We start from the raw sequence: 72,089 nt of genomic DNA, 5'->3' as shown, positions 1-72,089 counted from the left end.
TGCTTGTTTCGCCGCGCCCGGCTCTTCTTTAGCGTTTTCTTGTTAGTAGATTCCACTAAAATTTATAATTTAATATTAATTTTTATTGAACAGGATTTTGTGAATTTAACAAAGAAAGGGTCGAAGGAGACTCGTCACCGACGATTTCGTCCATTAATGAATCTCCGCAGTTCATCTTAGGCGAGGATCGCTTGCCGTTTTCTTAGCCGTGGATAGTCGCCAAACTTCCAGCAACATTTCGCGGTGTGAACCACAGTAAGTTGCTGGTCATTCGACGGCGTATCTCAGCCGATATTCGGAGCAGTTTTCCTCACACATTAGATTCACAACGAAGTCCAATGGACGGAATCAAATCTCCGGAACTCCGACTCGGACATTCCCTTCTCTCTTTGATTGAAATTATTAAAGAACACTTGAATTAGATAAAAACATTTAGTGGAACCGATTTTCGCGAGAATACATAATTAATCGTTGAAACTTACTTTTTCGGAGATCTTCTTGATGCTGCTTCTAGAGCTTGTTTTGCGATCTTGCACTGACTGGCACTCGCGATAGTTTAAGGAAACGTATACGCTGGTATCTTGTATGCAAGAGAGCGTGCTCCGCCGAAACACAAGATTTTGTTATATCCCGAGCCCTTAGCAACAGAGGCTCGGGAATAACGTCGGAATGTCGCACGCGCGCGACCGTTTAGCTTGATCGGCAGAATACCGCCGATCAAGGTAACCCGGCATTTCCGGCCGGGACGCGAAGTCCGAGGCCAGTCGCGGTTGCCACCCGCGATTCCGCTGATTGCTATGGTTTTTGGCATAGCAACAGTAGGAGATATATAGGGGCAGCCGCGGCCCGGACAGTCAGTCGTTAACCAGAATCTCGCGTGAAGTCTTTAATTAATCAACAAGTGTAATAAAGAAAGGAAGGAAATAAAAAAGTGAACAAGAAATATCAAGAGGCGACTTTATTTCTCTCAAAAAACATAATTCTCTCCGGAGAACGAACCCCACAGCACCCTTGCGGTGCAACAACTGGTGGCAACGGTGGGATTCGCCCCCCGGAGTTTAGTCGCCCTTGTGCCGGCGCCTTCCGTCTACTGGGCGTCCGACTGGTAATGCGGGACCTCTGCAACAAACAAATAAAAAATCTGTAAGAATTCAACTTATGAATGAGAAGATAGAAGAAGACCACAAGCAAGGGAGAGCCGGACGTGCAACCTGAGCATCCCCTGACCAGCGTAACTACGAGCAGCAGCCACGCAGATAAGCAGCCACGCAGATAAGCAGCCACGCAGATAAGCAGCCAAGCAGACCGAATACGAGATAGAGAAGCATACGAGCAGCCAAGCTGAGAACATCGCGACTCATCAGCTATCACGCAGCATGCTGTTACCGGCGTTATTGTAAGTTAGTTATATACATATATATGCAGGGCGAAAAAAGCGAATAAGATTGTATGTACCGCGGCGAATTCTATTTACACTGCCACACGTCGCGCCTATCGTGGTTGAACGGCATTACCGAGCCCGAAAACCTACAACCTATCTTTAAGAGAATTCCGAATCAGACGCGAAGTTTTATCCGCGAAATAACTGTAGACGACGACATCCTGGCCCGCGATAGCGCGATTTACGAATTCACGAACGGAATCTCCCTCCCTGTACCCATGTATTCGGGTAACGCGAATTTCGCGAATTACCGAGAAGCCGAGGAATCCGGTAATCAAAGTCGCCGATCATCAATAGGATCACTAGTGAGCGAAATATTTGCACCCGAAGACCAGCGATTTGTATTTATGATGACCGATAACGGCGAGAGGAACGAGCCCTCGCTCGCAAGCGGGGAAGGCACGAGAGCGCGGAACTCACACGGCGAAAACTCTATCAATAACACGGAACCCGGCGCCAACACGAACACAACGCAACCGCCGTGTCGACATTCCTCGCCAATCTCGCGACCAGGCGGCACGACGCGCGACGATGCGATGCTCACGATACTCGACGCGATATCACTGACCGCAACGAGAGTGGAAAGATTAGAAAACGAATATCTCGCGCAAAGATACGGCGCCAGGCTCAACAAGACGGCGGACTCCTTGCAGCAACCCGTGCCACCCCCGAGACGGCCCCAAAGAGATGTGCGGCATTCCCTCAACAACCCGCGGCAATACTTAACACTGCAAAACGCAATCGGATTTATACCCTCGTTCGACGGGAGCGAAAACAACGTCAAAAAGTTTATTAAAGCATGCGAATATGCGGCGCGAAAAGTAGACCCGGAAGACGTGGATGAGTTATTGACGGCTATACTCTACACAAAACTTACGGGACGAGCGCTCTCGCGATTCGAATCAAAGCAAATCCTAAACTTCGCGCAATTCATACGCGAAATCGAAGAGGGTTACGTACAGCGACGAGGTACAGCCCATCTCCAGCTGGAATTCAACCAGCTACGTCAGCGTACGGGAGAAAGCGCGCAAGCATACGGAACCCGAGCCGACACACTAGTCACCGAGCTATATGACGCGTTGAGCGAAGGCTCCAGCTACACGGCGGACGAAAAACGCGGGATATGGAACTCGCTCCAGAAACAAGTACTGAACAATTACCAGACGGGTCTGCTGCCGCATCTGCAGACAATCGTCCGGTCCCGAAACTACAGGACGTTACAAGAAGCGATAGCAGGAGCTGCAGCGGAGGAAAGGCAGCGTAGCGCACCCCTACGCGCTTACAACGAGCGAGCGTACATCGAGCGAAACTTCCCGCGCACCCCGGCAACCCGCCCACCCATACCCACATGCAACAGATGCGGGAGGCAGGGGCACCCGGGATTTCTGTGCCGCACCGGCAGGTACGCACCCAGGTACGGTTTGCCCAGAGCCGATTATGCACCGCGCGTTAATACCACGGACAAATTTTGCAATTACTGCAACAAGCAATATCACACGCGCGAAGAATGCCGCAAGTTAAAAAGGGACAGCGAGATATCGCAAGGAGCACGACGCGATAACCGAGCTCCCCCGCGAGCACCCCGACGGACGACCACGGTACATTCAACCTTACCGGAGGAGAGAGCGAGAGCGCCTACGAGACAACCGTCACGCGACGACACGCGCGTAGATAACGAGACACGATATGAGACGCGGCCCGCGCGAGATTATCAAGTGTCGCACATCTCAGACGACAACAAAAATCGTCACTTGGATCTCGTCACCCTGCCCGTATTACAAGCCACGGGCGGTAAAATGACGTTTTTGCTGGACACCGGTGCTGCTATCACCCTCGTCAAAGTGGGGAAGCTGAAGGGCGATACACCGATTTATACCGAATCGATGGCCCTAACTGGTGTGACCGGACATAAGGCGCAAACAATAGGAACAACTCGCGTGTTAATTTACTTGCGAGACAGTACGATCTCGCACGTGATGCACGTGGTGCCCGACGATTTTCCCATTGCGTACGACGGGATACTCGGGATGGATTTCCTTAAAGCGCAACGCACCGTATACGACGTCGAGAACGGGCTTCTGATAATCAACCGCGCCGCGATCCCGTTACAACCGTACATACGCACGACGCTACCACCGAGAAGCGAAACAATAATACAAGCCGTCACCGACAGCAACCAGATCGGAATAATATATGCCGATGAACTTCAACCCGGCGTGTTCATAGGCAATTGTCTAGTAGCCCCCGAAAATAATATTTATGCCATAAGCATTTTAAACACACGAGACACAGCCGTGCCATTCCACACACCCGCCGTACACATAGAAGAGGAGCCACAATTGTGCACGGTCAGCGCGCTCGCGTTACAAGATAAGCCAAATATAGCCGCAGTGCAGCAGCGAAGAGAGCAAGTTAAAAAGCAGCTTAGAATCCAACACTTAAATAAAGAAGAAAAAGGCGAATTGCTAAAAATCTGCGAAAGCTTTTGCGACATTTTTCAATTGCCAGGCGACCCGCTTTCCTTTACTGACTCTGTCGCGCACGAAATTATCACGGAAAAGGAAAGTAGGCCAATTAGCTGCCGCCCTTACCGACTGCCCGAAAAACATAAGGTAGAAGTACGAGAGCAGGTAAAGAAGATGCTCGATGAAGGAATTATAAGAACCAGCGCAAGTCAGTGGAACGCACCCATACTAGTGGTCCCCAAAAAAGCCGACGCATCCGGAAAATCGAAACTAAGAATAGTCGTCGATTTTAGAAAACTGAACGACATTACAATAGGCGATTCCTTCCCTATTCCGAATATGACCGATATACTCGATCAACTCGGGCACGCGAAGTACTTTACGACCCTGGATTTGGCATCAGGATACCACCAAATCCAAATGAAGGAAGAGCATAAACAGAAAACCGCGTTTTCTACACCCGAGGGACATTATGAATTTAACAGGATGCCTTTTGGACTTAAAAATGCACCGGCAACATTTCAGCGCATGATGAACTCGGTCTTATCGGGCCTACACGGTATCAAGTGTCTCGTGTATCTAGACGATATAGTCATCTACGGATCAACGCTAAAGGAACACAACAAGAGACTCGAAGCCGTTTTCAAACGATTACGAGAAAATAATTTAAAATTGCAACCGGACAAGTGCGAGTTTTTACGAAAAGAAGTACTATATCTCGGACATCTAATAACCGAAAATGGAATTCGACCCGATCCCTCCAAAATTTTCGCGGTAAAAAATTTTCCGGTACCAAAAAAGTTAAAAGACGTACAATCATTCATCGGATTAGCCGGATACTATAGGAGATTTATAAAAGACTTCTCGAAAATCGCGAAACCATTGACAACGCTCACGAAAAAGGACGAAAAATTTCGGTGGGAAATAGACCAACAGAATGCGTTCGAAATATTAAAGGAAAATTTAACCACAGCACCGATACTTAAATACCCCGATTTCACGCGCCCGTTTATCGTCACAACGGACGCCTCGGATCAAGCAATCGGAGCCATCCTCTCACAAGGGGAGATAGGAAAGGATCATCCGATTGCATATGCAAGCCGTATATTAAACAAGGCTGAAAGAAATTACAGCACGACAGAGAAGGAGCTACTCGCGATAGTATGGGCGGTGAAACATTTCCGACCCTATGTCTATGGAACAACATTTACGATTGTAACAGACCACAAACCATTGATCTGGCTGTTCAACGTAAATGATCCTGGGTCCCGCCTGATAAGGTGGAGATTGAAACTCGAAGAATATAATTACAAAATAGTCCATAAAGACGGGAAGAAGAACACGAACGCGGACGCGCTTAGCAGAAACCCCCCGCAGCAAGAAGAAAAGCTCCCAATATATGTGCTAAAAGAAAAGAACACATATTCAACAGAAGAAAAAGCGAAGCTCTTACACGAATACCACGACACACCAATAGGCGGACACCAAGGCATCACACGTACACTGCACCGCATCAGATTACAGCATGAGTGGCCAGGCATGCGAAGAGACATAGAGGAATACATAAAGAAATGCGAACAGTGCCAGAAAAATAAGTTATCAAAGAAGACGAAAATGCCGCTAATAATCACAGACACGCCGACTAAACCGTTCGAAAAATGCGCCCTAGACATAGTAGGACCGCTACCGACAACGAACAATAATAATAAATACATTCTAACGTTTCAAGACAATCTCACGAAATTTAGTAAAGCGATCCCTATCCCGAACCAAGAAGCCGCGACCGTAGCAAAAGCGTTCGTGACTCAAATAATTTTCGAACACGGGATACCGGAATACGTTCTTTCCGATCAAGGAACGAATTTTACGAGCAACATCTTTAAAAACATTTGTAAACTACTACGGATGGAAAAAATACAAACGACTGCATATCATCCGCAAACTAACGGCGCACTCGAACGATCGCATCGAACACTGGCCGAGTACCTACGACATTTCATCGACGAAGATCAATCCGATTGGGATGAATGGTTGCCATATGCAATGTTTACTTATAACACAACCCCGCATACGGCAACCGGATTAACCCCCTTCGAACTTATCTACGGACATCGTGCTACATTACCGACAGCACTGAAGACCGCGCCGAAAGAAACGTATTCGTATGACGACTATGCGAATGAATTACGCGAACGATTACGGGCCTCCAACTCCCTCGCACACGATCACGCGAAAACCGAGAAAGAAAAGGCGAAAGAAAATTATGACAAAGATTCCCGAAAACGCGAATTCAGAGTCGGAGATTCCGTTCTTCTTTACGACGAGACGGTTCGACGCGGCCGGTCCAAGAAATTAGACGCGCTGTGGATAGGGCCGTACATAGTAGTACAAAAGCATAGCGATGTTAACTTTAGCATAAGAAAAGGCAGAAAAATAATAAAAGTGCATGCGAACAGACTAAAAGCGTTCATAGAACACTAAGCATAAGCAAAAAAAAAAAAAAACACAAAATTAGATAATAAGCAAAAAAAAAATTTTTTTTTTTCGCCCTCCGCCCCATCACACACAACACAATAAAAATACTTCTACTTACCAATATAATCCCCAGGGACGACAGCCACCTGCCGTTGTTCCAAATCCCGCGTCGTCCTTATAGCCAGACGCGGCTCCAATTTATGCCAAAGATAACGGACCCTGTGACGGGCCCGCAACCCCACACACTCTGAACAGACTCTCGGCCGAAAGGCCAGGTAACATTCCTCACACACATAATAGAATGACTGGGACTCCACTGAAAAACACAGAAAATAAGTAAATCACACGAACACACACATAACAAATTCATACTTCGCGTACAAATTAACAATTACTTTTTTGCTTTCTCTTTCTTTTCTTTCTCAAAATTACAACCACGATGTAACTCAGACAAGTGTCAAAGGCTTACTAATGAGACGAGCGAAAAAACTTTGACGCTAAAGCCGAGAGCGAATTTTGATAAACCAAAGCTCTAAGAAAGTAATTGTTATCCGTGCATAGAACCCTATACCAAAGATAAAAAGTACGTACCTTTAGCCGACGCTGCATCTTCATTCCCACGATGAAGACGACCCGCGAACTCACACACCTATCCAGCATGATACGCTAACACCTTCACACACACATACTTAACCAGTGAACATTTCAGATTAACATTCACCACCGCGAAGGGCGCAATCGAAGCCGCACCTTATACAATTACACAATTCACCCACGAACCCGGATTATATTACGAGGACCACGGACTTCTCCATCTATCCGACACGACATGGAAATTAGTATTAATAATAAACATCGCCGACTTTGAAATTAGATTTAAAAAAATACAAAACCAAGTCGACGACGCGGAAAATGCTTGTAATAAACTACACGAAGCATATAACGGCGAATTATTAAAAGAAAAATGTTATAATTTAGCGATGTTGGTTACAATGCAAAATAATAAACTAATAACTGCATTAGATAGATTAACCGCGACCTATGAAGTCCAACATGTTAAAAGAGGTCTCATAGATTTAGTAGGCACAGTAGGAAAAACTTTATTCGGCATAATGGACGCCAACGACGAAAAAATTATCCAGGAACAGTTACAACTGTTAATTGCGAGCCAGCAAACGACTCAACATGTAGCGAAAAATCAACTTAAAATATTAAACGGTACACTAAGCCATATACAAGAATTAGAGATTAAACTCAAGCAACACGACCGCGTCTTAACGAACGCGACCATCCTCCTAAGTCAGCAGATAGATAGAGTAACGCGGCAAATGGAGATGACGGAACACCTTAACACACTAAGAATACTCGTGACTGACCTACTGACTGACATACAAGACACCATCGACTTTATCTCCTGGACAAAAAAAGGCATCATTAACACACGGTTATTACCGATCGACAAAATTATAACAGAACTACACGCAACGATTCAATTACCCGAAGGATCACAATTCCCGTTCGATACCAACCCTAAGAACTGGAATCAAATCGAAAAATATATATCGATTACAGCACATTACCGCGATCACAACGCTCTGATGATAATTATTAAATTTCCAGTCGTCACCGATACGACATACGAATTAAAAGCGGTCATACCGTTTCCCGTTTATGACCACGCTAACATTTTCAAAACAATTAAAACCGCGCACGAATATATCGCGTTAGATAAAGAAAATAACAAATACATAACCTTAACCCGCGACGAAATTAATAATTGTATCCGCGGAAGTAAAAAACTCATATGCGAAAACAATTTCGCGACGTACCACATATCAGATAACGCACCTTGCGAAGTCTTAGCACTCACCGAGCCGGGACGTCAACCCGAGAAATGCGAGACCCGCCATATCATATCTAATGTTAGCATATGGACAGCGCTAAACGAGCCCCAAGCATGGCTATACTCGACCGCGTCACAGACCATTGAACTAAGATGTAAACACAAGCCGAGTAAAAAGATAAATATAATCAGATCAGGTAAAATAATACTAAGAGACGCGTGCCAACTAAATACAAACGACCTCACAATACATTCGAAAACTCTTCTAGGAGAAAGCGACATTAATATTTGTATACCAACATATAATATCACTATGTTACCAATCAAAGATAGAACCAACATCGCTAAAATTACGTCACAATTAAAAAACATACAAAGAGAACCAATTGTACGAAACAAAAACGAACTACTACAACTAAGCTTAGATTTAAACAAAATGCGTTCCGAACTAGATAATAATAATGTCGCGGCAAGAACAAAAACAATAATAATATATTCCGTAGGATTAAGTACAACATTAACCCTATTCACGGCCATTATTATAATCATTACTATAATAAAGAAAAAATATTGTAACAAAAATAAACTGTAATTAATCAAAAAAAAAAAAAAGAGACGTATCACAAGCTCAACGTCTTCTCCCCGAGGGAAAGGGAATTTGTAAAAGAAAAAGGCTTGAACAGAAAACGAAACATTCAACCCTTTTTCTTCTCCCTAGGGGGGAGGGATGTTATATCCCGAGCCCTTAGCAACAGAGGCTCGGGAATAACGTCGGAATGTCGCACGCGCGCGACCGTTTAGCTTGATCGGCAGAATACCGCCGATCAAGGTAACCCGGCATTTCCGGCCGGGACGCGAAGTCCGAGGCCAGTCGCGGTTGCCACCCGCGATTCCGCTGATTGCTATGGTTTTTGGCATAGCAACAGTAGGAGATATATAGGGGCAGCCGCGGCCCGGACAGTCAGTCGTTAACCAGAATCTCGCGTGAAGTCTTTAATTAATCAACAAGTGTAATAAAGAAAGGAAGGAAATAAAAAAGTGAACAAGAAATATCAAGAGGCGACTTTATTTCTCTCAAAAAACATAATTCTCTCCGGAGAACGAACCCCACAGCACCCTTGCGGTGCAACAATTTTATAAGCTCGGAAAAGGAGAGGACTATTGCCGAATTTTCACTTTTCTGAAATTTAAATCTTTTATTTGCTGAGCTTGTTCCTCCACTTTTCCTATTTTACAATTATTGGGCATTCGCACCCCATCCCTTCTCTATTTTCTTAAACTTCTAAGTTTTCGCCCTTAGTTTCTAGATTTTGGTGAGGAGTTCCCGAGATCTATTGGCTTTTAGAAATAAAATGTCTACAAGATACTCCGTCTCAAAGAGTTATTTTTTCCGAGCCTTCCAGAATTTTATTAACATTTTTAGAGAGATGGTGGGAAAGCTTTTACCATCTGTATGACGCATTGTGTTACCTGATTTTATTGCTTTTGTCTGCACCACATATTCCGGTAATCACGGGCTTCTCGCGCCCTTGGTTTTTCTAAGGCTCAGGATCTATGTGCAATCACATTTTAAGGAAAAGTTATTTTTTCCTTTTTCTATGATGGACAGGCTATCAGAGTTGAGATATTTATGAGCCTTTAGGTTTTGATTTTTTTGTCATGTTCAGACAAATTCCTTTTGTCTGGTTTTCGTTGGCGCCCGTTTACAATTTGTTGCATGTTTTTTATGCTTTCACGCAACAACTTGTACCGGAATATGTTAGTGTTATGAATTGTCTTTTTGGAAGGTTCTGAAGTTTTTCTTTTGTATTGCAATTGACTATGGTCTACCTTCCCCTTAACTAAATTTTTTAATACGTGTCGAAAAAAAAACGCGGAGTCAGAGACGTAACACAATGGTATAATCAATATTGTTAATACTGATTATTTAAATATATCATCTTAGTGGATAAATAGAAAAGTGTTCACTAACAATGTAAAATTATTAGTATTTTATTTACCAATGTTTAATACATTTAAAATTTTTGAAAATAACTATATGAGTTATATTCAAAAAAAGGTAATATTAAAAGAAAATATGGCATTAGAAATTAATATCTTAAACCAAGCTATTATAAATATCTCATCTAATGTACAAATATATAGTTTTATCAGAAATGTTTTACAATTGGAACAAACATTATTTTTTATGGATAAACTTAATATATGTTTGGGTGCTGTTAATATTACAAATAAAATTGAAGATGAAGAACATATTCTTCATCTTCAATCAAATTCAATCAAAATAAGCCATATCATAATATGGCTTATAAAGATATCTCTGGAGTATGGAAACATAAAAAATGTACCATAATAATTTCAGAGATTTCAGGTTTTATAAAAATGTGTAAATTTTGTGTAAATAAAAAAACATTATTACAACAAAAGTATTGCCGGAAAGAAAAAACTAATACAATTAAAAGAATTAGATTGTCAGTGATGACTATTAATAACTACTCAATAACTACTCAAAAAAAAAAAAATTATTGCAGTTGCGAAAAGCATATTATACATCAGAAAAAGCGAAAAAAAAGAAACAAATATATAGCTAAAAAATTAAAAAAAGACCTAATGAATAATATGCATAAAGTTAACGAAATATGTAAAACAACTATAGAAACTCAATTGAAAAGTAAAAACATTTTTAACAATTGTAAGGCCGTTAGGATCGACACGCGGTCGATCCGCGTAAACAACGCACCGACACGAGGTCGGCCCGTAAAAAATAACGCGCCGATCGAAGGAATGGGGGCAAAAACGGGTCGGAGCACAAGCGAATTCCGCGAAAGCAGTCAGTATTATTCGGAAGTAAGTGTTACTTGGAAACCGAATAAAGAAAGCCGACGCGCGATATAATAAAAGAATAAAGATAACCGACGCGAAAGATAAGAACAAGGGATCCGTGTGATCTATTAGGCGAAAAACGGGCCGTGAGTTCTTTGTAGATTATTAAGTATTGTAACGTGACGGTTTTCGCTGTCTCGTCGCAGCTCCCCGCAGCCGTCACAGGGCGCGGCGGCGCCGGGCGGATTACCGTAGCGAGAAAGGAGAGAGGGGTCGCAGGCGTTTTCGGGGAACTGTTTTAGCGAGTGGAAAATGCGTAATCTAATTGCCGCGATACTTTCTGTCGTTACTGTATGTTTCTGAGGCTACGGGCCATCGGCCCCGTGCGGGCAACGAGACTGGCATAGACCGCGTACGAGGAGAAACTCTCGCAAGACGAAGAAAAGGAATAAGCGCCCGGGAAAAAAGACCATCCGTTCCGAGAGCGCCAAGGAAAATCCAAGATCAGAAAAAAGCACCCAGACCTACTTCATCACCAAAAGTCATCAAAGGGAGAATCGGCGCGGCGGAAAAATGGGCAAAAGACTTTTCAAAACGCGCGCGGATAACGTAACTCTGAAAGGGACCTCGCGAGGGCAGCCGCGTTCACGGGGAAATAGGCGATTTCGCGCGAGGAAAAATCCGCGAGACCCCAGGGAGGGGAATACGCCGAGTCTCGTGCCAAAATTTCGTACCGTCCTCGCTCTCTTCCGTGTTAGTGTGCGAACCAAGCGGACATCACCAGCGAGCGAAAGATTGTGAGCGAGCGAGACCGAGAACGAGTCTTTGTGGAAAAGAGAGCACTGAGAAAAATATTTTACTGCTGTTATGTTATTATAACAAAACACAAGTATCCACAACAAATTTTTTTTGTAGCTATAGTGACAGCAAATAACATTGTTCTGACAACAAATATGATTTGTAACTTTTGATTTGCTACAGTAGCAATACATAATAACATTTACTGATATGTTGATTTTACAAATCATTTGTTCGTCTAACTTTTTATTTGCTACTGTAGCAACACTTAACAACATTTGGTTATTTGTTGTGTTTACAAATTTTTTGTCATTAAAACTTTTAATTTGTTAATATAGCCACACGTAATAACATTTGCTCATCCGTCAATTTCACAAATCATTTGTCGTTTTAAATTTTATAATTAGTTTTAATAGCAAACTAAATTAGTAAAAATTGCAAATACTTTTTTAACAAATTATTTGTTTCATTAACATAATATTTCTTACATTTAATTACATATTTAAATTTTACAAATTGGAATGTAATATAACATATTTTTCCCCATTTGCCATTGCCATTGCATATGCGTACGTTGGATATGGATCAAGTAAATCGTTTATATTGATACATATCCAATCTTTTGTTGTTGCTACTTCATACCCTAAAACATGTTCATACAGCCCGATATTTACAAGTTTTTTACAAAGGAGAAGTGGGCAATTGCTATCACTTATAATAATTTGATTCACTTCTCCAAACAATGGACATAAATTCTCAGCGCCTACGATTACCACCATGTTTAATTTATATGTAGTTCCTTTATATTTTATCCATTTATAACTCGTGCACTCACTACCTTTAAGTTCAGGCGGAAGAACTTGAATAAATGGTAGAGTTTCATTAAATGATATCGTCTGCCCTGGACTGGTTTCTAAATCGGGTATTAAACCTTCCTTAGTTAAAAATCGGTGGCACAAGGACATTTGGTGCTTAACAGAAATTGAATACGATATATTAACACGAGACATATTAGATGCAGCAGCTTGAGTTAAATTTCGTTGTTTGGCTTCACATCTAATAGTTGATAAATGGGAAATTGGGCCACTTTGTTCAATTATTGTGGGATAATGTATTAAGAAATGCAATTTTGGAGTTAGAGATTCGCCTGCTAATGAAATAAAAAGTTCATGGTGTTCTTGGATTAATACTTTCAAATAAGAAATAGAACCTTTTGATAATTTTTTTGCAAGGATTACATCAAGAATTTGACGCATTAATAAGTATAGTTGCCAGTATGGGTTATCTTCGTAGACTAAATCACCCACAAAGATTCCAAAAAGTCTAACAAAACACAGCATTTCTAAACCGGTAAATTTTAATTTATTTTTTTTTTAATGATCGATATATATACGTGGTGGTTTATTTAATGAATCTTTTGGTCCATAACCAAACATAAGCATTCTATTATTTAAAATTTCAAGGTTAAAACATTTATATTTGCCGTGAGTGAGATTTCTTAAAATGATCAGCATGTCAACATTGCATAGACCTTCCCGACCATCATGCAACTCGTCTACAGTATAATTTTCTGTAAAGTGATAAGAGGAAATATCGTGAAATACACATTCTTCTTTTATACCAGTCTCAGAAGTGTTGTCTAACTGAATGTCATTATTATAATTTATTAAATTCCTTAAAAGACTAGGATCTTCTTTTACTGCTTTCTGCGTGTCTTTTTTGTGCATTTTACAGAGTCTGCAGAAATAAGAAGCAGAAAAAGATTCAACTAAACCAAATAATTGATGTAATCCTAAATTATCACCTGTTAATAAACCAAGAACGAAATAAACTCGTTTTACTTCAAGATTACTTTGAACCAAAATACCTTCGTTTTCTAAGAATTTCAAAACTTTAATTAAAGGAAAAAACGTTTTTTTGTTTTTAAAATGAGATCTAGCCCAACTTTTGAATAATAATACTAAAAAAATATTCTTCAATAGAGAACGACATTCTGGAGGTAAACACGGCAGTGAAACATATACTGCTCCAAGTTTGCCAGAATGAGATCCAAGTGGATTATTTACCTCAAAATCATCAAAATATATAAAAAGAGGTAAAACAACATCTTCCTTTGAATATTGTTTTCTCTTTATAAATCATAAACGACCTTGAATAAAATTTTGAAGTCCCGAATTTTCTTTACTTAAATAACTCATGTAAGCTAAAGTGTCTTTCAAAATATTAGGCAACTCAAAAAATTTTTTTAACACAGAATCTAAAGAAACGTATTGACCGTATACAGCATCATATTTTCCTTTCATGATATTGTTCTTTCTTTTATTACAAAAAATTTTGCCAATTTCATAAGGAACAGGAGCAATATAATTTGTCGATTTTGAAAAATGTTTAAAAGACATACAGTGGCTCACGAAAGTCTACATACACCATGAAATATCGGTAGTTCACCATTAAAACAATTACTTTAAGAAATATAAATGGTAGTAATAAAGTTATTATAATATAAAACTAGTAATCTTAAAATATCATGCATATTAAAAAAGAAATAAACGTAAAAGAAACAAAAATTGAAATAATTGACAAAAATAATTTCACAAAAGTGTACATACACCTTATAATTTCCGTGTTTATTTGATACAAAGTAGAGGATGTCGCGATTTATTTACAAATATTGTAAGCGGCAATATAGTGCGCATTGGTTCAGTCGCTTGTAAGCTTTATAACTATCACCATGCGTCGAAGCGAAATTTCAAACGATATAAGAAAACTAATAGTTTCTTTAAAAAAAAGGGCAAATCACTAAGTGAAATAGCAAAAACTGTAGATAGACCTCGATCATCGGTACAAACTGTATTGCGGAATTTTAAAAATCGTGGAACAATAGAAAATAAACCGCGTTCTGGACGTCCACAGGTGCTCTCAACAAGAGACAAACGACAGATTTTCAAAGAAATTAAGAAAGAACCAACGATCAGTGCGGTAAAAATAGCGGAAAATATCAATTTAGAATTAAGAAAATCAGTACATCCAGAAAGTATCCGGAGAGTACTGCGAAATGGAGGATATAATGGTCGTACCGCCAGACGTAAACCATATATTAGTGACGTGAATCGAATTAAACGGCTAGAGTTTGCTCGTGAATATCAAAATAAAGATACAAATTTTTGGGCTACAGTATTATTTACCGATGAAACAAAAATCAATTGTTTCCAATCTGATGGACGGTCTTATGTTTGGCGACAGCCAAATGCTGAATTAAAAAAAAAAAAATGTTAAACCGACTGTTAAACACGGAGGACAGTCAGTAATGCTTTGGGGCTGTATGTCGGCAACTGGAGTGGGTACTATCGAGTTTATCGATGGTACCATGGATAAATATAAATATATTAATATTTTGAAAGCAAATTTAAAGAGAAGCGTGGAAAAATTACAGCTTGGCGATTGTTGGATTTTCCAACAAGACAACGATCCTAAGCACACATCCAAGGTGGCAAAAGAATATCTGTTATATAATATACCGCAACAATTGTATTCTCCACCTCAATCGCCAGACTTAAACCCTATAGAGCATTTATGGGAAGAATTAAAGCGGCGCCTTAGAAAAAGACGAATTACTGGACGCGATAGCCTTAAAGAGACAATAATTGAAGAATGGAATCAAATACCGGAAAAGGTCACTAAAAATTTAGTAGATTCCATGCCTCGGAGGATGGAAGCCGTTCTGAAAGCCAAAGGAGGTGTTACAAAATATTAATTTATTGTTTGTTAATTTAAAATAGCATTTTTTTGTTACTGTATGTAGACTTTTGTGAAATTTGCGATAAACATTATTTAAGTTTTTTGTTCTTCTGTATTATTGGTTTCATTAAAATTTTTCATATATTTACAGTACTAGTTTTATAATATAATAACTTTATTACTACCATTTATGTTTCCCAAAGTAATTGTTTTAATGGTGAACCGCCGATATTTCATGGTGTATGTAGACTTTCGTGAGCCACTGTATATTTCGACGTAAAATTTTTAAAAGGATTTTCTAAAGCATTAAACATATTTTGTACTTCTTGGATGTCGTTCTGAGCACAGTCGTAATTTTGAAGAATATTCATTATTTTTTGTTTAAGAAGTGCTAGATATTCACTGCCAATCAAAGAATTTACATCAGCTATCATTGTTTGGATCAAGTTTCGTGGAAAACGAGGATTACTAAATAATTTTGAAATGAACATTTCAGCTGATTGTTGAATAGAAAACTCAAATTCTTGAGAAGATATAGATTGCAACTCTTCGATTGTTGCTCCGTCGTTAAAATTTTCATCAAAAAAAACTTGTTCCTCTGATTGCTCTGTAAATTCTCTGATTGTTTTTTTCTTTTTGTTTTGTTCTATTTCTTTTTCTTTTTTCTCTGTTTGTGTTAAAACAAAATTATGAAAATTTTTTTAATGTTTTCTATAAGAATTTTTTGATGAGGAATTACGGAAACATTGATTTTCTCCACATTTATAAATAAGAGAATTAGGATGTGAAATAGTTAAATGAACAAATAAACTGCGAATAAAAAGAACATTTTTTTTACATAAATAGCACGTTGGCATTTTTATTAACACTATTTCTTTAAAATATAAACCAAAATAAAATTTACAACGCGTGAACACAACAAATTAAATAAAAAAATTATTACAATAAAATACTGTTTTCTGATAAAAATTCTTTTAACAAAACTTCAACCGTATTGTAGTGGGGATCGTACTGTCGATTACGTGGCATTTCGTACGCAGCGCGTTGAATAAATTGCCATATTTGAGCTGATTCGGGCGGGTATAGGAGATGAAGTGCATGAAAAACTTTAAAGCATACGTCTATGGCTTTTAGCGGAGTCTCTACCTCATAATAGTTTTTAAGCCCCAAAACGACAAAATTTTGGCTAATGTTTTGTAAATCCGGACCGACGAGGACCACTAAAGGTTGAAGATTGCAACCGTATTGAGCAAGTTTTTCTTGGCGTAACAAAAGCTGATTTTCTAAGTCTCCTATAATCTGAAAATTTAAAGAAGTAATTAAAGCAAAAATAATTATTTATTAAAAAAAATATCATCAAAATACAAATTTATTTTTACTTTTACCTTTACATGAAGAATAAAACCTTCCTGCATTTTTACTTTAGAAGGGCGCCATTCTTTAATTGCTTTTGTTTGCTTCCGCGCATTCACTGAAGGAAATAATTGTGCAATAGAAAATAAAACTTTTATAGTTATTTGATCTAAAATAAAAATTTATTTATTAATTTAATTTTATTTATCTACTTTATTTATTTAACTTATTTATTTTATTTATTTATATATTTATTTATTTATTTTTTTAATTTATTTTATTTATTAATTTTATTCATTTAATTAATTTTTTTTTTATTTTATATACCTTCAGGTAATATATTAGTATCTGCAAAATCTTTTATTTTATTTTTTAACTTCCCAAAAAGAAATTTGGACAGTTTGGGCCAGTTGACGAATAATTTTAAAGTGTTATCCGGATTTTTATTTTCAAAATCAATTTCTAACTGTAAGAAAGTATAAAAGTTATAAAAATTATCAAATTGTAAAACGGTATTTTATAAAGTAATTTTTATATTTACTAGAGTATAGCCCTTTTCATTAAGTAAAGCGGGATACTGTGCCATATACTGACCTACAGAGATATTATTAATTAGTAACTCGTTTCGGCGCTGTCCCGAAGTTTCTTGCCAATTCTGTAACACTTTAAACCACGGTTGGGAACTATTTTTTAACCACAGTATGGCGTCATTATTTTCTATTTCTTCATTTTCAGTTATTACTAAAATCAAAATAATTTATTAAAATAAAAAGCAACGTTTTTTTCAAAAATATTAAGTAATTATCACGCGTAAATTAAATATATATATTAATGTATATTATACATACATTCGTCACTTTCCCTTGCTCTTTTTACTCCTTTTTGTTTACCTTTTCTTCCTGAAGAAATAAAACTTAATTTTGCGAGTTCTCTTCTCTTATTGTACCATTTATTATATAATTTTCCCTTTCCGGTAATGCAAATTTTATTTGTGTTATCAATATCAATGTATGTTTCCTATTTAACATATTTTTTTATAATTAATATAAAAGAAAGCTAAAAAAATTGTTTTTTTGTCGACATTAAATGTAAAAACTTAGAATAATATGAATATAATTCACCTTTGCTTCAGTTGGAAACAATTCAATTATTTTATTTGCAATTAAATTTAGTCTTTCAGGTGAGAGGCTGCGTTGTAAAATTAAACAAATTTTAAAGATTTTTAACAATTATTTTAATAATAATGATAGAAAAAACCTTAATAAATTGTACACTAATAAACTTTAAAAAATATATAAATACCGTTTATCTAAATCGTCTTTTAATTCATAATTTATTATTATTTCTGATAAATAATTTCTAGTTCGAAAATTTAGTTTGTTGTTATTTTTAAATTCAGGAAGCACAATTATGCCTTTATCATATTTTTTAAGAATTGATTCAAGATCCTATAAAGAAAGCATTATCATAATAAATATATATATATATATAAATATATATACAGGGTGTCTCAGCCCATATGTAAAATCCTATACAGATAGGTAGGTCTTGGGGAGATAAATAAAAAAGTTTTTTAACATTTTGAAAAATTTTTAACCGTTATTGAGAAAAAAATTGATTTGTCTAGCGCAAGAGCGACAAGGAAGCTGCGGGCGAGTGAGCGCGACAGGCGAATGGCTAGGAATGGCGCCGTCGCCTATCGCGCTCACTCACGTGTAGCTTCCTTGTCGCTCTTGCGCTAGACAAATTAATTTTTTTCTCAATAAGTATTGAGAATTTTTCAAAACGTTAAAATACTTTTTTACTTATCTCCCCAAGACCTACCTATCTGTATAGGATTTTACACATGGGCTGAGACACCCTGTATATATATATATATATATATATATATATATATATATATATATATATATAGTATATATATATATATATATATATATAAAGAAAAAAAATTAGGTGATTATATGGCATGCAATAACATGTGTACGTATACATTTATATGAATAAAAGCTTATTTTTCTATAGGTTATGCTTTAGGGATTATAATTATTTTCGCCCTGGTTGGCGCAGCTGGTTTAGGCTGACCCACTGCTCCACGTTGTTGGGCCCTGCTTTATAGTTCAGCACCACCCCGGTGCTCTTAAGGGCTGCTCCCGTTGATTCCAGGGCGTTCGCCAAGCTCCGCTCCTGGTGGTCGCCTTTCCTTTGGATGGAAAAATCCACCTCAGCGAATTCCCCCCAGGAGGGCCGGCGAATAGATATTTGCTTCCATTGTTTTTCAATGAAGGCTTTCGCGAGGGCGATATCTCTTTCTTGCCATCCTGATGGCTCGATGGGCTTGATGTTGTATGTCCCACACGGGATCGCCTGCCATCGTTGTTCCATAAACCGTTCTTCCAGGCGGCAGCAATCGAATTTCCGACGGTGAATTTTTCGCCCCCAGTCGCGTAGGTGGATCGTGACGTCAGTGTGCGACGCCACCTCTTCCACGATCCCCCTTTGCCACCGCCTTTTCTCCTTGACCGCCACCAATGTCCCGACCTCTACTTGGTCCGGCGCCAGGGTCAGGTTTTTCCCGATCCTGTTTATCCGGATCGTCAGGAATTGGAGTAGTTCATTTATTTCTTTCTCTCCGTTTTTAAGCTTGACCCAGAAGAGGGTCGGCGACTCCACCTCCAAAACTTGGACCTCCAGCGGTGACCGGGTCAGCTGGTGTGTGTCGATACTTTCGATGGTGGCCATCTTCTTCTTTTTCTTCTCTTTTTTAAAAAAAAAAAAAACAAAACTTTTCTCTTCTTAACTTCTTTCTTCTATTCTAAAATCAAATGATTTTTCTTATAAGAGTAAAAAGGGATTTTAATTATGGTTAATAAACTGTTTAAGACTTATATATATATATGTACATATATGCCTATATATACTTATATATAAATAAAAATTAATGTTGCGTGTACGGAAATACACGAGGTAAATGTAGTTATAATGAAGGGAAACTGTTGCGTGTATGGAAATACACGTGGTGATATAGCTGGATTTGTGATTGATTTTTAAAGGAAAAATTTAATTATTTATTATTTCTTTTTCCTAATGTCGCAATTGAAGAGAGTAGGATGCATTCTCCCGGTCGGGTAAAAGTGGATAGTGTCGCTCTGGTTCTGCATTGAGTTTCGCTTCGGATTCCTCGTCGGTAGGTGGTTCATTTCGCATCTGTTTTTCGTTTTCTTGTTCGGGCATTTTGGGTGCGCTGGGTTTTTCGTACCTGCGCCTCTTTTCTCCCAAATGTAATAAGAGTTGCGTTAAAGAATCCCAGATGGCTCCGATTAGGTACAATGACCATTCATATACAGTATGTAAAGCGTATCCATGAACTAAAGTGTCGAGAATTAATTTGACTCCGCGAATGCATAAGAATATTCCTAACATTCCGGCGCTAATATTTCCAAAAATCAAAAATTTACTCCACATTCTATTCCATGCAGAGGTTGCTACCTTTTCTATCGATGCTTCGTCCATTAGATTCGAAATCAGGCCCCCGTGGACAGTTGTAGGCTCCCCCATTACTCCCCTCGCTACCGTATTTAGTAACGCAGGTCGTTCCGCGGGGAACATTATGTGATCTCTTAGATGTTCGAGATCCTTTTCGCTGTAAATTCCGCTTGCTGCAAGCGATCCTGGATTCGTATAATGCCACGTTGGTTTAGTCATTGGTTTGATGGTGGTGGGAGGCAAAGTTCGTTCAGGTGTAGGTATCATTCGATACCATTCATCGTTTAAATAATACATAGGTGGAATTACTCGATTGCATGAGATTTGTGTTCCGGTTTTTGTTAATATGTGTGTTCGTGGAGATAAGAAATATGTTTCATTATTTTTCAGTACCGGTAATTTAGAATAGCATTCTTTAATGTGCTGAATTTTTACATCAACCGGTGTACATTTTATTATATGTACAACCTCTCCAGAGATTACAGCCATATAACCGGGCCCCTTCATAATTTGGTATGCGAATTCGTCAGGTGAGTTAACTGCGATACTTAAGGCGTTTTTTAGTACTTGTTGTTCTAAATTACAGCGTTGCTTTAATACGTCTCGATATAGTGAGTTCATCTGTGACCGAATATGTTTTTCAACATATACAAATTTCGAATTTACATAGGTGAATATATCTAAATTTTCGACCGATAATGGTCTTTTCTGTGCAAATGAATCGCCCTTTGTTGTTTCCAGAATAAGTAATTTTGGATGTTCGGTTTTCGTTAGAGTATATTCCGCATAACGGCTCCTCCCCTGTTTTTGTTAATGCAAACGTTATATCTTTGGTGGATAGGGAGTATACTATTTGTGGCTTTTCGTACATCGTGTCAAGCATTCGGTTCGCATATCCGTCATACAAGATGTCATAATTGTTAAATTTACAATAATCGGTCGGTAGTGTTTGCCAAAAGGTATATCCTCCGTCGATATCGATACAAGTATTATCGGTATAAGTACATACAGTTCCCGATCGTAGACGGATTTGATTAGCTTCTAAATTAACGGTGGCTTGATGTGTAATTAGTGTGATTGTTATTACGGCTTGTACAACAACATTATCCCAGCTGCCGTAAGGATCCGAATAATAACTGCCGGTGCAATGTCCGTCAGTACTGGCAGATCCTGCGAGCGTAACTGGTCGCATTATAGTTTGATTTACTTTCAGTCCATAAATATGGTTGTAAGTTGAGAACGAAAATGACCCGGTCGCGTGCATCTTTTTGCATTGGTCTGCTGTGGTTTCAAAAACATATTCTGCTTGTCCGTTAGCTACGGTTGAAATATGTGAATGCATGCCGCAATGATATACATGTCGGTTTATAGATATCTTACACTGCGTTACTTGTAATGCTTCGAATTTAGACAATTGTAGCAATTGTATATAGGTTCGGTCTATTTGGGGTTGTGTTAAGGGTATATTGCAATTTTCGACATCTAATAACGATAAGGTTGTGACATTTAAATTAGCAGATCCGCAATCGTAGTCAATTATTCCGTTCACCGTGGTTATATTCGCCAGGACGAGGATGCCCATAATTCATTTTAATCTTGAATCCATCTGAAAATATAATTTTATTTTCATTCGTTCGTTTTAATATATGATACACGTAGCCTATTCGGGTGTACTACTTTTGTGTTTTTCTTAATTCTTATCCTCACATTGTTTCTATTTAAAATTTCTAAAACTTTGTGTGGTCCAGTGTATTGATTACCAAATTTTCCTGGTTTCGGTCCCTTTAGTAAGAATACATAATCCCCAGGCTTAAAGATTTTCGGGTTAATCTTTTTGTCATAATGTTTTTTAGATTTTTCTTTTGCTTCGGTTACGTTTTTGAAAGCATTTGTCTGCAGACTATGTAATTGTGTGGCGAGCCCTATTAAATAATCGTCGTAACTTGCTAGCTTTTCTTCCGGACCGAGAGGTTCGTCCGTCGGTACCCTAGCTATTTTTCCGAATACCAGCTCATACGGCGTATGTTTTGTCGCTTCGTGTACGCATGTATTGTAATTAAACATGGCAAGTCCGACCCATTTATCCCATTCTTTTTGTTCGTTGGCGTATTGTTTTAAATATTCGCCAAGAGCATGGTGAGACCTTTCTAAAGATCCGTTTGATTGCGGGTGGAATGCCGTGGTTCTGAATTTTCGAATCCTAAATATTTTTGCAACTTTTTTGATTAGTTCACTTATAAAATTCCTTCCTTGATCGGTTAAGATTGCTTTTGGAGCCCCTAATACGCAGATGAATCTGTGTACGAATGCTTCAGCTATTGTTTCGGATGTTTGGTTTGGCAACGGTATACCCATGCAGAATTTTGTTAACTGATCTTGCATGGTCAAGATATATTCATGTCCTCTGTCAGTTTTTGGCAGAGGTCCCACAATATCCATGGCAATTTTATCGAAGGACGTTCCCGGTGTGTCTGTTATTAACATAGGTTGCTTTGTTTTTACTCTTACTAATTTTTTCAACTGACATTGTAAGCATTGTTGAATATATAATTGTACTTCCTGTTTTAGATTTTCCCAATAATATTTATGTTTAATCCTGTTATATGTTTTATTCACACCACGATGTCCTCCCGTTGGCGAACAATGCATTTCTCCGATTATTGACGATCGGAGATCTCTGGGAGGATATTTTATTGACCCATTACAAATTATTAATTTTATCGGTGATTTTAGAAAGATTATATGTAGTAGGTTTTTAATTTCATGCCATGGTACATTATTTACTAAGTCGGTTTTTGCAATACTAATCGTTTGTAAATTTAGTTCGTCGGTGATTGCTCGTAAATTTTTTATTGCTGTGGTTATGTGTTGTAAGGTTAAAGTTGGTCCTTCTCGGACTCCTTCGCTGATTGGTAAAATTACATGATAATGTTTTTTGTATTTTATCGGTTGCGCTTCTCCTAAGGTAAGTGCTTTAATTTGTGGAAGTTCATTTCTCTCAAATAATTTTTGTGAACCGGAATCTAAAGGATTTCCTTCAGTGTCGGTGAAGTATGTGATATTATCTTTTCGTAAGAAGAGTAAGTCACGTGTTTCAATTATGTTGTTAGGTATGTCTTGAATATCTGTAACAACAGGTAAATTTCTATTTTCCTCTGTCTCACTTTCGCTATCACTTCTATCGTCGCTCTCTTTTTCTTTGTCGAGGTCCTCTTTTTGAATTTCAAGTTCTTCTATTTGTTCGTTTTCCTTTTTGATTGTACTTTCTTTTAACTGTTCCATTATTTCTTTCTTTGCTGTTTGGCTTCGTGTTTGTATTTGATGCTCTTCTGGTGGATCATGAATTAACGCTTTTTCCACAATTTCCTGTGACGATTCGTTTAATTCTTGTTCTGTAAATGGTATTGAATCATTTTTGCTTATTCCATTTTTATTAATTTCCTTTTCTATTTCTTCCTCATCAGATAAATATAATTTATAATCGTCGTCTTCCTCACTGTCATTATTAGATTCTTCTAGCATTTGCGCGATTAATTCAGCATCCTTAGGATCATTCGGATTTAATTTTTTCATAGGCTTAATTATGTTGCATTGCTTTTCTTCAACCGGATTTCTTGATAATGCATCTGCGTTTACATTCGTTTTTCCGGCTTTATATACTACATCGTAGTCATACTCGGCTAATTTTAATCGCCATCGTAATATGCGCATATTTGCATCTTGCGCATTTTTAAACCAAAGCAATGGTTTATGGTCCGTGACTAAAGTGAACTTTCGACCGTATAGGTATGGTCGAAAATGTTTCACACAATAAACTATCGCTAATGCCTCTTTCTCGTATGTGTCATATTTTACTTCATTCTCTGTCAATGTTCGTGATGCGTATGCCACAGGTTGATCTTTGTTTACTATTCCCTGTGACAAAATTCCTCCTACGGCTATTCCTGAGGCGTCCGTGGTTAGTATAAATGGTTGTGAGAAATCTGAATATTGTAATACAGGCTCTTCACATAATTTTTGTTTTAGTGATTCGAATGCTTCTTCCTGACTTGGAGTCCATTCGAATGCTGTGTCATTTTTTAATAATGCGGTTAATGGTTTAGCTAATTTTGAGAAGCTTGGAATAAACCTCCGGTAGTATCCAGCCAAGCCTAAAAATTGTTTAATATTTTTAGGCGTTTTTGGTCGTGGAAATAATTTGACAGCCTCCAGTTTTTTCGGGTCCGGAGTTACGCCGTCTTTGCTGATTACATGGCCGAGATAGGTTACCTTTGATTTTAAAAATTCACACTCATCTGGCTGTAATTTCAGGTTCGCTTCTCGTAACCGCTGTATTAATAAATTGAATTTCCTTTCATGTTCTTCTAATGTTTTTGCATATATGACTATGTCATCCATATACACAAATAATTCGCGCCCCTGCAATCCTGTTAGTACGAGATCCATTAACCTTTGGAAAGTTGCAGGCGCGTTTTTTAATCCGAAGGGCATTCTTTCGAATTCATAGTGCTCGAACGGAGTTGTGAAAGCCGTTTTATGGCTATCCTTCGGATCCATTTTTATCTGATGAAATCCGGAAGCTAGATCACAGACGGAGAAATATTTAGCACCGCCTAACTGATCCAGTATATCAACGATGTTAGGTAATGGATAAGCGTCTCCAATTGTTTTTTCATTGAGGCTTCTGAAATCCAACACCATTCTCCATCGTTTATTTTTTTGTGAATCGTCTTTCTTTGGCACGATCCATATGGGTGTATTATACGGCGACTGTGAAGGTTTTACTATCCCTCCTTTTAACAGTTCGTCCACTTGTTTATTTATTTTCTCTTTATGTTTTTGTGGAAACCGATACTGCCGGGTGTTAATCGGTTGGTCATCCGTTGTGGGTATCTGATGCTGCAGTACCTGAGTGCAGGTCAGTTTTTCTCCGGGTATGTGAAATCTGTCCTGGCTCTTTTTAATGAGATCTGTTACATTTTTCTTTTCGTTAACGCTTATATGCTCTAAACGCAATAATTCTATTATTTCAGAGAGACGCTTATTTTCCCTCTCATTGATTATTGCTAAGCATTGCGCGCTTATTCTATCTTTTCTTTTTCCTTGGTCTGGACGATAAGTCGTAGATTCTTCTATTATTTGTCGTGATTGTTTTTCCATGGAGGTTGAGATTCTTGAAGACGGTTTGTTAATTATAATTTTATTTTTATTATTATTAATTTTACATTTATCGTATAAATGTAACTTCTCCGTTAATTCTTCGAAGGTAATGTGAGAGGGAATAATTTCTTTATTTCCGGGTTCTCTGACTCGCGGAAATTTTAATTCTTTTATCGTTTTCAATGGATCCATTCTGGAATTACTGGAGGAGGTCATATCACGTAGTGAGGTTTGGAAATTTCCCTCCTCGCGACTGACAGGAATTGAATCTTTGGAAATTTTAGATTCTACTCGTGAGGCTTGGAGATTTACTTCTTTATTTATTATATTTCCCGGCGATGTCCTGGCATCCTTCTCCTGGGCAATTAAATTTATATATTTTTCTTCTTGGGACGGGGTTTGGAAATTTCCCCCATTATTGATTTCATTAAGGTTGTTACCAGGCGATGTCTTCGCATCTTTCTCCTGTGTAATTTTTATTTTATTTTCCTCTCTCTTTTTAATCTTCTTCTGGATTTTGTCTTCAAGAAATTTTCCATCGATGAAGTCTTGATGACAGAGATCGTTGCTATCGTGATTTCCTCCGTCATAGATTTCCTTGGTCTCGGAGTCTCGTGACTTTTCAACGGTCTGCCATTCTTTATTACTCTTCTCGATGTTTTCTTCCTGCATCTCGCTTAACGGTAGCAGTTGTATTGTAGGTACCTGAACTTCGATAGGTTCGTTCAGTGTACTGATTATGTTTAGATAAGCCTTTCCGTCTTCATTGGTGGCGACGGTATCTCCCAGATAAATACCGTGAACGACTTTCATTCGCGGTACATATCCGACTTCAATCTCTGGATTTGAAATTCGTACAAAGAATAGAGATTCGGCCTGTGGTGGAACGGTAATTGTCTCGGGAGTGGAGAATGAAATTTTTTCCCCCGATATTTCTAAATGTCCTTCAGCATAGTCAATTCGCGAATTTGTTTGTTTGAAAAAATCATTACCGAATATTCCGGCTTGAGAAATTGGAAAATTTTTTGATACAATGTGAAAAATTACTTGTTTTTTGAATAACGGCATTATTACTCTTCCAAGAGTATACACCGGATAATCATTTATTCCGTTCAATCTCAAAATATTTCCGTAATCGATTTTTAATTTATCTGAAATTAAATTTTCTTTAATTATATTCGGGCCTGAACCTGTATCTAACATAAAAGTCGCGTTTTGATTCCGATTATTTAATTTCACCTGTATCGTGGGTACATGGCTATGCCTATCTAAATTTACGGTGACCGGCCGAATTTCTGGCTCTATTCCTTGACTCATTTCCGGAGAGTTACCACTGGGTGTGAGATCCGTCCGGACCCCTGCTGCACACCCATCTTGGAGGGGCCACTGGCGTTTCCCGCACTCATCGCTTCACGCCTCTTGTTCTTAGCAATTCTCAGCTCGCAATTGTCTAACACATGGCCATCCTTCTTGCAGTAGCGGCAGTTCTCTACTCCTTTGGAGTTATTCTGCCTCACATTACTACGGCATTCCTTTGCCGTATGACCGAACCCTTCGCATATTTGACACGCTACTCGTGTTCTAGGCTCGGCCGTTCTTGATTCTTGCTGTTTTTTCCAGCAAGTGTTTGCGGTGTGTCCCGACTTTTCACACCACTGACAGATTAACGTTGTCCTAACTTGGTTATTATTATTACCGTTACTGTTATTAAATCTGCAATTTCTTGCATTGTGACCGGGTTTATTACAGATTTGACAATTGAATTTATTTTCCTGAATTAAATTTATAAACCGACGGTTATTGGTTTCGCGTAGCCGACATTTTTCGGCACTATGTCCGCGTTTTTTACAAATCTGACAAATTAAAATCTCGTTTGGAGCATTAAAATGGTTCCCGGTTTGTATCGTTAACTTCCTGCAGTTCGAGGCAACGTGCCCTTCCTTGAGGCATAACTGGCACTTTTAGTATAATCAAACCGACTAAATATGGAAATTGCATGGTTTCAGACGTCAAATGTGCATCTTTAATTTTTATTTCAGAAATTAAAAAACTATATTGTGATTCTCATCAAAATCAATCAGCTTTAGAAAAACTGAAACACAAATTAGACAATACTATTAATAATAATGAATTTCATTAAAATTTTAATCAATTCATGGATCATGATTTTAGTCGACCAGTAATCATTGTCTTATACAGGGTGATTCAGAACAAGTATATAGTCCCTGAAGAAACGTGTTCTTGAATCAAATCTGAAACGATTTTTCCTCTATGAAAATTTTATTTGAGGTCTAGTTTTCGAGTAAATTAATAAAATATTTAGCTACTTACCGGACGGATACAAATGGTAGCCAGGGACGTACGTGACTTATCGTCAGAAAGCGAAGGGCCCCACGGTGACAAGCACTCGCGCATAACACTTTTAACATAAAATTGATAATTGATCTGACACTCGCGAATAAAATAATTGATACTATTAATTAATTATTACCGGTAGTAATTAATTAACGCGTACGGTCGCCCGTTGCTAACAAGATCGTGAGATTTTTTTCCTGGCCTCCTGACCGCTACCTAGGGCTCTCCGTGCGGACGCGACTAACGAAAAAACTCTCAAATACTACAATTACCGGACGCAAGCTACTCGCCCCGTTGTTCCCTACGGGGTCTCGCCAACTGCATTCAGACGCCCGACGGCAGCCACTCTCTAACGCTAAGTCCTTGCCCCGTGACAAGGATTCACAAGCAATCGATCAGGCCCGTGTGCCCGTTCAATGTGGCTGGGTATTATCTGAACCCGCGACTGTCTCCCCGGGAAGCAGATGGCTTCACAAAATAACAATTCAATACGGGTAGAAAATCTCACCGATGAAACGTTTCTTAGATCTCGTGTAGTACTCGCCCTCGTGATCTCGCTCGTTCTCGCTTGATCTTTCCTGTCGCTTAGTTGCTCACTCTCGCTCTAACTCTGATGCACGCTTTAATGTCGTCCGCCTAGATTGATGGTCCACACGGAAGAAAGCGAGAACCGCGCGAAATTTCGTCATGAGGCCCGGCGTATCCCCACTCTCGGGTCTCGCGGATTTTTCCGCGCGCTACGTCGCTGATTTCCGCGGGAGCAGTTGCCCTCATAGAGCCCTATCGGCACTAACAAATTGGCGCGGGCTTCGAATAGTCCGTTGTCGCGTCATTTTCCTCACAGGCTACTTTCGGCGCCAGAGTGCCGAGGCGACAGGTCACTTCTAAGACTCTTGGGATGGGTGGCCTCCCATCTCGGGCACGTATCCGGTCTTCTTCTCATCCGAAAGTTTGCGCCTCCGCGTATGGTCCACCTCTCTCTCTCCTCACCCGGCAAGGACGGCCCGTAACCTCGATAATATACGGTAACAACAGAATAGACAAAATCACGATTGTTAATTACCGTCTTGCAAATAAAGATATAACCCCCCGGAAGTTTCTGCGACCCCTTCCCGCTCTCCTCGCTACCGCGATTCGTCCGGCGCCGCTGCGCTTTGTGACCGTCGCGAGGAGCTGCGACGAAGCAGCAATAGCCGCCACGTCACAATATATATCAACCGGACTATATGGTCGCTAGCGCCACGGCGTCATTAAGTGAACACGAGAACTATCTCCGTGTCAGGGGTCTGGTCGAGGCAAAGGAGGCGGCAGGTTGAGAATTAAACAAAAAAAAACAGTTCAAATCAGATTACACTGATTGCTAAACTCTTTTTATTATTCAATCAGAGTAACTTTGATGGTCCGTAGCGCGAAATCGCAACGCGATTAAAAACAGCTGATTCACTGGACAGCGTGTTTCGCCGCAACGCAAACAGATTGCGAGGACAATCAGCGAACCAGCGGAGTAGCGTGTTTTACCGTAGCGCGATGCACTTATGCTAGGACGAGCAGTTAACTGAAACTCGCGTTTAACAAAAGGAATAGCACACGGACTTATATCTCGCTTGAGTAGTAATGGATAACAAAACAAGAATTTCAAGATTATTACTTGTCTTGTCTATATTTTTCATGACAAGACAAGATTTGTTGCTTCAAGATCAAGAAAAATTAATCAAGATTTTTAATTCTTGAAAACAGAAATTACAATTACACATATACATATATTTAAGAATACTTAATATAAATTTTATAATGTAAAATGGAATATTTAAAATATTGTAAGTCATGCTTAAAATTAAAATACTTAAAAATATTTTTTATAGTGTAAACAACTAACTACATCTTAAAGCGAATTTTTTCATTTAAATTGCAGTAAAACCAGAATTGAAGACATAGTTGACTTCTGGCAAAATCATCATTTAATTTGTTTCTGTGCTTACAAATGTAAATTTCCGCTATTGAAAATAATCTTTTTGCTGAAACTGATGTAGCAAGAATAGATAAAAAGTCACGGCAGTGATGGGAATTTTAGCTCCGAGCAACATCGATGTTGCTGGAGTGGGAGACCACGCACACACGCCGGCGTCCTGTCGGTGAGCGCGCTTTGTTCGGTCTTGCTCGGTTTCGCTCGGCTTTCAGAAGACGACAGATATATATATGTTCCGCCTTCGTCGCACCTGTTGCACCGGGGCCGGTGCACGGGGTCCGTCCTTCGGGATCCGTGAGGAAGGGCAAAATTATTTGTTTTAAATAAAAAAGATTAGAAGTTTTATTCAATTACAATGTTGCACTTGTCTATTTCCCTAAGTTTCCCTTTTGTCGGTTCGGCGCACGTCCTCGCGTTGTCACGCGTCCTCGGCTCCGCGAGGTCTCCTCTTACTTGGCACGCGACCGAACTTTGGTTATCACCGCTCTCAGTTTACGGTACGGACTAGGATGCGACTGCCCGTCCGTGACGGTTCGCGGTTATTTAATAGTGACGCAGGGCCTTGGCCTCCTCGGGTTGCAATGCCGAACTTCGGTAGTTCGGCGAATGCAACCTCAGCGATTTCGGCAATAAGTTCTCGCACGTGTTTCTTTTATTATTTAATTTCTTAAGGAGGTTTGCTGATCTTGCATCCTCCGAGGTTATTTAATTACGAGATACTTATTCCGAAATGCCCTGCGTCATGTTTCGTGTTGTTTGTTAACGGGGTTTGGGTTACAACATCCCTCCCCCCTAGGGGGAAGAAAAGGTTGAGTGTGTTTATACACCTCAATCTTTTCTTCCTTACAATATGTTTTCTTATTCTATTTACAATTGTATCACCGTTGGTCGTGGTGTTTTTACACTCGGCGTTTCTTTCTTTTTTCTTCTTTTTATTTCGCTGGGTAGGATTATTTGTTCGGTTACTTTATTCTTTTTCTTTTTGTACAGTTTTACTATTACTATTGCTAGTACTTTAGTCGCTATTATAGCTATTATTGTGGCGCTTGTGCCCGTTGTATACATGATTATTCTATTTGTTAATATTACATTTCCGTCTAGTTGCTTGTCCATTCTACTTAATTCTATCTCTAATTTATTTAATTCGTTCGGGTTTTTTATTACCTTGTCGCGGCTTATTTCTTCTATTTTCTTTATTATTGGGTCGGTTTTTTCGCCCTGTTCTGTTTCTATGTTTGTTAAATTATACGTCGGTACGTGTCGTTCTATTTTACTTTCTTCTATCGTGTTTCTTGTTTTTATTGTCATTTCTGTTGTTGTTAGTTTACATGCTGTTCTTAATTTTACTATTCCTGTTCTATTTATTTCTAATTTTTTACTCGGTCTATGTCTACATTGAATTTCTATTGTTTGCTCCTTTGTCGTGGAGTATATCCACTCTTGTGGTTCGCTTACTGCTATCCATATTGTTGCCCGTGATGCAACTTCTCGCGTTACGCACGTGTCCGGCTTTTTTGCTGGCTCGGTAATCGCTCTTACCTCGCACGGTGCGCTTGCCCTGGTATGGTATACCGAGATGCTTTGTTCGCATATATATATATTATCGTTATTTACGCATTGCCTGATATCTTCTCTTTTTAATGTTAGGTAATTATTGTTTTCTCTATCTACTGCTATGTATTCATTTTCTATTTCTATTATTTTAAATATGTTCTCGTTCGATTTGTCCAATACAGGAAACGGCGTTACTCTTTTTAATTCGTATCTTGCGTCTACTATCGGGAATCTTATTATTGTGACTATCATCTGCTCGTCACTATATGCGCTTATTTCCGCATATTGTTCTATCGCGTTCCAATTTTTCGTATTTATTCTGAAGGGGAAATACGTCCCTTCTTCGAGGTGCGCGGTTGCTTCTTTTAATTCTTAGATTATTTTATTAACTGGTAACATTTGCGTGTTTTTTATCCCCAATTTCGTTTGTGCTATGAATTCCATCGTCTCTTGCACGTTTGTTAATAGATCTGTTATTAACATTCTTAATATGTAGAAATGTTCCGTCATTTCTACTTGTCCCGTTACCCCGTCTACTTTTTTGCTTAATAGCTTCGTCGCGTTTGTTATAACTTTCTCATGGTACTTTATTGTTTCCTCTAATTCCTGTATGTGACCAATCGAACTATTTATTACTTTTAATTGATTTTTTGCTACATGTTGTAATGTTTGCTGTCTTTTCGTTAATATTTCTAACTGTTCGCTTATTACTTTTTCGTCGCCCGCGTCCATTGTTCCGAATAGTTTTTTACTTATTGTTCCTATTACATCTACTAATCCTCGCTTTGTTTTTTGTGCTTCGTATGTTGTTAATAATTCTATCGCTGTTATTAATTTTTTGTTTTGGGATCGTACTGTTTCTGCTAAGTATTTACATTTATCCTTAAGTAATTCTCCGCTATATGTTTCGCACGCTTTTTCTCCGTCTTTTACCCGTTCTTGTAGTTTTTCATATTGCGCTTTTAATTCCTGTGTTTTAGTTATTATTACTAATTTCCACGACGCGTCTGATAGCTGCAGTTGTCCCACGTTTTCGTAGTAAAGTCCGGGTTCATGTACGAACTGCGTTACCGTGTACGGTGAGCTTATCTCCGGCGGTTTGTCGCTTGCGCCCAGCGTCACGGTGATTATTATTCTGAAAGATGATTTTTTTTCAGATTGATTTTTTCGCGGTTTTAATTTTTTATTTCTTTTCGCGTGTGTTATCTGTTATGTGTGTGTGTGTTCTTCGTGGGAGCGACTGTGTATTATGATACGAGGTAAGTCTTTATAATTTTTCTCTGCTGTGTTCGCGCGGTTTCGCGTTGCACTTCTCGAAATTTTAATATGCATTTTTATATCGCGTCGGATTTGTCTCTTAGCCTCGTTGTCCGTTCCGTCAGTCCGTCAGTTGCCTTCTCACCGTCTTCTTTCACTAAGTTTCTTTCTCGTGAAAAAAATTTTTATAATGTCGTACGTTTTTTGATTTTTTCTTTATTTCTTCGGGCATTATTGTGTTTTTCACTTATTTTTGTGTTATTTTCTATAGTTCATCTGTTGATGTTCTTTTCGACTCTGCGGAATCTTCCCGTCGGTGAGTGGCTTGTACCACTTGCCGGCGGGAATTCATGGCACTTCGTTGCCGTGATTGTCTGGTGCGGGAGGTGTCTCCCGTGCGGCCGCGGGCCTACCGTCCCACCCTCCTGCCGAATTTGCTGATTGTCGTGGAGGAACGTCCTGACGGCGTGACTCGTGCTGTGTATCCGATGCACACTGGTAAGTACGAATATTTTTTTTTTTTTTTTTTTTTGTTAGTGCTCTACAAAAGCCTTTAGCCTGTTTGCATGCACTCTTATGCTTCTTCTGCCTCCTTTTATTTTGTAATTTACTTCTCCGCACTTTTCTATTACTGTGTACGGCCCTATCCATTGTGCTTCTAATTTCTTTGATCTTCCTCTTCTCACTGTTTCATCGTGCAATAAAACTTGATCTCCTATTTTAAATTTTCTTTCCCTTGTTTTCTTATCGAAGTTTGTTTTCGATTTTTCTTTCTCTCCTTTTAAATGTTCCTTCGCGATTGTATTTGATGCGCGTAATCGTTCCCTTAGTTCCTGCGCGTAGTCGTCGTATGTGTACGTTTTTCTTGGTGCCGTTGCCAGTGCCGTCGGCAGTGTGGCTTGGTGCCCGTATACTAATTCAAACGGTGTGTACCCTGTTGCTGTGTGCGGTGTCGTATTATATGCAAACATCGCATACGGTACCCACTCGTCCCAATCGGTTTGGTCTCCGTTTATATAATGTCTTAGGTATTCTGCTAGAGTTCGATGTGATCTCTCTAGCGCCCCATTGCTTTCCGGATGATGCGCCGTTGTCTGTATTTTCTTGATTTTCAATAATTTACATATGTTTTTGAACATTTCGCTTACAAAGTTTGTTCCTTGATCTGTTAGTATTTTTTCTGGGATTCCATGTTCAAAAATTATTTTTGTTGCGAATGCTTTCGCCACGGTTGCTGCTTCTTGATTTGGTACTGGTATTGCCTTGCTAAATTTCGTTAAGGCATCTTGAAATGTTAGGATGTATTTATTTCCTGCGTTTGTTACTGTTAATGGTCCTACAATGTCGAGTGCGCATTTTTCGAATGGCTTTTCCGGCGTGTCGGTTATTACCATCGGCATTTTCGTTTTTCTGCTTAGTTTGTTCTTTTGGCATTTTTCGCATTTACTGATGTATTCTTCCACTTCTTTGTTCATGCCTGGCCAATTATGGTTGAGTTTTATTCTATTTATTGTACGTTTCACACCCTGGTGTCCTCCCAATGGACAGTCGTGATATTCTTTTAATATTTCCATTTTTTCTTCTTCAGAATATTTTTTTGTTTCGTTTTCTATTTTATTTATTTCGGTTTCTTCGATCGGGTTTCTGCTTAGTGCATCAGCGTTTGTGTTTTTCTTTCCGTCTTTGTGCACTATCTGATATGTGTATTCTTCTAATTTTAATCTCCAGCGTATCAGTCTTGAGCCTGGATCATTTACGTTAAATAACCATGTTAATGGTTTGTGATCCGTTATTATCATGAATTTTGTTTCGTATACGTATGGTCGGAAATGTTTTACCGCCCATACTATTGCTAGCAGTTCTTTTTCCGTTGTACTATAATTTCGTTCCGCTTTATTTAGAATTCTGCTGGCATAAGCGATCGGCTTGTCTTCTCCGACCGTTCCCTGTGATAGTATTGCTCCGATTGCATAATCTGAGGCATCTGTTGTTACCAGGAACTGTCTCGTGAAGTCCGGGTAACTTAACACCGGAGCTGTCGTTAGCTTTTCTTTTAATATTTCGAATGCGTTCTGTTGTTCTATTCCCCATTCGAATTTTTCTCCCTTTTTTGTCAGTTTTGTTAGTGGTTTCGCGATTTTCGAAAAATTTTCTATGAATTTCCGGTAATATCCTGCCAGACCTATAAACGCTTGTATATCTTTTACTTTTTTCGGCGTCGGGTAGTTTTTTACTGCGTTTATTTTTGCTGGATCTGGTTGTATTCCGTTTTCTGTAATTATGTGTCCTAGGAATAATACTTCCTTCCGTAGAAATTCGCACTTGTCTGGTTGGAGTTTCAGATTATTTTCTCTTAGTCTGCTAAATACGCTCGTCAGCCTTTTGTTATGTTCTTCAAGTGTCGGTCCGTATATCACGACGTCGTCCAGGTATATTAGACACTTGATACCTTGTAATTCTGCTAGTACTGAGTTCATTAGTCTTTGGAACGTTGCGGGGGCGTTTTTTAGCCCGAAGGGCATTCTATTAAATTCGTAATGCCCATGTGGTGTTGAGAATGCTGTTTTGCATTTATGTTCTTCTTTCATTTGTATTTGATGATACCCAGATGCAAGGTCTAATGTGGTAAAGTATTTCGCGTTTCCTAGCTGATCTAGTATTTCGGTGATATTTGGTGTTGGAAATGAATCACCTATTGTTATTTCGTTGATTTTTCGGAAATCCACCACTATTCTTAATTTCGCTTTTCCTGACGCGTCTACTTTCTTTGGTACTACCAGTATAGGCGCGTTCCATTGGCTGCTACTCTGGCGAATTATGTCTTCTTTCAACATTTTGTCTATTTGTCTATTTACTTCTTCTTTGTGTTTTTCTGGTAGTCTATACGGGCGACTATTTATTGGCGGATTTTCGTTTGGTGTATTTACCTCGTGTTTGACAGCTGCTGTGTACGTTAGTGCGTCACCTTCTAAATAAAATATGTCACAATAATGTAGGCATATTTTTTCAAGTTCTCTTTTTTCTTCTTTGTTTAGATGATTCGTTCTTAGCTGCTTCATTAGTTTTTCGCTGCGCTCCTGTATCGTTTCGTTGTCGGTTCTTTTATTCAGCGTCAGCACTTTCGCGGAGTTGATGGTTCTCAGTTCTTCTATCTCCACTTGCGGTGTATGTATTTCCATCGGTTCTTCTGTCATGTTGAGCACACTTACTGGGCACTCGTTATCTTTTGGTGCTACCAGGCAGTTTCCTATGAATACTCCTGGTTTTGTTTCTTCCGCATTAATTACTCCTACTTGATTCTGACTTGTAATTGCTCGGAGTATTGTTTCGCTGCGCGGGGGTAGTATATATTTTTCGTACGGATGTAATTTAAATTTTACTCCGTCTATTACTATCTGTTCCTTTCCGTGCAAGCAAGATGCTCGTTGTTTAGTCAGAAAGTCTATTCCTAGTATTCCTTCGTACTCTATCGGGAAATCATCTCTTACTACGTACATTTTTTGTTTTACATTTTTCCTGTCTATTTTAATTGTTGCTCTTATTTTTTCTATCGTATTGATTTTATGTCCTGTGACACCCGTTAATGCCATTTTTTCTTCTATTATCGGTGTGTCTTCCTTTAAATTTCCTACTTTTATTAGTGTGATTGTTGCTCCTGAATCCACCAATAAATTTAATTTTCCCTTTTTCGCTTGTTCGACGTTTAGCGTGATGAGTTTTAATCCGTTGCTCACTTCTTTCGTCGCTATATTCGCAACTTGATATTCTCTTGCCGCTCTTATCACTCTTGGTCTCTGTCTTTCTTCTTCGCTCTCGCTTCCGCTTTCCTTGCTTCGGTTTCTTTTCTATTCCTACTTGTGCGAGCTATGTTTATCGCGGGTGATTGTCTTGTGCGTATTGTTTGTCTGTTGTCTTTTCTTTGCCATCGCGTGTCTGGCCGTCCGTTCACCGACCAGCATTCGTCTCGAGTGTGTCCTGGCTTTCTGCAGTGTGTGCAGAATTTCTCTGTGTTATTAATTCTCGCACGTGTTTCGGCTCGCAGCAAGTTGAATCCGTTTATATGTTTGTTGCTTCGGCATTCGCGTGCTATATGCCCTGTTTTCCCGCATTTGTTGCATGTAATGCTTGATGATCGCGGTTTTTCGTGCGTTTCGTTTGTTCGCGTTTTCTCATACGTGCCTTTATATTTCGTTATCCTTATTTTTTCTTCTTCCACTGCGCCTTCTATCGCGTCTTTTAACGTCTCGAAATGTTGCGAGCGGACCATTGTTTTAATGTCGTCTGTTAGTCCCATGTGAAAATAATGTAACGCTTGTCGCTGAATTAATTTTAGAACCGTCCGTTTCTGTTCGCTGGTTATTTCTTCTTCATCCGTCATCGCTTCGTATAATTCTATCGCGGTTTTTTGTACGCGTAGTCCGTATGCAGTCGCACTTTCTCCGTATTTTTGTTTCAACGAGCTCATTTCTGTTTGTAAACGCGAAGTTCCCTTTTTTCTCAAATATGTTTTTTCGAATTCTTTTAGGAATTGGTCAAACGTCGTGATGTCTCTTGCGTCGAAATCTAATAGCGCGGCGCCTTTTAATTTCGTGCAGAGTACTGCTTCTAATAGCGTTTCGGTATCTTCGCGTGCGACATGTCTCGCGGCGTACGCGCATGCTTTTAAAAATTCTTTCATTTGAGCATGATTTGTTCCGTCTACCGTCGGAATCATTGCTCGTGCGTCCTTAAGTTTAAACGTAGATACTGGTTCTGTCGGTCTATTTCGTACCTCTCCGTGCGGGCGTCCATTTCCTTCGATGAGTTCTTGATTTCCCCGCGTTTCTCGGCTTTCGTTTGGTCGACGTTCGAGGCGAACAATTCGAGAATTCATTTCTCGCAAGTTTTCGAGTACTTGTTCTAATAATCGTTCTTGTCGTTGTGTCAGGTTTGGCGTCGCGGTATGTAACTCTCGCAACGCGTTTACCTCTCTGTCGATGAGTATCTCCGGTACTCCCCCAACCGCTCCGTCCAGCAATGAGTAGTTATGTGTCATTTTTTCACGGGTAGTGTTTAAATTATTTGCGAAAATTTCCGCGGGATCAAACACGCTACTATCGTATGACGTTAAGGAGAATTCTCCCCTGTCCGAAATACCGCTAATGTCGCTCGGGGTGTCTGCGAGTATTTGATTATGTGTACGGCGCGCAATATTTCCGTCTCCGCGGTTTAATAACGCGTCGTCTATTTCGCCAAAATCAAATTCGCGCGGCGTGATAACATTTACGGATTCCTCGCTTTTTGTCGCGGGGTCGTCTTCGTATTCTAACACGCGGCGTACCCTATTTCTAATGTCGTTTAACGCGTTTATGGCGACTCGCAATGGTCGTACAGGTGTCGGCTGTAACGCCCGTCTAGCCGCTTGGCTGTGTAGCCACGAATTGTTTACAACGCGGCGTTGTAATTCTAATTCGCTATCCGACATGGATCGGTCGGTTACAAAATATTTCGGACTTACATTAACGCTGTGACTCGCATGTTTGATCTGCTTTGCTGCTGGTTGCTATACTGCTTTCCTTGTCGCACTGCTTGGCTGCTATGTTGCTTTCCTTGTCGCACTGCTTGGCTGCTATGTTGCTTTCCTTGTCGCACTGCTTGGCTGCTATGTTGCTTTCCTTGTCGCACTGCTTGGTTGCTATGTTGCTTTCCTTGTCGCACTGCTTGACTGTTTCTTCCTTCCTTTCTTTTATCACGGGTTCAGATATTGAGTCTACTGCTGACTCAATACTTTGTTTACTATGGTGTGTCCGTCTCGTCTCGTTAATAAGTTTTTTGTACTAATCTTTGATTTTATCTTTGTTTCAGAAATCGTCCTCGCCGTCGCAGAGTAGGCGACTGCGCCTCCCGGAGGGCGGATCCCACCGTTGCCACCACTTTTGTTGCACCGGGGCCGGTGCACGGGGTCCGTCCTTTGGGATCCGTGAGGAAGGGCGAAATTATTTGTTTTAAATAAAAAAGATTAGAAGTTTTATTCAATTACAATGTTGCACTTGTCTATTTCCCTAAGTTTCCCTTTTGTCGGTTCGGCGCACGTCTTCGCGTTGTCACGCGTCCTCGGCTCCGCGAGGTCTCCTCTTACTTGGCACGCGACCGAACTTTGGTTATCACCGCTCTCAGTTTACGGTACGGACTAGGATGCGACTGCCCGTCCGTGACGGTTCGCGGTTATTTAATAGTGACGCAGGGCCTTGGCCTCCTCGGGTTGCAATGCCGAACTTCGGTAGTTCGGCGAATGCAACCTCAGCGATTTCGGCAATAAGTTCTCGCACGTGTTTCTTTTATTATTTAATTTCTTAAGGAGGTTTGCTGATCTTGCATCCTCCGAGGTTATTTAATTACGAGATACTTATTCCGAAATGCCCTGCGTCATGTTTCGTGTTGTAACGGGGTTTGGGTTACAACACACCGAGGCAGCTACGACTCGTAGGCGACGAGTCGTAGCCTTCGAGTTACGGTGACTAAAACGAGTGCTCGTATTGTGCGAGCCGCGTAAATCGCGGGCACCAAGATGCATGTTTTTTTACAGGCTGTATGTTAGAATATGATGTGGTCTTCCGCACTACCCAGGAGGTGCCACTTACAGTGCGTTAAGTTTTTTAACGTGGACCTTCGCCAGTAGCCATATCATACCATATTTCTGAATTGTCCAACACGCAAAGTGTCCGACAAACTTAATATTAAATTGTTAATAAACTGTCTAACACGCAAAGCGTCCGACAGAATGCGTATACTATATGTAGGAAGGATAATTTTTTACGGGAGTAAATAAAAAAAAAGAGCGGCAATATTAATTATTTGAATTTTTATTTTAATTTTAAATCGTTTAATTAAAAAAAAATTGATATATATTTGGGCCGCCCCGGCCTCGCATGCCGCTCCGGCCTCGTCCACCGCCCCAACCTTGTTCACTGTCTCGGCCTCTTACACCGCCCATTTAAAAGGTCCCCCGCGAACATCCGGCCGCGTAACCTCTTTTTCGTTTTTCTAAAATCTATAAATAAAAAAATTAGTATATACTAAATATAAATAATAAATATGAATTTAAATATTGTCATTACTTTGCTGCTTCTGCTGCGGCTGCGGCTGCGGTTGTTGTTGCAGTTGCAGTTGATACTACAACTGCTTGTGATGCTCTAATAAAGCAACCATCTGCTGCTCTACTGCTACGAGCCGCTCTAATGCACTATTTTCTAAAAAATAAAAAAAGTATTAATTTTACAATATTTTTGAAAACTTTTGAAAATAGATAATTATTACAAAAAATTAACAATTATGTATATTACTTACGAGGATTTTCGCTCATCTTTGCTTGCTTTTAGACGTCTACTTCTCGTTTATAACTTTGTGAACGATTATATACAATACATTTGTTTTGCCCTAAGCTACGAGCGCTTCGTGACCGCGAGCAGAAACGATAAATAAAAAATTATTATATATACTAAAAGTACTTCTACAGTTAAATTAGTATATATTGACAGTTTATTTGCTCAGTTGTAATAGTTTTTGTGAGAAATAATTATTACAGAAAGCTGAACAGACTGTAAGTCTTTTCAATTTATTTTTTATTTTTTCGTATCTAATATTTATAATATATAAAACATTGAAATGTGCGATTTATTGAAAAAGAAAGCTAAGCGAAGCTTTGTTGAAGCTTGGCTTTCTTGGCTGATGATCGCTATAAATCTCGGATACGAAAAGTTCCCTCAGATGATAGTTTATATCATTGTATTATTTGTAAAAAAGATTTTTCGTGCAATACATGTGTATCACGACATGCGGATTCTACGTGTCATAATGAGAAAATTAATAAAACCGATTTTGAAACAAATAATGACGCGAACGAGAAAAATATTAGTTTCGGGGCATGGTAAACATTCCGACAACAATGGTTAGATATTGAAATATTTAAACCATGGTTGCGCGAAGTATCACATAATAAAAAATTATGTTTTTGTGCATTTTGTGAAATATATATGGCGGCTAAATTATCGAATATTTATCGTCATGCAGAATCCGAAGTACATATTATTAAAAATAAAAATAGAAAAAAAAAAATATAAATGATATGTGTGACAAAAATATAAACGTGGAATCACTTGTGCCGTTTGATGATGAAAAGAAGGCAGCAGAAATTGGATATGCTGCATTTATTGCTGAAAAAAATATTTCATTCGAAACGGCACAAGATATTCTAACATTGTTTAAAGAAATAGAAAAAGATTCTAAAATAATAAAAGGCATGACAATGAATCGAAAAAAATGTAAAGGAATTATTTCCAACGTTTTATGTCTGATAGAAACAAATCGTGTAGTTGACATATTACAAAATAATAAATTTTCAATTTTTGTAGATTGTTACGTCCAGGCCGTTGATTATTAAAGATAGGAGGAAAGGATGAGGCAGGTCTGGGTAACTTGACCTTATAATCTCGAGATACACAGTAAATAGTGTACTCGAGATACTGTTCACACCAAAAGCTACGACAAGAGTCAATGCCTCGAGAGACAATGTGACGTCTTATCTAAGCTGCGTGATCGGTGGCCGCTAATTTTGATAAAGTGATAAAAGTATCACCTATTATCAGGGATGGGGCCGGTGCGACTTATAACTAAAATAATCTGAGAAGGCAGAATTATAAAAAAACAAAAACAAAATATATTTCTTAAAGTTACAATATAATCCGTATACAACTTTTTAATTAATTAAAATTAATATCCACAAAGATGACTTTAAGGAACAGGAGGAGAGAAAAATGTAGGCAGGTGTGATTCAGGGAGAATGAAAGGAGTTTGATGTTCGGGATGATAAACAAAAATGACAGGATCGTTGTCGGAAAGGTTGTATTCTGTTTTAAAAGCTGGAGGAGGGAAGGATTGAGGTTCCGGAGTTTCTTGAGGTGGGTGAGGGTATTTATCGGCTATCTTGTCGAGGAAATGTCGGTAACTGGAATTAGGAAGAGCTGCGAATGGAGAGGAAAAAGAATGGGTAAAACTCGGGAGAGGAACCGGAGGAGGAATATTAGAAACAAACGAGGGAAGGCGTTGAGGTGACGCGATCGGCGATGGAGAAAACGATGGGCCTTGAGCCTCGCAATAATCCGCGTACAATCGGAGCTCGGGGTAGCACACTTTACAATTGTAACTTCCGCCGCATGGCATGGGAAGTTTTCTCTTTAATTCAGTAAGTAAATAGTCGTATTCCGACGTATTCTTATCAGAGTCAGCGGAAGTGCGTGGACAAGTTCGGCTCACTATAAATGAGCGAATCGATTTAATAATTATTTTACGGAAACTCGAAAGAAAAATGAGAGTCAGACTTACTACTTAGGCGGGTTAATAAACAAGCGAAGTTTTTAGTGTCAAACGTTCCTCTGGCGGAGCGGTAGATTCGTGAATCCGGTAGAAGTTCGGCGGATTTGAGCAGCTCGTGGATCGGCTGGTTTGAGCGGCTGGTGGATCGGTTGATTCTTCCTTCGGTTTAGAGCACTCACGAAACGCGGTTAAAATAACGCCAGGTATCAAGAGACTTTTTAGAATGAATGAATGTTCCGCCCGCTCGCGCTTTTTATATGATTCAAAAGGGCGTTGTTTACGGGTGCCGTGCGCACCGCTTATCGTAAGGCAGTCTGATTCATTTTTCCGAATTTTCCGTTGTTATGACTCTTTTCTTAAAAACAATCTACTTGACCTTTTATTTATCGTTAGTCATCCTTGTGAATTTAGAATGTTCTGGAAAGAAAGAAATTAAAAGGGCGTGGACGTAACAAGATGAAACATCAGACATTTTGAATCAGAAATAAATGACGTTTCTTGTGCGGTATGTTGATCCTGAAACGTTAGATAGTCGTTCGCAATAAGTAAAATTAATAAATATTGACGCAAAAAATAGCAGCGCGGAAAAATTATTTGATGCATTTTTAAATCAAATGTGGAAATTGCAAATTCCATTTCAAAATATAATTGCTATGTCATGCGACAATGCACATGTTATGGTGGGCAAATATTTATTTTTTAAAACAAAACTTCAAAAGTTTTGTCATAAATTATTAACATTTTCATGCCCGTGCCATTCCGCAGCTTTAATTGCACATAATGCATGTAGTAAAATTCCAGAACATTGCGAAGAATTTGTTAAAAAAGTAGCAACTTTTATCAACAGTAGTCCGAAACGTTCGGCTATTTTTGAAGAATTTGCTATAAGTTTTCAGAAAATAAACCGCAAAATTTTAAAGTTGTCAGATACACGATGGCTTTCTCGGTATTCAAGTATTGAACGACTTCTTGAGTACTGGAATACTCTATTTCTATTTTTAACTGAAATAGTAGTAAATGAAAAAACAAAATCTGGAGAATATATACTTTTTATAATGCAAAAACCTGATACAAAAGCTTACCTATTATTTTTAAAACATATTTTGTATTATTTTAATTCTTTCAATCTCTTTTTTCAAAGCCTAGAAACAAGAATCCAAGTATTAAACAAAAAATCTTTAAAATTTTTATGTGGCATTTGTAGAAATTTCTTAAAACCTGAGCTATTAAGTAGTTTAAAAGAAATTGATATGCCAGAGTTTGATAAAACAGAAAATCAAATTTCAATAAATGAAATATATTTAGGAGAAGAATGTCAAATATATCTTAATAATTTAATTACGGAAGGACATGCAGACGTTGTTGCAAACATTCGACGAGATTGTTTGCAATTTTACGTAACAGCTGCACAAGACATTTGCAAAAGGCTACCAATACGTGATGTTTTTTTATCAAAATTAAAAGTTTTTGAATTTAATACGGCTTTACGCGATAGTAATAAAGAAAGTTCATTTCGTGATGTTTCTTATATCGTGAGCATCTTTGGAGGCTTTGATGAAAAAGATTTGAAGAAAGAGTGGTTTGCATTATACAAAGATTTTTTAGAATCAGATAAAGATTTGTTAGCAATATTAGAATTTGATGAATTGTGGAAAAAAATTTTAAAAAGTCATCGATATCCTAATTTGAAGTCTGTCTTGAATGCTGTTAGATCATTGCCAAATTCAAATGCCGATTCCAAAAGAATCTTTTCCTTTTTACCAGATATAAAAACTAAAAAACGAAACAAACTTACACCTGCAAACGTAAATGCTTTATGCGTGTTTAAATCAGCATTAAAAGCGAGAAAGGAAACCGCTCTAAATATTAACATCAATGAAGAGCATTTATCTTTAATGTCAACAGACAAATTATATTCTACATGTCATAAAAAACAAGACAGTCATCTAACATTATATACTGCAGATGATTGTGACATGGCTGGTCCTTCCTCGTCTACAATGCTATAAATAATTTATTTATGAAAAAAAGAAGTTTAATAATTATCAATTCAATATTGAGTTTGTCGGACACTTTGTGTGTTGGACAGTTTATTTATTATCAATTTAAAATTAAATTTGTCGGACACTTTGCGTGTTGAACAGTTTATTTATTATCAATTTAAAATTAAATTTGTCGGATACTTTGCGTATTGGACAGTTTTGTCGGACACTTTGTGTGTTGGACAGTTTTTTTTTATCAATTCAATATTAAGTTTGTCGGACACTTTGCGTGTTGGACAATTCAGAAATGTGGTATGATATGGCTACTGGCGAAGGTCCACATTAAAAAACCTAACGCACTGTAAGTGGCACCTCCTGGGTAGTGCGGAAGACCACATCGTATTCTAACATACAGCCTGTAAAAAAACATGCATCTTGGTGTCCGCGATTCACGCGGCTCGCACGATGCGAGCACTCGTTTTAAGGCTCATCTACACGACGAGGCGTAAAAGCGCAGCGCAAGTGCGCAAGCGCAGGCTCAAGCGCAGGCGTAAAAAGTCTACGCAGTATTTGTCTACACGGAAATACGCAACGGCGCAACGCATGCATGAGCAGGCGCACAAACTCGCGAAGATGTGAAACATAGTGAAACATTAATTGAACAACTATGCAAATAAAACTTAGTTGTAACTATTTTTACTTAATAATACATAAACAGTTATATAGCAGTATATTAATACATAATTTAACAATTGTGAAAAAGATATTCATAATTTTAATAATTATTATGAGACCTGAAGAAAGAAAATTTTTTATTCTTCTGTTGTGCATGGGAGTATACAGGGTGTTTCTGATCAGTAGACTTTACCGTAAATGGTAGATACTAATCAAAACTAATCAAAACAAGACAAAAAGTCCTTTACTATTTTAAAAAATTCTCAATAGTTTTTGAGAAAAAAAATAAAACATAAAATATACAGGCGTAAGAGCGACAAGGAAACTGCGCGTGAGTGATCGCGACAGACGACAGCGCTATTTCTAATCATTCGCCTGTCGCGCTCACTGACGCGCAGCTTCTTCGTCGCTCTTACGTCTATATATTTTATATATTTTAATTTTTTTCTTGAAAACTATTAAGAATTTTTCAAAATGATAAAGGACTTTTCGTCTTGTTTCGATTAGTTCTATCTACCATTTATACTAAAGTCCACTGAACAGAAACACCCTGTATATTGTGCTTTATCATCATCAACTTTTGCTACTAAATATTCAAAGACATCGTGGACGTGGTAAAGGACGAAGAAGATGGTGGATACGACCTGTGAATCGACGAAGAGAACAGCAAGGATTTTATCATAACCTTATTTTAAAAATTCAGTTAGCAGACCATGAAGAATTTTTTGCTAATTTTTGTATGTGGCCAGAACAATTTGAGTTTTTACATAATGTCATAAAGCCATTGTTTGAAAAACAGACAACTGTGATGAGATTACCTTTGCCATCGAAACTAAGACTTGGAATGACATTAATGTAAGTATAGATCTATAAATGTATAATTATAGTCGATTATTTATACTCATTGTTTATGATATTATATACAAAATTATTATTGTGCCTTTACATGTATGTAAATATTGTGTAATTTCTTCTGTATAGGTTTCTTGCTCAAGGAGAAACTATTCAAAGTCTTCATGATAAGTTCCGTGTTGGGAAGAGTACAATACATCAGGTTATTAAAGAAACTTGCAAGGCAATATGGGAAAAGCTGCAGTCTATTTACTTGCCTCAATTGACAAGGAACGATTTTGAGCGAATTGCTGCACAATTTTTTGATCATTGGCAATTTCCTAATTGTATCGGTGCTATTGACGGAAGACACATGCGCATTAAAGCACCGCCTATGTCAGGCAGTGAATTTTATAATTACAAAGGATTTTTTAGTGTTGTTCTCTTAGCAGCAGTAGATGCCTGTTATAAATTCACTTGGGTGGATGTTGGACAGTATGGTGTGTTTGCTAATATTAACAGTATTTAAAATATCAAATTTGAGAAGTTTTGTTGCAATTGTAATATATATGTATATATTATTTGTTTTAAGATTTATGTTTATTTATGTTTTAGGATCTATGAGTGACGGTGGAGTTTGGTCAAACTCTGATTTTGGACAAGCTTTGAATCATGATGAAGTGGATTTACCTCCAGATAAACCTCTTCCTGGAAGTGATATCCCTATCCCATACTTTCTTGTAGGTGACGAAGCCTTTCCTTTAAAAAAATACCTTATGCGTCCTTTTCCTGGATGGATGCAGCAGAGACTGTTGGATAAGCAGCGAATTTTTAATTATCGTCTATCTTGAGCACGACGTGTAGTAAAAAATGCTTTTGGTATATTAACAATGCAGTGGCAAGTTTTAAATTTCCCTCTAGTGTGTTCTGTAGACAAAGCGGAAAACATTATCAAAGCCTTAGTGTGTCTGCATAACATGTTAATTGACAATAAAAATAGTGGGTATTTAAATTCTGTTCAATTAGAATTAGAATTAGAAGATGGCAATATTCAGACAAGTACTTGGAAAACTATTGAAATAACAGAAAATTATTTTCAAAGACTTCGTAGAGTAGGAGCCAATAGGGCAGCTTCCGTAGCAAATGATATAAGAGAATACCTTGCTGAATATCTAGCCTCAGACATAGGTACAACTCAGGCACCATGACAATTCGAGCAAATATTTCGAGGTGCTCGTTTGACTTTAACTCGATAATAGTAAAAAATGGTATTGATGTGTGCTTGCTTAAAAATTATTTTACTTACATTAAATTAATTATTACTAAGAGTTAAAAGACAATTTTGTTTTACTGGAGAAAGATGTTATATATATATATATATATATATATATATATATATATATATATATATATATATACATAAAAATAAATATGTTTTTCTTTTTTTTTATTATTGTCATAACTATTGTCAAAATTATTTCGTCATATTATAAACACACCTACTTATATGTTTAACCATTTGATTTTAAGTATGATTTCTTTTTATATACATCATTTATATTACAATACCTATATACATATTATAATCAAATATATACTTTTATACACTCATTCAGAACTCTGCAATAATTCTCCCTTAGGATAAAATAACCCCAAGACTGGGTAATTTAAATAAGGCATGAATTGTTTCAAAAAAAAAAAAAAAAAAAAACGAAAAAGAATGCACATATATGCACGAGTGCAAATAAATGGATAGATGAAATTTAGAATTGTAAGAATTCCCATATAATAGGTGACCGCAGAAAAAACAAACAGTATCGCCATTCAAGGAGAATGGTGGAAATAAGCACGTGGTAGAATGGTACTACAAGAAGGATGCGAATGAACTATGCTCACTAAATGCTCAGCAAAACAAACCCGAAATATCTGCCTATTAGGAGCAGGTCAAAAAAAAAACGGGACTCAATTGTGTAGGCAATAAAATTGCCGCATGGCCCCACTTAATCTCAAACGGACTGTTTAGCAGGCCCGCTCGCTAGGAAAAAACGTTTCACCTTTCGAGCCATAGACAACTCCTTAAACATGTGCAAGAAATAAAAATAAACTAATTGTGACCTGCAGTCATCTTATGAATGTGGAAATAATTTAAAAAAAAAAAATATATATATACAGGGTGTCCCAGTTGATATAAAAAAGTTCTTAGCTGTAGGTTGGGCTTCGAAAAATAAGTAGAAAAGTCCTATACGGTTTTGTAAGTTAGGCGTAAATAACCGAGAAAATAACATGTAAAGATTTGACGCCCCCCGTGCGAGTAAGAACGCGCCGCTGAAAGCTACCGAGACGCTGGAAGTACGGCCCATCCCACGCGACTTTACAAAAATCATAGATTGGGCGGTTCGGTTCTTAGGCGAGTCGGAGGACGGTGCGCGGGTAAGGGAAGCGACGACGCATGGTGAGGGAAGAGGTTTGGCCGTCCGAAATCACAGCTTACGCTATTATCGCGTTAATGTATATTATCTATTCAAGCATCGAGCAATGCGCGAAGGAAATTGTAGGGTTTATTTTCTATTCGTGTTCGCGATTATTTACTTGATTTAATGTCTTTATTATTATAACTTTAATAGATAAGCAACCTGATGAATAAAGTATTATTTTTTAATTGTTTTGACTATGGAAATTCTATTATTGCGGTATGAAAACGCTATCGTTTCCACACCACCTCGCGAGGTAGATAGCGCTTTTTTTTAGTGGTGTCCCCAATAGGCCTAATCCACTGTTAAAAATTAGTGCATTAGCTGCTCAAAATGGTTGCCCTGTTGTTGAATGCATAATCGTGCTCTTTGAATAATTTGACGAGTAGCGCGATGTGCTACGTTCGGCGTAATTGTATTGAAGGCCGCTATGATGTTTTCGCGTACCTCTTCTACATTACGATCGCGCACATTTTCCACTCGATTTTTTATGTATCCCCACACAAAATAATCGAGGACGTTAAGATCTGGAGATCTTGCTGGCCACGGACCATTTCGGCCTATCCACCGATCCGGAAAGTGTCGATCCAAGACCATTCGCGCGCGACGTGAATAATGCGGTGGTGCTCCGTCGTGCTGGAAAATCATCGTTTGCTGCATTTGTAAAGGAAGCTCCTCTAACAAAATTGGAAGATGATTTTCCAAAAATTGCGCGTATCTTTCATCGAGGCGCGGAGGCAAAAGTACGGACCAATCTGCAAATTAATAATACAAATATTTAAAATTTGGTTTTTTATTATAATTTTTATGTAAGAAAAATACTTACTACTCTATTGCCAATTATTCCTGCCCAGACGTTTAACTTCCATCTAAATTGGAAGGCACACTGACGAACGGCGTGTGGATTTTGATGTTGCCACATAATGAAATTTTTAGAATTAAAAATTCCATTTGGAGTAAAAATTGCCTCGTCGCTCCATAAAATATTGTCAGGAAACGTCTCATCTTGACGACATTGAGCTAAAAAGATTGTCAACATACATTATTAATTACTATTAATTGAGAAATTAAATTAATTATAAGTATCAGTTATAACAAAGTATACATACATATGTACACGTTAGACAAATGTATGTATACGCGTTCTCAACGTATTTAGAGTCAAGCAGGTCGACTAAATGTTGTCGCGTCGATTGTGTACGTACATAACGTTTACATCGACCTGCTTGTCTAACAAGATTAAATGTTTTTTTCAAATTTAATGAAAACGATCAAATTGCTTGCAAGATTCACGATTCTGATAATAAAACAACGAATTGCTCGAATTAGATTTAACAAAGAGTTTGCGTCGATCGTTTTATTCGCTTTTTCATGTATTTTGTCAAAACAATGAGTTTTAAGAAATGAAAAAATATAAATACCTTGACAAAAGATTGCGCGTTGCATCTGGTCCCGTGGGAGAAGATGTTGCACCCGTTGGTAGTGAAACGGATGCAATCCATCCTCTCGTATCACGCGGTGCACTAATTGTCTTGATACACCCACATTTTCAGCCACGCGCCGCACACTATTCGTCGGATCATTTTCGAACTCGTTTAGAATTGCTTCCTCACGATTAATGTTCCGACGAACACCGCGATCAAATTGCACTAACTGTTGTCTCTGCACACTGACAAAACCCGTATTTCGCGCACGCCGAACGCATCTTAAAATTGTCCCAACCGTTGGATGGGCACGGTTGGGAAATCTTTCGCGATAAATACGGGCTGCTTCTAACGCGTTTTCGTGAGCCATCCCGTAACAGATTAACATATCTGTGTACTTACTAGCTGTATACCGCATTTTTCAATATAAAATTGAAAGCACTTAATGTCTCGCAACACGTTCGTACAAAGAAGCACTCGACTGTTAAAAGAAACAACAATTAAAAGTTATAAATATTGCTTGTGCTGCTTTTGTAACAAGGCGCCTAATATTATAACTAATAATTTTAATACCGGTCGGTAAATACATTCAACTTTTTCGTGTTAATTCTTATTAACAAAAATTCATTTCGTTTTCTTGTATAATTTTTGTTTAATTTTTTTTTTTTTTTGAATAAATTTGACCACTCGCAATTTATTATTAGGCGCCTTGTTACAAAAGCAGCACAAGCAATATTTATAACTTTTAATTGTTGTTTCTTTTAACAGTCGAGTGCTTCTTTGTACGAACGTGTTGCGAGACATTAAGTGCTTTTAATTTTATATTGAAAAATGCGGTATACAGCTAGTAAGTACACAGATATGTTAATCTGTTACGGGATGGCTCACGAAAACGCGTTAGAAGCAGCCCGTATTTATCGCGAAAGATTTCCCAACCGAGCCCATCCAACGGTTGGGACAATTTTAAGATGCGTTCGGCGTGCGCGAAATACGGGTTTTGTCAGTGTGCAGAGACAACAGTTAGTGCAATTTGATCGCGGTGTTCGTCGGAACATTAATCGTGAGGAAGCAATTCTAAACGAGTTCGAAAATGATCCGACGAATAGTGTGCGGCGCGTGGCTGAAAATGTGGGTGTATCAAGACAATTAGTGCACCGCGTGATACGAGAGGATGGATTGCATCCGTTTCACTACCAACGGGTGCAACATCTTCTCCCACGGGACCAGATGCAACGCGCAATCTTTTGTCAAGGTATTTATATTTTTTCATTTCTTAAAACTCATTGTTTTGACAAAATACATGAAAAAGCGAATAAAACGATCGACGCGCAAACTCTTTTGTTAAATCTAATTCGAGCAATTCGTTGTTTTATTATCAGAATCGTGAATCTTGCAAGCAATTTGATCGTTTTCATTAAATTTGAAAAAACATTTAATCTTGTTAGACAAGCAGGTCGATGTAAACGTTATGTACGTACACAATCGACGCGACAACATTTAGTCGACCTGCTTGACTCTAAATACGTTGAGAACGCGTATACATACATTTGTCTAACGTGTACATATGTATGTATACTTTGTTATAACTGATACTTATAATTAATTTAATTTCTCAATTAATAGTAATTAATAATGTATGTTGACAATCTTTTTAGCTCAATGTCGTCAAGATGAGACGTTTCCTGACAATATTTTATGGAGCGACGAGGCAATTTTTACTCCAAATGGAATTTTTAATTCTAAAAATTTCATTATGTGGCAACATCAAAATCCACACGCCGTTCGTCAGTGTGCCTTCCAATTTAGATGGAAGTTAAACGTCTGGGCAGGAATAATTGGCAATAGAGTAGTAAGTATTTTTCTTACATAAAAATTATAATAAAAAACCAAATTTTAAATATTTGTATTATTAATTTGCAGATTGGTCCGTACTTTTTGCCTCCGCGCCTCGATGGGGAAAGATACGCGCAATTTTTGGAAAATCATCTTCCAATTTTGTTAGAGGAGCTTCCTTTACAAATGCAGCAAACGATGATTTTCCAGCACGACGGAGCACCACCGCATTATTCACGTCACGCGCGAATGGTCTTGGATCGACACTTTCCGGATCGGTGGATAGGCCGAAATGGTCCAATTTCGTGGCCAGCAAGATCTCCAGATCTTAACGTCCTCGATTATTTGTGTGGGGATACATAAAAATCGAGTGGAAATGTGCGCGATCGTAATGTAGAAGAGGTACGCGAAAACATCATAGCGGCCTTCAATACAATTACGCCGAACGTAGCACATCGCGCTACTCGTCAAATTATTCAAAGAGCACGATTATGCATTCAACAACAGGGCAACCATTTTGAGCAGCTAATGCACTAATTTTTAACAGTGGATTAGGCCTATTGGGACACCACTAAAAAAACGCGCCAAGCTATCTACCTCGCGAGGTGGTGTGGAAACGATAGCGTTTTCATACCGCAATAATAGAATTTCCATAGTCAAAACAATTAAAAAATAATACTTTATTCATCAGGTTGCTTATCTATTAAAGTTATAATAATAAAGACATTAAATCAAGTAAATAATCGCGAACACGAATAGAAAATAAACCCTACAATTTCCTTCGCGCATTGCTCGATGCTTGAATAGATAATATACATTAACGCGATAATAGCGTAAGCTGTGATTTCGGACGGCCAAACCTCTTCCCTCACCATGCGTCGTCGCTTCCCTTACCCGCGCACCGTCCTCCGACTCGCCTAAGAACCGAACCGCCCAATCTATGATTTTTGTAAAGTCGCGTGGGATGGGCCGTACTTCCAGCGTCTCGGTAGCTTTCAGCGGCGCGTTCTTACTCGCACGGGGGGCGTCAAATCTTTACATGTTATTTTCTCGGTTATTTACGCCTAACTTACAAAACCGTATAGGACTTTTCTACTTATTTTTCGAAGCCCAACCTACAGCTAAGAACTTTTTTATATCAACTGGGACCTGTATATATATATTGAACTCAAAAATTAAAATTAGAAAAATATTGCACTCATATATATATGTACAAAAATAACCCCTAGTGGAAATGCCAAAAAAAAAAAAAATGTAAAATTCTAAAATTAAGAGGTGTCGGAAAAACGGAGATATTCCTGTTTATGCAAATGTTGCGAATTACACCCCAACATTTGTCTAAGTCGGGGGGTGTTACGTCCTCGGACTCCACATCTCCTTTTTTCCGACACGCGTTCAATAAATTAGATAAAAGGAGTAAACCGTGACTATTTGGTGACGAGAGAGAACTTCCAAGCTTTCAGAAGAAATAATTTACACTCTGAAATTCTTATCGCCGGATGCTTAAATGAAACTTAGAACAATCACAGCATAGATACCAACGGGAAATATAAACAGAAAACTCTTTAAAGAATATTAGAAGGAACCTAAAACAATTTGGAATCGATATCAAATATCTGGCGATAAGTGAAGCACTTGAGACCGCGACTACGAAACGTAAATAAAGAGGGTGAAAGCTCCGCAGTCATAAGAATATGACACGCGACCGGATCCCATAAACAAACGCGACCCGGTGATAACGAAAAGGGGGGTCCTTAGGAATTTTTCCCCGACTGTTAATGACAATATTCTGGAAGGTTGGAAGGGGAAGCCATGCGGGCGGAGTTTCGTACAACCGAGTTTTTCTCTCGAGCCAATAGATATCGGGAACTCCTCATCACTAATTAAAAAAGCTAAGGACGAAAACTAGAGCTTAAGAAAATCAGAGAAGGGATGAGATCGGAGTAACCAATAATTAAGAAAAAGGAAAAGTGGAGGGACATGGCCGCCAAATCAGAGCACTGACTTTCTCAAAAATGGAAATCCGGCGCTAGCCCACCCCTTTTCCGAGGTTATTAAACCGCGTGTTCCTGCGGGACTCGCTCTCATTCAGTCTCTGAATTTACGCATATTCATATCAAGCTATAGCCTTCGAGTTGTGACAAGTGACTCCATTGTGTCCACAAGGAAAGTTAAATAAAGAAGTTGTCGAGGACTCGTCCAAGACTAATCGAAGACAGCAAGAAGTAAGTTTCATCATTTATTCTACCTTTTCTCTTCCGTCCGTTTGAAATGGTTCCACTAAGATTTTAAAATTCATATCTTTGAAAATGAACGACGCGGGTTTTGCCAGGGTGCCGTTTGCGTTCTCCGAAATTGGCATCTCTCAAAAGTCCCTTAGGTTCTCCGGTAACTCGACTCGGTTAATGGGCCTCCTCGTGTCAGGGGTTGCGATATGCCGCCAGTAAATGGTGACTATCGAAACCTTAGCTCGAGTAAGGGCCCATCCTGTCGGAGGAACCGAAAGAATCTTTGAGGTGACGTAAAGGGGGATCCGGAAGGAGCGATGCGACGTGTTGCCCTGACATTTCTCCCACAGAAATCATTTTGTTAAATTAAAAATCAAATCAACTCCTTTTAGTGGAATCAAGGAACCTTCGGTCAATAAAGAAAAGCCGCGCCCGAAGAAATCGGAAGATCCGCGAATTACGAGAATTGGTCAGAAGTTTCTTTATCCAATTCTTATTCGCGGCAGCGCCAAGGGAGCTCACACCAGAACCTTCGAGAGTCAGAAGAGAGCGATCGTGGTCTCCTCTGCCTTCCGTACCTCCCAATTCGCCGAATAACCTCGAAGACCTTGAAACGGAAGAGAATACTCCGGGGCGAACACCATCGCCGTCGCGTCCGAGATCGACCTCGCCCCCTCAACCTGAGCCGGAGCTGTTCCGCCCCACTACTCCCTCCTATACTCCGGACGTTTCTTTGAACTCGTCCGGATCTTCTCCTGGAGTTGCTCCTTGGGCATGCTCTTCTCCCGTCCGGTCACCGACTCCTTACCCTAGGGAACCCGAGGAGGTCGGCTCTTTTGCTGAAGATGAAACCATCTCTTGGCATGAGCCTGACAGCCCGGAGCGTTCCCCTTCCCCCGCCCCAAGCGTAGAGTTCCTGGAGGAGCAAGAGGAACTGAGAGAAGTCGTAGACCCTCTCCTCAAACTCCTCCGGAGCACCTGCACTCCGTGGACGGATCCCGTCTCAGAAAGGGCTTATACAATAGGCCCCGATTCCTTTGATCCTGAGGAGATCAGGAGGGAAGCCAGGAGGGCGACTCCTGACCATAATATCCTCATCTACTATCCCGGAGTGGAACATCCCTTCCTGGCTCCGATCAGGTTGATCGACAGGGTATTCCCGAGGTCGACGGCCCGGATAACGGAAATTATAGAAATAAACCTAGAATAATGTTCTCCATCCATTATTATTATTGTTAGTTTTTTTAATTATTTTATTCTTAATTCATTTTCTTTCATCTTTTTTTTCTTTTATTTTTAAAAAATGTTTAAATTATATCTTCTATTAAGTCCTCTTTCTCTTTCTTTTTATATCATAATCTCTTTAAATTCATTTAATCTATTTTTTTATTCAAAATTTGTATTCTAATTAAGATTAAAATTACGCATTTTATTACTGGAATTTCTGAATCAGTTATTTATTTTAACCCTGGTATCCTTGTTGCGAAAACCACCTCAGGTTCTATCCCAGGGAATAAGAATTAAATTTCTTTCCTAAAAGAACAAATACAACGCACTAGTTCCTCCACTCAGCCGACTCGAACCCATTCCTAGTGCGTTTACGCGTGGCCCTCCAAATACGCGCCACGCAAGGATCGGCTATTACGTCACACTCTCCAAGCCATTTCCTCCTCCTTACCTACTCTAGTGCCTTTTCCTAAGCATCCGAGTAACGGTGAATGAACCCATTTAAAATTTCCATTCTTTGACGTAACATTTTATTAATTTGAAAAAAAGTAGGTGTTCCTAGGTGATCATTTGATCCTGCTGCATGTCTCACTGTTTCAAAAAATCTCAATACATGCAGAAAAATAAAACAAAATAGTAGCATAAATATATGAAATTTAAAAGTAACAGATATAACATGTTCTAATTACAGTAAATTTTAATTTCTACGGTATTAATAAATGAAAAAGTCTTTAGTATCATTTAGCATTATTATTTAATATTTGTTAGATATCGCAGGAACACTAAAAGCTAACCTCGAGTGAATCTTGATTCAAACGTCCAGTCAAAACATAATTAAAACCAATATTTAATGTCAAATACTGTATTAAATCAAGCGTTTACTTTATAGTTACGCAAAGTCTTTCTGCAGTCTGATTTGTTAAAAAATAATTTTTTGGAATAACACCACGTTCGACGTATTGCTGTCAAGTACACAATCGTTCAAGAGATTTTTCTATAACCTATTTAAATTTTGTATTTAGTATACTATCATACATTTTAGCATGCAATAAAAAACTTTAATACTCATGACTTTAGTTGACTATACAAAACGGTAATTGATCAAACAAGGTCGCGCTCGCCGCGTCTATTTCCCACGTCGGGTCGAATAACAGAACTAGGCTGTTTGTTTCTAAAAAATCGCTACCGAGTATCATCGTTTGGTCGCCTGATCCGTCCGTGATGATTATAAATTTTGCCCGATATTTTCCGGCCCCTAACGACATAATATTTATTTCAACTTCCACTTGCCCCAATAATTCTAACGGCTGCCTATTCAAATTTTTTAGTCGCACTGTAGCGGGTGATACCTTTATTTTTTCCGGCTCTATCTCGTCGCGATAAATACTCTCGCTAATTAACGATACGGGACTCCCGATGTCCACTAGCGCGGACCGACGGCATACTCGATCGGCGATTTGATTTATTGTTACCGTAGGACTTACGACCCGCATAACCGCCGGCGCGTCGCTGATTGCCGCCGCCACGTCCATCGTCCGGGCCTCCTCTCTTTCCGGTTGCGTGGAGCAAGCCGCCACCGTCGCGGCTCGGCCAGGCCCTCTAGACAGATCAGCGGGGGATGGTCGGTCTCGGTCTGAGTTTCCCCGTCTTTTCGCTGGGCAGTCGGCCAGGCGATGTCCGGTTTTCCGGCAGTAAAAACACACCGGATCCGCGCGACACTCGTACAGAGTGTGTCCGCGGTGCCCACAATTTCGACATTCGCTGGTGGATCTCCTGGTCTGCTCGCGGCCGTTTTGGCCTGTCCTACTGACCGACGGCCCGGCCGTCGGTCCAGGTCTTGCGGTCTCCTCCAGTCCTTCCGTAATGACCCTTATTTGCTCCAGAAAGTTCTCCACCGTTTTACTCCGGAGCGACAGGGCTGTTGCTCGTAGCGACGGAGAGATTATTTTCCTGATGAGCAGGGCTATTTCATTCTCCGGCGACAACTTGAGCGGATGCATTAAAATTAATTTGTTCACCGTATATTGCCCGAATGTCTCTCGCCCTTGTGCCCACCGCTTTCTTTTTATCTTTAGCATGGTTTTATAAAAAGGATCTTTTATAAAACATCTTGGCCATCTCGGCTTTCAGGGCGGTCCACGATTCTATAGCCGCTCCTTTTTGCAGCTCATACCACCGCTTGGCCGCTCCGGTTAGCCGGCTGGAGGCGACCAGCAGCGTTGTGCGATCCGAAGCACCTTAGACAGCAGCGACCTTTTCTACCCGCGCAAACCACGTTTTCACGTCCTCCGAGTCAGTCCCTTCAAGTTCAGGTCTGGGTAGCGGTCCATTTCACTGATACTTCTACCGTCTGTTGCGTTCTGAGGACGCTGTATCTCCCGATGCCGTGCGCATCAACGTCTCCGTCGGCTCGACGGTCGCTGTTCTCCGTCTCTGAGTCGACGTTCCGGCCGTCGGTTTCGTGGGTTGACTCCGCTCGCCGACCATTTGTAGGAGTCGCAGAAACATTTGCTCCTGTCTTTCCATCAATTTTTCCTGCGTCCACAGCAGCTCCTGCCGTTACTGGGCGTTGTTCTTTTGCTGCCGCTCGTACATTTCTCTTTGACTCCTGGCCATTTCAGCCGTCACTCCCGACATGAGCTGGCGCAGCTTATCCTCTAAGGGATCTTCCACCGTTACGAGAGAATTCGCCAGAACCCACGCTGTTTCGCTCCTTGATGAACCAGCGATCTCCGCTGTCGTTTCCTCCTGCGATCTTGTTTTCTCGACGTGCGCTAATATCATTCTCACAATTGATGCTCACGTCGCCTGTTCGCCTAGGCAGGAAGACCATACCTCGCAGCTTCCGCCTTGAGATCGGCGAGAGTCATCTCCTCGAGACGCGTCCGCTCCATCCTCTGTTTAATTCTGGTGTTCGCGTAAACGCTCTCGAGGATTCGCGAGTGCGCCGCAGCTGCTTCAGTGCTCTCACTTGTTGCAAATTTTCTTTTTTTTCCAGAGATTCTGATACCATTTCTGATTAAATTATTGTTGTAAGGTTTTTAATAAAAAGAATTTATAGACGTGCTCTTGTTTTAGCCTTACTTAGTAATATTTTACTTTTTTTAATTTTATTTACACTATATATACTGTCACGTTATATTTTCTCCTCCTTGCGGAGAAAAGTCGCGAGCAAAAAGGCCGGGCGCGGATAGACAATCCGCGCGCCGCCGTGACACGAGGAATAGGAGGGGAGGAAGGGTCGCAGTTCTTCGGCCGTATCCCGGCGCGGGACGGCGTGATCACACAACGATATGGTTTTTGGGCGACAGGCACGGGCCCTGCCGTTCCGATACTTTTCGCAAAGCAATAGTTTATCAGAGAAAAATGTATATTAATCCAGACTGCCGTCACGAGCGGGAGCTAGCTTCACCGAACGGAGAAGGGCTGGGTATAACGGACGGAATTCGCGAACAAACGGAAAGACGGCACCAAAGAACTTTTACGCGATACCATCAATAGAATGAATAATTAGACCGTTTATTACGGTAGACAAAAAAATTAACATAACAAAAAGAAAAGAACGGAAAAAGTACCGGTGTTAGTTTTCGTACGATCCCCTCGACCCGGGATCAATCAGTACAACACACGAAACCGCGAGCAATCGCGTTATCTGAATCTCGCTTTCGAACAATTCACGCACTGGCTCTGAATGTTGTGGTGCCGGCCACGTGTCTCCCGTACACGCGGTGTTTTCGCGGGACGTCGCAACACAAAAGAATCTACACGTACGGTCGCCCGTCGCTAACAAGAAGTTGAGATTTCTGCCCCAAACTCGGTCGCTGCCGAGGGCTCCCGTGCGGGCGTGTAACACTAAATATTCTCGAACGCCACAATAGTTTTACGCGATTGAACTCTTAACCCAGGTTCCCCGCGGGGTCCGGCCGACGGTGTTCAGACGCCCGATTGTATCTACTCGCTAACGCTAAGTTCTCGCCTCGCGGCAGGTTTCCACAAATCAGTTATCGGGCCCGGATGCCCGGTTAATGTGGCCAGGTATCGTCTGAACACGCGATTGTTTTCCCCGGGAAGCGGAAGGCTTCACAACAGTAATAATGCCGCAATGCGGGTGAAAAACCTCACCGAAAATATGTCTCCTCTCCCTCTCTCTCTCTCTCTCTCTCTCTCTCTCTCCCTCCCTCCCTCCCTCCCTTTCCCCCTTCCTTTTCTCTCTCTCTCACTGAGAAAAATATTTTGATCACCGTAACAAAATGCATTTGTTACTTAATGATTTGCTAAAAACACGAATTATTAAGTTCATATTGCAAATCATTTCTTTTGATTTGTTATTTTTACAAATCATATATGGTTTGCAACATAAATCAAATTTGTTGATAATATTTGTTATGGGCTTTAAAAATTTGTTAGTGCAACGTTATGAAACCAGTAACAAAAACGAATGTGACATCACGATTCCGTGATGTGACCAATACGGATTACTTAGTAACGCTTGTTTTGGTTACTTGAAATTGTTAAAAAATTTGGTACAGATCATTTGTAATTATTACAAAAAAATGATTAATGAAGATAATATAAGTGCATCAGACGACGCGGTGACAAAGCGTTTGAAAAGTTGGGGCTTGATTGCGGAAGTTGTTCAAGCATTCAAAGGTTAGTATACAAATCTTTTTTGTAAAAGTATAATATATTAATTTTTATCTTGTTGTTTGCATTAAAGATCAAAAAATTACGGAGAAAGTATTTCCTTACTTGGACAAAGACACAATTGATGTATTAATTCCTTTAATTGGAGAAAGAATTCTTTTTAATTTAAAATATAAAGCGGAATTGAATAATAAGGTATTCTAAATTATTTTTTTATCTTAGTCATAAATATTTGCATTTTAATTTTTTTATAAAATAAAAAAACTTATTTTAATTCTTTATATATGTACCATAGATTTATACTGATACATCAGTTGTTTGTACATCTGATGAAAATTGCGACATTAAAATTATAGCCACTACTGGTAAATATTTGTATTTCTATTTTTATTATATTTAATTATTTATAAAAAAATTATATTATTATGGCTAATCTGCATAATTGCTTTCATTTCATTCAGACACCAGTGGCGAAGCAATCATTCTTCAAGAACCAGCACTTAATGAAATAAATCAAAATATAAATGACAATATAATACAACATATTCCAAACAACTTGGAACTTCGAAATGAAAAAATAGACAACAAATATGTAAGTAACTAATACAAGTTTCAAAAATTTATATAAAATTTATAAAATATACTGATTATTTTAAATTATTTAATGTAACATATATATGTATATATTGTCACGTTATGCTCTCTCGTCTGAGAGAGAGAGTGTCGCGAACAAAAAGGAATGACTGTGCGCGGACGGAAAATCCGCGTACCGTCGTGACACGAGGGGTAGGGAGGAAGGAGGGGTCGCGGTGCCTCGGCCGTATTCCGGCGCGGGACGGCGGGATCTCACACGAAGACAATTTTGGGCGCCAGGCACGGGCTCAGCCGCGCCGATTTGTATCCCGGATCGGTTATCCGTTCCTCAACAATCAATACCGAACTCGAACCGCCGTCGCGCGCGGGGGCTAGCTCATCCGAACGGAGAGAGGCGGGATATCACAGACGGAACTTCTCGGACCAACGGAAACGGCAGCACAAAAGAATAAGTACGCGAACAATGCGAATACAATTTTCAGTCCGTTTATTAACACGCAACGGAACGAGACAAATATGACGAGTAACAAACAAGAAAAAGTAACAAAATTATCATACTCGTACGCGGGCTCGATCCGGGTACGATCACCTAAATCGCGGTTTTAGTTCGAACCTCTATTAGATTGTCACAAGGGTCCCCCGTGAACCTTGTTCTCCCAGTCTCTCGCGTCGGCCCTGACTATTTTGGTTGCCGGCCACGCGTTTTCCCTGCACGCGACGGGCCTCCACGGAACACCACGACACGAAAGAATATGCGCGAAAGCTCGCCGGTCGTTAACGAAATCGCGGTAGATTTTTCCCGGCCTCGGTCGCAGCCGAGGGCTCTCCGTGCGGACCCGACCTACGAATGCTTTACAACTGCTAGAATCTCTTAGCGCGCGCAAACCGTCCCGGTGTTTCTCGCGGGGTCCAGACACCGGCCTTTGAACGCCCGTCGACGGCCACCCTCTAACGTTACGTTCTTGCCTCGCGACAAAGATCCACCAAAAACTAACGGGCCCGCGTGCCCGTTCTACGTGGCCGGGTATCGTCCAAAGCCGGGTCGGTCTCCCCGGGAGGCAGAGGGCCGTACAATATAACAATTCCGCAGTGCGGGTGGAGGATCTCACCGATGAAATTTCGCCTGGGCTTCTTGCGATCTCCCCTCGGTCTCGTCCTCGCTCGCTCCCGCCGGCTCTCTCGCTCACTCTCGATCTCGCTCGGTCGCTAAGCCTCTCTATCGCTCGGGGTGTCTCGCCTATCGCCCGCTTAGTACGCCGGTCTACACGGAAGAGAGCAAGGACCGCGCGAATTTTCGGCACGAGGCCCGGCGTATCCCCACTCTCGCGCTTCGCGGATTTTACCGCGCTACGTTGCCGATTTCCCGCGTAAGCCGCTGCCCTCACAGAGCCCTATCGGTACTAGCCGGTTGGCGCGGGTTTCGGATAGTCCGTTGTCGCAACAATTCTCCCGCAGGTGGTTTTCGGCGTGGAAACGTGCAGGCGACAAGCCTCCTCCACGGTTCTCGGGATGGGTGGCCTCCCATCCCGGGCCCGTATCCGGTCACCCCCTCTTCCGGAAGTTGGCGCCCCCGCCTATGGCCCGCTCCTCTCGCGGCAAGGACAGTCGGCAATCTCGGCAACATACGGTAACAACAAAATCTAGCATCGCGATCGTTAATTACCGCCTCAAAACCAAACACGAACCCTCCGGAGATTCCCGCGCCCCCTCCGCTTTCTACGCTATTGCGGTTCGTCCAACGCCGCTGCGTTTGTGACGGCCGGGGGAGCTGCGACGAAGCAGCCAAAGCCGCCACGTCACTATATATATATATATATATATATATATATATATATATATATATATATATATATATATATATATTTGTTTTTTATCTTAAGGTTACAATTATTATATTCAAATATTTTAAAACAAACTGTATATATTAAATACATATAGTAATCATTACACATTAATTTAATTTATATGTATGTATAATATACAGGGTGTTTGAAATAAGGTTTCCTTCCCGGTAACTGTAGATAGATATCGGAAATACAAATCGAAAAGTCAGATATCATTTAGTGAAATTCGTAACCGTTACCGAGTAAGAAATTACTGAATTTTGACGAATTGGCGCGGAGCACATAATAAGTCGGGCGCGGCAGGTGAGAGCGGGTGGGCCTTAGGGAGAGAACGGGGGTGAAACGCCGCGCGACAATTGTGGGGTGGGGGTAGGAGGAGTCAACGCGTGGTGTGATAGACTTTAAATTGTTGTTTCTTTTAACAGTCGAGTGCTTCTTTGTACGAACGTGTTGCGAGACATTAAGTGCTTTCAATTTTATATTGAAAAATGCGGTATACAGCTAGTGAGTACACAAATATGTTAATCTGTTACGGGATGGCTCACGAAAACGCGTTAGAAGCAGCCCGTATTTATCGCGAAAGATTTCCCAACCGAGCCCATCCAACGGTTGGGACAATTTTAAGATGCGTTCGGCGTGCGCGAAATACGGGTTTTGTCAGTGTGCAGAGACAACAGTTAGTGCAATTTGATCGCGGTGTTCGTCGGAACATTAATCGTGAGGAAGCAATTCTAAACGAGTTCGAAAATGATCCGACGAATAGTGTGCGGCGCGTGGCTGAAAATGTGGGTGTATCAAGACAATTAGTGCACCGCGTGATACGAGAGGATGGATTGCATCCGTTTCACTACCAACGGGTGCAACATCTTCTCCCACGGGACCAGATGCAACGCGCAATCTTTTGTCAAGGTATTTATATTTTTTCATTTCTTAAAACTCATTGTTTTGACAAAATACATGAAAAAGCGAATAAAACGATCGACGCGCAAACTCTTTTGTTAAATCTAATTCGAGCAATTCGTTGTTTTATTATCAGAATCGTGAATGTTGCAAGCAACTTGATCGTTTTCAATAAATTTGAAAAAAACGTTTAATCTTGTTAGACAAGCAGATCGATGTAAACGTTATGTACGTACACAATCGACGCGACAACATTTAGTCGACCTGCTTGACTCTAAATACGTTGAGAACGCGTATACATACATTTGTCTAACGAGTACATATGTATGTATACTTTGTTATAACTGATACTTATAATTAATTTAATTTCTCAATTAATAATAATTAATAATGTATGTTGGCAGTCTTCCTAGCTCAATGTCGTCAAGATGAGACGTTTCCTGACCATATTTTATGGAGCGACGAGGCAAATTTTACTCCAAATGGAATTTTTAATTCTAAAAATTTCATTATGTGGCAACACTAAAATTCACACGCCGTCCGTCAGTGTGCCTTCCAATTTAGATGGAAGTTAAACGTCTAGGCAGGAGTAATTGGCAATAGAGTAGTAAGTATTTTTCTTACATAAAAATTATAATAAAAAACCAAATTTTAAATATTTGTATTATTAATTTGCAGATTGGTCCATACTTTTTGTCTCCGCGCCTCGATGGGGAAAGATACGCGCAATTTTTGAAAAATTATCTTCTAATTTTGTTAGAGGAGCTTCTTCTACAAATGCGGCAAACGATGATTTTCCAGCACGACGGAGCACCACCGTATTATTCACGTCGCGCGCGAATGGTCTTGGATCGACACTTTCCGGACCGGTGGATAGGCCGAAATGGTCCAATTTCGTGGCCAGCAAGATCTCCAGATCTTAACGTCCTCGATTATTTTGTGTGGGGATACATAAAAAATCGAGTGGAGAATGTGCGCGATCGTAATGTAGAGGAGGTACGCGAAAACATCATAGCGGCTTTCAATACCATTACGCCGAACATGGCATATCGCGCTACTCGGCAAATCATCCAGAGAGCACAGCTATGCATACAAGAACAGGGCAATCATTTCGAACAGCTGATGCATTAATTTTTAACAGTGGATTAGGCCTATTGGGGACACCACAAAAAAAAAACGCGCCAAGCTATCTATCTCGCAAGGTGGTGTGGAAACGATAGCGTTTTCATACCGCAATAATAAAATTTTCATAGTCGAAACAATTAAAAAATAATACTTTATTCATCAGGTTGCTTATCTATTAAAGTTATAATAATAAAGACATTAAATCAAGTAAATAATCGCGAACACGAATAGAAAATAAACTCTACAATTTCCTTCGCGCATTGCTCGATGCTTGAATAGATAGTATACATTAACGCGATAATAGCGTAAGCTGTGATTTCGAACGGCCAAACCTCTTCTCTCACCATGCGTCGTCGCTTCCCTTACCCGCGCACCGTCCTCCGACTCGCCTAAGAACCGAACCGCCCAATCTATGATTTTTGTAAAGTCGCGTGGGATGGACCGTACTTCCAGCGTCTCGGTAGCTTTCAGCGGCGCGTTCTTACTCGCACGGGGGGCGTCAAATCTTTACATGTTATTTTCTCGGTTATTAACGCCTAACTTACAAAACCGTATAGGACTTTTCTACTTATTTTTTGAAGCCCAACCTTCAACTAAAAACTATTTTATATCAACTGGGACACCCTGTATACAGGTGTCCACCGTTAGTGACAACGCTCGCGGGGGTAGAGCTGAGCATAAAATTCCTTATCCACTTTGCGTTTTTAAATCATATTCGAGATATTTTTAAAATTTGTATAATACAGTATGAGTTTTACGTTTATATGTCTACTCGCATGGCCGAGCTCATGTCGGCTCGGCTGTCTTTGCTAATTAATATTACAATTGGGTGATTGCTTAGCAACCAAAATTGTAATATTATTAGCAGCGCCGACGGCACTTTTACAACCGAGCGTCGGCCCATGCGTGATTGAGTAGGCCGTGCTATTTTCTTATAGAACGTAAAACTCATACGCTGTATTATACAAATTTTTAAAATTCATATCTCGAATATGATTTGAAAAACGCAAAGTGGATAGGACTTTATGCTCAGCTTGACGAGATCTACCCCCCTACGAGCGTTGGCACACTAACGGTGGGACACCCTGTATATAATTATAACATGTTTGTTAAGGTTTAATTGTAAAGGTAATTAATAAAAATCGTGTATAAGAAGTCTTTTATCATTATTTTTATTAATAAATTGAACTCTTTGTATAAAAACAATATGCCTACTAAATCTATAATTTCTACATTGAAAAATATTGAATAATTGGGATATTAAAGGTACATCAAAGACAAAATTTTCTAGACAAGTATTATTTCTCAATACGCGAATAATAAAAAATCAGTCTTTCTTAATATAATTAAACTTTGAATTATATTAACACAAATAATATAATTACAAATACAAATACAAATATTAAAAAATTAACATGCATAAAAAACATTTTATTACACTTTTTAAAAAATAAATTATTTAAATTTAAATTAAATTAAATATATATTTTAATCTTGGTTTGTTCCTTTAGCATTTAAAAATAAAATTGTATTAGATTATTATTGCATTAAATCAACGCTCATTTATGCAATAGTCTACTTAAAATTACAAACGGTTTAAAGTATTTCTTTTATTTATTTTATTTGTAAAATTATTTTAATTGGTCAATCAAACATTTTAAAGCTTTGTAGCGTCAAATAGATTTAATCACAGAAGACGAACTTTATATTCATAACATCATGAAAGTTACTTAATATATCTTTTAACAACTGCCAACATATCCATGACACATGACACTTGTTCTTTCCCATCTACTTTGCTAAGCGCAACCGCTATGGGACCTAACATTGTTTCTACATCTGAATATATATTATGACGAGGTGCTGGCTGCAGTGGTTGAGATTGTCCAAATCTTTCAAGAGCTGAACTTAGAGATGCAGCTAGTAATGAAACATTTTTTGATGAATGAGAAAGCATGTCACTTGTCTTCTCAGAATCTCGTTTCCTCTTCTTAATAGGATCCGTTGGAGGCACTGTTTTGGTCGGCTTAATAGAAGCTGCCATAGTTTTCCAAATTGCTGGTGAAGAACTTTTTGATTCCTCACTTGTATATTGCTCTCCTTCTGACTTACATGATGTACTAGTTCCATCTGTATTAGTTATTTCTACATCTATACCCATACAACAATAAATAATCGTTTTTAGTGAAATTATATTATATGATATAAAATAATATGTATAATAATTTAACAAATAGAAGTAAAATTTGTGTATTTAACATGATTAATCTAGATTCTTTTATTTAATAATTTTTAATTAAAAAAAAAATGTATTAAACTTACTGGAAGTAGGAGAAAAGTAATACAAATTGTGATCTAAGTTTAATTCAACAGGTGAAAGTTGAGATTGCTTGTTCAATGGAATAGTAGACAAAGAAATGCAAACAGAAGAATTTGATTTATTTAAAGATGATGTGGCTAAATTTTTATATTCTAGTTTATTTTGAACAACAGGTGATTGAGATTGAACAGTTATAGAATGAGAGCGAACAGCACACCATTGAAAATTTGAAGTTGTGCTGTGAAAAATTATGTATCACTTTGTGGCCCTAGACCCCTGAATTAAACCATGTAGACCCCGCGCCGCGACCACCATCGTTTCGCCCGAGATATTGCGCGGTCCCGACCATAGAGTGAAGTCACGCGGGCCGACCAGCCGCCCGCGGCGCGTAGCGCGGATCACCGTAACGCGTAACATGGGCCGCCCAATCGCCCACACCGCGCACCGCCACCGACCGCTCGGGAGTGGGAGGTCCCCCACTCTCGGGCCCACGGGTATAAAAGCTGCCTCGAGCGCAGACGAGGCACCTTTTCCTCACTGGAGAGCACTCCAGCATCCGACCCTCCAGGTCTTGGGCGCTCCCAAGCCTTCCTCGACCGGGCTCACCCGGCCTTCGATACCGTTACCTCCAGGACTCGGGCGCTCTCGAGCCTGTCCTCGACCGAGCTCACCCGGCCTTCGATACCGCTACCTCCAGGACTCGGGCGCTCCCGAGCCTGTCCTCGACCGGGCTCACCCGGCCTTCGATACCGCTACCTCCAGGACTCGGGCGCTCCCGAGCCTGTCCTCGACCGGGCTCACTCGGCCTTCGATACTGTTACCCCCAGGACTCGGGCGCTCCCGAGCCTGTCCTCGACCGGGCTCACCCGGCCTTCAATACCGCTACCTCCAGGACTCGGGCGCTCCCGAGCCTGTCCTCGACCGGGCTCACCCGGCCTTCGATACCGCTACCTCCAGGACTCGGGCGCTCCCGAGCCTGTCTTCGACCGGGCTCACTAGGCCTTCGATACCGTTACCTCCAGGACTCGGGCGCTCCCGAGCCTGTCCTCGACCGGGCTCACCCGGCCTTCGATACCGTTACCTCCGAGACTCGGGCGCTCCCGAGCCTTTCTTCGTCCGGGCGCTCTCGGACCTCCCTCGCCACAGTCCGAACGGCCCATCCTGTACTTTGCGCCGCCGACTCGCGACTGCGAAACCTGTCCGACCGTCACGGCCTGAGCGGCCTACCTTGTACATCGTACCGCCGACTCGCGACCGCGTATTCCTGTCCGAACGACACGACTCGGAGAACTTATTGTACACACCACGTCGCCGACTCGTGACCGCGCCGTTCTGCCCGAACGATACGGCCCGGAGGGCTTGCACTACACGCTGCGCCGCCGCCTCACGACCGCGTAATTCCCTCCGGACACGGGGCCCATTTTGGACCACGCGCAGCCGGCTCGCGGCCGTGTACCTTCACCCACGGAACGTAGCGCCGATCGATCCGTCACTTCGGCAACTAGCGTAATAGAGGCTGGCCGTGTACCGTTCCACCGAGCGACTAGTAGTATTTTGTTTGTTTTTTGCGTAACTTTAGCATTAGATTTACTTTGTGTTACAGGTTTATTTTGTGTTACCATTTATCTTTAAGTTTATAATAAAGTATCGTTTACTTCTTTTTCACGTTTAATCACGTCTCACTTCTTACTCGTACCCCGGTTCCCGGCAAGCTTTCCACCGATAAAATTACCGCGTTACAACTTTATAGTATCATGTAACTTTAGATTAAATTGAATTACCATGCATGTATGTACGTACTGTCGAGCTATAATATGATCCGTAAGGAATAGAAGGTCGTTATAAAAGATCCAATTGGATTGATAGGTAGACGTTTCAGTTCCTGCTCCTGATTTTGGTAATGACATTCTGATCTTCTTTCTTTCCTTTCCAAACTTTTCACGTAGACGATAAAATAGTTTTTCTGCTTTCAGTCCTAAAATAAATATTTTCATATTAGCAATAAAACAAGTTTCTAACCTATAAGCATGACTAAAATTTACTTACCAGTAAGTGCTGGAGTCATTCTTTTTTCCTATGCATGCCCATGTGAGAGATTTATCATGATTCTTACTATATTCCTTACATTTTTTAATATAAAATTCCGCATTCGCATATACAATTTGAATAAATGTACGGATGTACATTGCACGTTCTTCTGTCACATTGTTGCTTATTCCGTAATCAGTTTCCCCATATATTTCACTTTCGCAATTTTCTTCAATCATATTTTTAAAATCTATTTTATTATTCAGGATAAAAAGTCGGTAATGCAAGCACAAAGAAAATATTTGAAAATACTTATATGCACAAAAAACACGTGACCACGTAACTTATGATAGCCGCCATAGCCGGCGTAACGTGAGCGTAAGCGCAAGAAATAAAAATAATTTATTTCCATTGCGCCGTTAGGCTGTCGTTACATGGAGCGTAACGTGCGTTAAGCGTAGCCTACGTATCTGGTAACTTTTAAAATACGTTGCGCTGTTTTAAGACCCTACTTTTACATGGAGCGTACTGTAAGAGGAAGTTCTCTTTTCTAGTGAGAATCCCCTGGAAGCCGCTCAGGAAGAATAAAGGAACGTTTTAAAAGTGTGTCAGGTCTTACTTTATTGGTCCTATCTCCGATCCGTTTCCTCTACGCGCTACTGAACGACTCACTGAGCCGACGGCCGTTTGAAGCCGGCTGCCCGTTGAGCGATCGTGCTGCCCATGTGCGTTCATCTATATACATTAGCTCTAAGAGCTTTGGCGCTTTCTACCAGACGGCGCTAAGCGACCCGCCACAGCGCTGCTAGTAGTAAATCTTTTACAGTACTTTGTCTATAAAGCGTATGCGGCGGAATTATTACAGCCAATAGCTGCTTAGAGTTTCTGTTAGAGAAATGTTAAAGAATATTTTGACTGGGTCCCATAAAGTTACGCGTGCGCAAAATACGCTCCATGTAAAAGAAGAATTCTGTACAGTTGTGTATGTGAACGGAATGTGTGAGCAGTGTTTATTATCTCATCGAAGAGAGCGAACATGGCGAAGTGCCGATAGAAAATTCTTTAAGCGGTAGCGTTGCCATTCAAGGTGAGTAATCTCTTAAATTGCTCTTTGTTATCAACGTTACTGATACAATATTAATTTGGTACATTTTAACAGGTATACGAAGCGTACTTCAATATCAACAATGGATTTAGTAATATCCAGCACGATATTATTTTTAATATGGAAACGATTGAGAATGTGCAGAAAGGAAATATGTTATAAACAAGTTGACAGACGTCAATTAATAATTTTAATAACATTATGGAAGTTATTAAAAAAAATAAAAACATTCTCGCAGAACATGGGTACGCCCAATTTTTACAGTGAGACAAAGATTTTTACAAGGTTCCAGCGATAATCTGGTCAAAGAAATGACATTTAATGATTCTGAAATGTTCTACAATTATTGTAGAATGTATCCAGAAACCTTTGAGTTATTACTTAGTATTGTTGGACCACACATAGAAAAACAATATTGTATTCAAGATCCAATATCAAGTCGTACTAGGCTTCTAATATGCCTACGTTACCTAGCATCTGGTGATAGTATGACTTCGATATCTTATTCTTTTCGAGTCGCAGTATGCACAGTATCAAAAATTATTTCGGAGACGTGCGAAGAATTGTGGAACACTTTACAGAAATTAGTTTTTCCTGATGTAAAAGAAGAAAACTGGCTGAAAATTGCAAATAATTTTGCAATAAAGTGGAATTTTCCACACTGTATAGGTGCGATAGACGGGAAACACGTACAAATTCAGGTGAGTTTAAATATAATATACTTAATATTTATAGTTATTGTATAATATGTAAATAATTTAATTGTTTTTTATTTCAGTCACCTCCTCACAGTGGCTCAACTTTTTACAACTACAAAGGACATCACAGCATTAATTTATTAGCGGTTTGTGATGCTGATTATTGTTTTACACTAGTAGATATCGGTGCAGAAGGACGACAGAGCGATGGCGGAATCTTTTCAAATTCAATTTTCGGTCAGCGATTTGGAAACAAAGATCTTAATTTACCAGAGCCGAAATCAATTGAAATATCTGGTCCAACAATACCATTTGTACTAGTTGCGGATGAAGCATTTGCTCTAACAAATTATATGATGCGGCCATATCCACGAAGCAAACATTTAAACCGTCAAAAAAAGGTATTAAAGACGTGAAAAACAGATATTTTAAACTCTTACATGCATGTATTATTGTATTTTTAAATATTTATGTACTTATTAATATTTATATTTATACAGGTATTCAACTATCGTCTCAGTCGAGCACGGAGAGTAATTGAAAGTGCATTCGGTATATTGGCAGCGAAATGGCGAATCTATCGTCGAGCCATAATAGCATCCGTCTTCACAGCAGAGGAAAATTATTCAGGCAACTGTTTGCTTACATAACTTTATTATTTTAAACGAAAACAAATTGTCAAATCACTACAGACGTTATACGCATGTTACTACTGAGAATCAAATTGTAAATGGCGTTTTGCAAGACAACACTCGTCCATTTGTTTTAAGGAACAAAGATAATTCTGCTTATCAAATTCGAAATTACTTTGCTACATATTTTGAGAACGCAGGAGCATTGCCCTGGCATTGGGAAAAAGTATTGCAAAATAACTTTTAATCGAGTTTTACGTTACTTTTGTGAGTATTTTATTAATTTCTTATACATCACTATATTATCACTATATTATCACTGTAATATCACTATGTTATTATTTATAGCAGCGACGCAAACTGAAGAAGCTAGAGCAGAAGCATTAGTTTTGCTAGCGATAAATTATTTCTAATTTAATTATTAAATTATTATTATTATTATTAAATTATTATTATTATTATTTTACGTTTTATTACGTGACTGGGGTGAGGATGTTGCTATTACAGCCATGTGGCGTTTAACCAGAATAACAAATTATTTTAATTTTGAGAGAGGAATTTCTCTCGGTATTGGGGATCTTATACCAAGTCAAGGCCTTCTTCAAGCTAAAGAAAAAGCGTTAAACACTCAGTATGAATAATTTCAAGTTTAATATTAACTCTGTTTTAAACAAGTAAGCAATATTTCTAAATTAAAAATCTTTTATTTTAGTTATTCTACATGCAACGAGTATATTCAACAAATGGAAAAAAGTCTTTTTGTTTGCCAACCCGGATGTTCAAAAGAAGAAACATTAGAAACGAAAATATTGAACGAACGTTTAATAAAGGTATAATAAAAATATAAACAGTAATAAACTTAATACTATATACGTCATAATAATAAATGCAAAACTTTTTACTTAGTACTAGTAGTTACTGCAACTTTCTAATTTATCCGCAACCAATTTAAAAATATCTATTTCTACCCGCATTCTCTCGAGAAGAGGCAACTTCTGCATCATCTCTCCCAAATGTAACAAGAAAGTGTTTGGCGGATCAATGGTCTGTGCAGGTGGTAGCACTTCCAGGGCTTTTAAAAGAGCTGCTTCTAACTGCCCTTCACTTTTATTTTCTGAAACATAATTATTTGTATAAAATGTATATAATACAATGATCGCTGTGAAAATAATTTTCAAATAATATATTAGACATTTTGTAATGGAATAAATCAGAAAGATTTACTTTTCGATTCTCGGTTCGGCCATTCGGGTTCATCATTATTTGGCTCGGCTCGGCGGAATCGTTCTAAAAGAATGTTAAGTAATGTTTTTGTTAGCGACACGTATTTTACTATGTGCAAAACTTTTATTGTATTATATTTAGTAATGTAATAGTAATGTAAATATATTTAGTTAAGTATCTACTTGTATTTTTAACTGGTATTTTAGATGTCTCATTGATATTTTGTGAAGAACTGCTGC

General features: G+C 39.3%; 3 protein-coding genes and 2 pseudogenes across 3 annotated transcripts; 2 read left to right on the top strand and 3 right to left on the bottom strand.

The window, feature by feature from the left end:
• Window positions 1-12,354: 12,354 nt before the first annotated feature.
• On the bottom strand, window positions 12,355-14,148 carry LOC139112827 (uncharacterized). Its single transcript, XM_070673854.1, has 3 exons — window positions 13,995-14,148; window positions 13,230-13,736; window positions 12,355-13,187 (listed from the first exon to the last, which is right to left on the bottom strand). Exons 1-3 carry the CDS (start codon window positions 14,146-14,148, stop codon window positions 12,355-12,357), a joined length of 1,494 nt encoding a protein of 497 aa, XP_070529955.1.
• Window positions 14,149-26,895: 12,747 nt separating this feature from the next.
• LOC139112826 (uncharacterized) lies at window positions 26,896-27,311 on the bottom strand. The gene is made up of 2 exons (XM_070673853.1): window positions 27,279-27,311; window positions 26,896-27,237 (listed from the first exon to the last, which is right to left on the bottom strand). The coding sequence occupies exons 1-2, from the start codon at window positions 27,309-27,311 to the stop codon at window positions 26,896-26,898; spliced, it is 375 nt and encodes a 124-aa protein (XP_070529954.1).
• A 17,201-nt stretch (window positions 27,312-44,512) lies between these two features.
• LOC139112825 (putative nuclease HARBI1) lies at window positions 44,513-46,761 on the top strand (annotated as a pseudogene).
• A 1,575-nt stretch (window positions 46,762-48,336) lies between these two features.
• Window positions 48,337-49,818, bottom strand: LOC139112824 (histone-lysine N-methyltransferase SETMAR-like). Its single transcript, XM_070673852.1, has 3 exons — window positions 49,446-49,818; window positions 48,847-49,044; window positions 48,337-48,779 (listed from the first exon to the last, which is right to left on the bottom strand). Exons 1-3 carry the CDS (start codon window positions 49,816-49,818, stop codon window positions 48,337-48,339), a joined length of 1,014 nt encoding a protein of 337 aa, XP_070529953.1.
• A 19,774-nt stretch (window positions 49,819-69,592) lies between these two features.
• LOC139112834 (uncharacterized) lies at window positions 69,593-70,873 on the top strand (annotated as a pseudogene).
• The last annotated feature ends 1,216 nt before the right edge of the window (window positions 70,874-72,089 follow it).

Source organism: Cardiocondyla obscurior, unplaced genomic scaffold (genome assembly GCF_019399895.1).
Source record: "Cardiocondyla obscurior isolate alpha-2009 unplaced genomic scaffold, Cobs3.1 scaffold54_0_224330, whole genome shotgun sequence".
Taxonomy (NCBI): domain Eukaryota; kingdom Metazoa; phylum Arthropoda; class Insecta; order Hymenoptera; family Formicidae; genus Cardiocondyla; species Cardiocondyla obscurior.
The sequence above is the reverse complement of the archived record's forward strand: the minus strand, read 5'-3'. Positions and strand labels throughout refer to the sequence as shown.

Coding starts and splice junctions, on each gene's coding strand:
- LOC139112827 (XM_070673854.1), bottom strand. CDS start 14,148: ATGAAAGGAAAATATGATGCTGTATACGGTCAATACGTTTCTTTAGAT. Junction 13,737..13,994: donor ACTTCAAAATTTTATTCAAG/GTCGTTTATGAT, acceptor CTTTAATTAAAG/TTTTGAAATTCTTAGAAAAC. Junction 13,188..13,229: donor TAAACCACCACGTATATATA/TCGATCATTAAA, acceptor TTACCGGTTTAG/AAATGCTGTGTTTTGTTAGA.
- LOC139112826 (XM_070673853.1), bottom strand. CDS start 27,311: ATGCAAGAAATTGCAGATTTAATAACAGTAACG. Junction 27,238..27,278: donor CAGATTTAATAACAGTAACG/GTAATAATAATA, acceptor TTAATCTGTCAG/TGGTGTGAAAAGTCGGGACA.
- LOC139112824 (XM_070673852.1), bottom strand. CDS start 49,818: ATGGCTCACGAAAACGCGTTAGAAGCAGCCCGTATTTATCGCGAAAGA. Junction 49,045..49,445: donor ACGCGCAATCTTTTGTCAAG/GTATTTATATTT, acceptor CAATCTTTTTAG/CTCAATGTCGTCAAGATGAG. Junction 48,780..48,846: donor AATTGGCAATAGAGTAGTAA/GTATTTTTCTTA, acceptor ATTAATTTGCAG/ATTGGTCCGTACTTTTGCCT.